At 43.3% G+C, this 71,431-nt stretch overlaps 2 protein-coding genes and 1 long non-coding RNA gene across 3 annotated transcripts; 2 read left to right on the top strand and 1 right to left on the bottom strand.

The window, feature by feature from the left end:
• The first annotated feature begins 12,157 nt into the window (after positions 1–12,157).
• On the top strand, positions 12,158–14,458 carry LOC104606547 (acyl-CoA--sterol O-acyltransferase 1-like). The gene has a single exon (XM_010271815.3). It carries the CDS (start codon positions 12,565–12,567, stop codon positions 13,915–13,917), a length of 1,353 nt encoding a protein of 450 aa, XP_010270117.2. The 5' UTR covers positions 12,158–12,564; the 3' UTR covers positions 13,918–14,458.
• Positions 14,459–35,789: 21,331 nt separating this feature from the next.
• LOC148803976 (uncharacterized) lies at positions 35,790–38,510 on the bottom strand. The gene is made up of 3 exons (XR_016082783.1): positions 37,011–38,510; positions 36,552–36,942; positions 35,790–36,477 (listed from the first exon to the last, which is right to left on the bottom strand). It is a non-coding gene; the product is annotated as an uncharacterized LOC148803976 (long non-coding RNA).
• A 2,842-nt stretch (positions 38,511–41,352) lies between these two features.
• ASAT1 (acyl-CoA sterol acyl transferase 1) lies at positions 41,353–42,639 on the top strand. Its single transcript, XM_010271814.3, has one exon. The coding sequence runs from the start codon at positions 41,449–41,451 to the stop codon at positions 42,505–42,507; it is 1,059 nt and encodes a 352-aa protein (XP_010270116.1). The 5' UTR covers positions 41,353–41,448; the 3' UTR covers positions 42,508–42,639.
• The last annotated feature ends 28,792 nt before the right edge of the window (positions 42,640–71,431 follow it).

The raw sequence follows: 71,431 nt of genomic DNA, 5'->3' as shown, positions 1-71,431 counted from the left end.
CTGTGAAGGAAATGCACTCTCTCATTTTCCCGGGTGACAAAACCATTGGGGGGGGAGGGAGATGATGCCTTCAACACGTTTTTCAACGAGATAGGGACGTGTTCCTGGATCTTGAACCCATTGTCATCGATCAGGAAGCTAGTAGATAATTCATGGGACTCCAAGGTTTTCTTGTTTTCCATGCTAGTTGGTAGTGGGACTGGCTCAGGTCTGGGCTCCCTACTGCTTGAAAGACTCTCAGTTAATTACGGCAAGAAATCCAAGATCGGTTTTACGGTGTATCCATCCCCTGATCAGGTTTTGACTCTATTGTCGAACCCTGCTACTGCACCCACCATGGAATTCGAGATGAGGAAGAACCGGTCGTCAAAAGACGTTCGTGCTCGATGACATCAACCCTACATCGAGGGAAGAGAACGAGAGGGAAAAGGAAGAGGGAAATTCAAGAAAAACACGAAGTTTGCGCTCATTGTAAAAAATTAATAAAACAAAAAACACCATTACTACTCATCACTTGTCACTCTATATATAAATCAGACCAATCTGCTCTGTTCCCAAATATGCTCAAGACCTAATTTTTGTAGTTTTAGAGTTTTCTAAAGCAGAAAGAGAGAGAAAAGACAGTAATATGGAGGATAAGGAAGAAAGCTGTTCCACCATCCAACAGTTGTTGGTACACACTCCCTCCCTCCTTTGATTTGTAATCTCTCTCCTCTCTTTCTCCTTTTTTTCTCTTTTATTTTGAAAATTTAAAGGAGAATAATGGATAAAATAGTCTTTTTCTTATTTTTCTCTATTAATAGATGTTAATGGCAAAGTGGTTTTTGACAGGTGTTAGAAAATTTGGGGATAATCTAACACAATATGTAAATAATAAGGGTAGAATTAATCAATTAACTAAACCATAGGGGTAGTTTAAAAAATTTGCCCTTAAAATAATCATATAAAACAAATAAATTTGGGCTATTGAACATTATTTATAGAAAAATGCTAAAAATGATTTTTCCCAATAACGAATTAGTGGTTGGAGAAAGGGGGGTGTTTGCCAACATGCATGGTTTTTGATGAGGGCGGATTTGGCCCTCCAGTGAAATTGTGACACCTGGCACCTCATGCAAACCAAGGGCAGCCTCTTGACAACTGAGCAGCTCGGGCAACTCGGCACAACTCGGGCAGCTCAGCATAGCTCGGGGTGCTCGGTATAGCTAGGGGCAGCTCGCCACAAGCAGGCAGCCTGGCGTCTTACGAAGAGCTCGCCACTTAGGGGCAGCTCAACACTTACAGGTAGCTCGGCATAGGCAGCTCACTACAGGCAACTGACCACTCCGCAGGCAGCCTGGCATCTTACGAAGAACTCGCCACTTAGGGGCAGCTCGGCACTTATAGGTAGCTCGGCATAGGTAGTTCGGCACTTAGAGGCAGCTCGGCGTATCGCAGAAAGATCTCCTACCTGACAACCATACCTGACAGATCCGGAGGCCTGCACCCACATCTCTCGCTAGGCGGCGCCGTAATTGCCAGTCCTGAGAGCTGCCCCTTGACTGGTAGAGCCGTACTCTACAACAGTCGCCTGCACCCGCCACCTCAGCTCTGGCAGTAACGGTTGCGGCAGAGAGATAGAGGCAGTTATGCCTGATTTGACAGGACACCAGTATATAAAGACTCCGACCCCCAAAGACAAGGGGGGGAGTATACCTACCACCTTCCTGCGGGCGACTTCCCTTGGGAACATAGTGACGACGAGATCGCGATTTTTGGGGAACAGCTCATGGCCGGACTCCGCCTTCCACTGCACCCCCTAATTATTGAAGTGTTAAATCACTTCGACGTCACTATAGATCAACTCCACCTGAACTTTATCCGGAACGTGGTCGGTACCATTTCCCTCTGCTTTGACTATGCCCTTCCTCTTGACCTCGACATTTTCTCCTTCATCCTCTCCATAAAGAAGAATGCCTCTAGCGTTCTCCCTGAGCACAGGCGGACCTACTACTTGTCCCCCCACCCGAGCTTCAAGTTGTTACACGAGCTTCCCAACAAAATCCCGGCCTGGAAATGGAATTACTTTGTAGTTCGCAACCCTATGGGGTGGCCTTTCCCTACTCACTGGAGGGTGCCCATTCAAGACTCCAACATTAGGCTAGACCGGGATACAAGGGAGACGCTCCAGTCTTGGGCAGAGCTCGGCTTTGACTACAAGGACTACATTGCCGAGGACAAGCTCATTCTGGCCGGTCTGAGTCCTGGTAGGTTGCCTTGTTTAGAGTTAGTACTGGCACTTTTTGGTAGTATCATTGATGTTGAGCTTTGTTGTAGGACCCATGGAGCAACTTAGCACCGAAAGGCTCTTTGGAAAGATGAAAGGAAGGAAGAAGCGAGCTGCTAAGAGAGCTCATGTTGAATCTCCACGGGCTCCTACTACCGAGCCCGAACAGCCTGCTGATGCTCCTCCGGTGATTGACTTGGAGTCGGAGAACCTCCCACCTCGGGAGCCCGAGACGATTACGGAGCCCATTCTCGAGACAACTGCGGAGCTCGCTCTCGAGACCACTGCAGAGCCCGCTCCCGCGCCCGAGACAACCGTCACTGCCTCAGGGAGCGAAGGAATAGCTCGGAGCATCTTGAACCCGCAGTACAGCCTTTGGAAGAGCAAAGGGGCTATGTGTGCTAAGGAGGTCTCTGAATGGACCGAGCTATCGCCTTCTCAGCTCGGAGCTCAAGCAGCTACCCACTCTATGGTGGTAAGTCTCATTGTACTTCAACTTCTACAATTGTTGCCTTACTGTTGCTAACTGGCATTCTCTTGGCAGGTGAACTCCGTTGTGCACGCCTTGACTCTCCAATCTGAGAGGCACTTGAAGCGAGCTCTAGCTGCCGAAGACTCAGCCCGCATGGCTCACACTGATCTGAGCTAGCTCGCGGTCAAATCCACCGGTTGGAGAGTGATGCCATAGCTTAGAAAAACTGCATTCAGGCGCTGATGTCGGATAAGGAGGGGTGGCTATGCGAGAAGGAGGAGCTGTTGTGCAAGGTGGAAAACCATGAGGCAGATAAGGGGACTCTAGAGCGTCAGGTAGAGAACCTCGAAGCCGATGTCAAGGAGCGAACTAATATCCTTCTCCAGGCCATGGACGAGGCCAAAGTCAAGGTTGTCCAAGACTACGTCAAATCGGAGGAGTTCGATGGGGTGTTAGTGGAGGCCTACCGCAAAGGTTTCAAGCTCAGCAGGTAGCCGATAAAGCGCGAGTTTCCACAGCTTGATGTAAGCGCCATCACCTCCTCGCGAATCACAGGAGAGGTAGCCCGCCAATCCTCCGAAGACCCGAACTCTAAGGAAGAGGGTGATGACATTGAAGAGGCTAATGCCACCGACCAGGCTGGCACTTCTGCGGAGGCTCCGAGCAAGAATTATGAGTCCCTGAGGTAGTTCGGGCGGTCCTTGTACTTTGAGCCTGCGAGCTCAGTTTTTCCTTTCTTTTCTTCCCTCTTTTGTAACAAACTTCTTGTAATGAAACAAATCTTTGTAATGAAAATACACTTTTTGCCAAGTGTTGTGCAATTTACTTTATTTGCCGAAGTGATTATTTTACCCCGAACTGTTAAGCTATCGAGCTAAGTACCCGAAGTGAAGGTTTCTCGACTGTCGTCACCCCGAACTGTCTCCCAGTACTTAGTAGGGGTAATTTCATGATGTACACCGAGGTGAGCAACATAGTAGGGTATATGCCCGACCTGTTTGCACCCGGGTTACTTAAGTTGACATCGGTTGTCCCTAACGGGTTCAACCTGTTGTATGCCGGGGTGAGCTATGCACCATAAGGTTCATACCCGAGTTGCCTGCGCCTTAGGCATTACAAGTACTTAGCCTATGCCGATGAGGCGACTAGGTCTTATACGGTGCTGAGGTCTTTCGTTAGCTTGGCGTTTTAGCCCTTAGGCTGGGGGAGCGATGTATAATCCACTCTCCTAGAGTTCACCCATGCCGAAGAGGCGACTGGGTCTTATAGTGCCGAGGTCCTTTGTTGGCTCTGTGTTTTGGCCCTTAGGTTGGGGGAGCGACTTATAGTCTACTCTCTAGGAGTTCACCCATGCCAAAGAGGCAACTGGGTCTTATAGTGCCAAGGTCCTTTGTTAGCTCGGCGTTTTAGCCCTTAGGCTGGAGGAGCGACTTATATTCCACTCAGCTCAGTAATTACAGGTAATATTGCCTTAGGTTGACAATATTCCATGCCTGAGGTATCTGCTTCCCTTCTAGGGTTTCGAGCTCATACGTTTCTTCCCCAAGCACCCTCTTTACTCGGTAGGGTCCTTCCCAATTTGGCCCAAGCTTACCAACACCGGACTCAGGTACCATGACTTTACGAAGAACCAGGTCTTCGATGCGGAGGCTCCGCTTCTTGACCTTGGCGTTATAGTACCGAGCTACTCTCTACTGGTAGGCTGTGGTCCTATTGTACGTGAAGTTCCATACATCGTCAAGTAGGTCGAGGTTGGTGCGTAGCTCGTCTTCATTTTCTTCATCATCGTACACTTCCAGACGTAGCGTGGGAACCTCTATCTCGGCTAGGATGACTGCCTCGGTGCCGTTAGTGAGGTTGAAGGGGGTCTCGCCTGTTGCAGTCTTCACCGTGGTTCGATAAGCCCATAGTACACTGGGCAGCTCGTCTACCCACAGTCCCTTAGCTCGGTCTAGGCATGCCTTCAGTCCGCGGAGAATGGCTCTGTTTGTGACCTCCGCTTGGCCATTCGCTTGAGGGTGCGCCACCGAGGTAAAATTTTGTTGTATTCCCATATCATTGCACCAGTTCTGGAATTTAATGTACTAGAATTGCTTGCCGTTGTTAGAGATGAGTATTCGAGGTAGTTCGAAATGACTAGCTAAATTCTTCCAGAAGAAGTTCTACACATTCCGTGTTGTGATCGTTGCGAGAGGTTCGGCCTCCACCCACTTAGTGAAATAATCAACTGCTACCACTAAGAACCTCCTCTGTCCTGTCGCTGGTGGAAATGGTCCGAGTATATCGGTCCCCCATTGTGCGAAGGGCCATGGGCTGGTGAGGTACTTTAGGTCGGCATTGGGCTGGTGGTGGATGTTGGCGTGCCTCTAACATTTGTCACACTTTCTCACGAACTCAATCGCATCTGCCTTCAATGTTGGCCAATAATATCCCTGTCATAGCACTTTCTGGGCGAGGGCCTTGCCCCTGAAGTGTCTGCCACACAAGCCCTCATGAGTGTCGCAGAGCATGAGCTCGGCTTCGGAAGGTCGCAAGCAGCGCAGATAAGGGAGCGCGTAGGATCTTCGGCACAACCATTCGTCTATTATGACGTATTTGGCTACCTGACGCTCTACCGTTCTGGCATCATTATGATCTACAGGGAGGGTCCTATATAGCAGATAGCTCACGAGCGAATCAATCCAGCTCGACTCTGCTTGTACGACGGGAGCGACCTCCTCTGCCCCCTCGAGAATGCTAGGCCGAGGCAGGTTCTCTATGTACACGGTTCTCATGGTGTTGTCGCTTGCACTGGCCAATCGGAACAGGACATCGACCTCAGCGTTCTTGGATCTCAGGATCTGTTTAATGAAGTATGACTGGCAGTTGAGCAGAGCCTCTCTGAATTTGGCTAATTAGGCGACCATGGTTGGCTCGCGAGCTTCGTATTTGCCGGTGACTTGGTTGACCACGTGCGGGGAGTCTGTACAGATAATGATGTGTTTAGCTTTTACTTCATTTGTTAGGGCCAGCCCAGCTATCAATGCCTCGTACTCCGCTTCATTGTTGGACGTAGCGAACTCGAAGCGTAGCGCATACTCCAATTTCACACCGCTTGGTTCGTACAGAACGATTCCAGCTCTGCTGCCCTGCTGATTTGACGAGTCAACCACATGGAGGATCTAGGGCTCCTCATCCTAGGTCAGGTTCTGTCTAATTAGAAGAGAGGCCGCGCTAGTGAGAGCCTCACTGTGCTCGGGCTCGGCCAACTCAGGGACCTCGGTGCTGAAAGTGCATTCTACGACAAAATCGGCTAAGGCTTGGACCTTGATAGTAGTTCGCGGCTTATACTGGATGTCGTACTCGCTAAGTTTGATGGCCCACTTTGTCAATCTACCGGAGACCTTGGGCTTGAGCAAGACTTGCCTCAGAGGCTTATTGGTGAGGACGACGATCGTATGAGCTTGGAAATACGGTCGAAGTTTCCAAGCTGCAACAACTAGCACGTACGCCAACTTTTCGATCTCTAGATACCTCGTCTTTGCTTTCTGCAACACTTTGCTAACATAGTAGATGGGTTATTGGGCCCGATCTACCTCTTTTATTAGTATCGAGTTGACTACCTTGTCACTTGCGGAGAGGTACAGATCCAAAATGTCTCCCTCCTCGGGTCGGGTCGACACCGGGATGCTAGCGAGGTACCTTTTGAGCTCTTCAAAGGCGAGTTGACACTCTTCGGTCCATTTGAAGCCCTTGCTTCTTTTAATTGCCATAAAGAAAGGCAGGCAGCGATCTGCCGATTTGGACATGAAGCGGCTCAAAGCGGCTATGCGGCCGTTCAACCTCTGAACCTCCTTCAATTTCCGGGGTGGTCTCACATCTAAGATGGCCTTAATTTTGTTAGGGTTGGCCTCAATGCCATCCCGGTTAACGATATAACCTAAGAATTTACCCGAGGTGAAACCGAAAATGCACTTGCTCGGGTTTAATTTCATATTAAACTTGCGCAAAATTTCAAAAACAATGCAAATCTTTTATTAATCATTTGAAAATTGGGTTTTGACGACCATGTCGTCTACATAACACTACTTTTTTTCCGATCAACGGCTCAAACAGTCGGTTTACAAGTCTCTGAAATGTTGCCCCGACAGTTTTCAGTTCGAAGGGCATGACCTTGTAGTAGTACAGGCCGAGCTTGGTTATGAATGCCGTTTTTTCTTCATCAACAGGGTCCATTCTGATCTGGTTGTAGCCCGAATAGGCGTCCAAGAAGCTCAGCAACTCATGCCCTGAGGTCGCATCCACCAAATGATCGATCTTGTGGAGTGGGAACCAGTCCTTCGGGCAAGCTCAGTTCAGGTCGGTATAATCGACGCACATGCGCCATTTACCGTTAGCCTTTTTTACCAGAACGGGGTTGGATACCCAGCTCGGTTAATGGAATTCCCTGATAAAATTGGTTGCGAGGAGCTTCCCGACCTCCTCGTCAACTACTCTCCAACGCTCCGAGGCTAGGTTGCGTTTCTTCTATCTAACAGGCCTAACTACAGGATCAATGTTCAGTTTGTGAGTGATAATTTTAGGGTCTATGTCGGGCATCTCGGCCGTGGACCATGCAAAAATATCTAAATTTTGAAGTAAGAAACTTACCAACTGAGATCGCAGAGGCTCCTCAACCGAAGCGCCGATCTGGAGAGTCCGAGCTGAATCCTCTGTCGAAGTGGGCATAGAGACTTTCTCTTCTATGGGTGTAGCTTGCTCTTCATGATACTCGGCAGGTCGCTCCAGGTCGAGGTCATCTACTGCTTTGGCTTTCCCTTTGAGGGTGGCGACGTAGCATTTGCGTGACTTGAGCTGATCACCTCGCACTACCCCGACTCCGAAGTCCGTGGGGAACTTCATGGCCAGATAATAGGTGGAAACCACCGCACGTAGAGCATGGGTGATGGGCCGACCTATTATGGCATTGTACGGGGAGGGAGTCGCAACCACCAAAAGCTGTGCTCGAGCCTCACTATTCTAGGCCAGGTGCCAACCTCCACTGATACGAGGACTCTCCCCAGGGGCCTAACTTCCTCTCCGCTGAAGCCCACCAAGGGAGTGTTCGCGGGCTTGAGATCGCTCTCCTGAAGCTGAAGCTTGTCGAAAGCGGGCTTGAAGAGTATGTCTGCCGAACTGCCGGAGTCAAGGCGGGCACACTTCACCTCGAAATCGTTGATTCTTCTCTTTACAACGAGCGCGTCATCGTGGGGGTACTGGACTCCACGCGCGTCATCCTCGATGAAGAAGATCAGTTCCTCTGTCTTTGGCCGCTTCGGGGGATTCCACTCTTTTCTTTCGATCTCACGAGCCGAGGTCCTTGCCGCGGCCGAGGTGCAGACCGCGATGATTGATCCTCTGGTAATCATTTGGATCATTCCCCAAACTGGCCTTTCTTCGGGTGGCTGCCTCTACAGTTGGTCACCATGTCTGTTGCTGGTCTCGGGAGCATCTCTACCTTTATCCCCCCGCCGCCCTGTTTTACTATCATTTTGTACAAAATTTCTTAAATATCCGCGACGGATGAGTTCTTCAATCTCATCGCGGAGGTTTTTACAACTTTCGGTACTATGACCGTGATCTCTATGGAAATGACAATACAAATTCTTATTTCTAGTGTTCGGGTCTCTTCTCATCCAAGGTGGCCACTTCACGTATGTCACGTCCTTGATTGCCATGAGGATCTCAGCTCGCTTCGCGTTCAATGGCGTGTAGTTCGGCCTTTCGGCTGGAGGAGCTCGGAAAGACTGATCTGGCCTTCCTCCCCGAGCTGGTTCTTTTTTCTTCTTGTTGTCCCCGTGGGTCGAGGACTCACCTTCTCTTCTCCTCTTCTCAGGTGGGTTCTCGCTCTTCTGGTTCATCTCCTCCTCCGTTCCAATGAGCTGGTCCGCGAGCTTGAGGAATTCAATTACATCCTTAGGTCTGTTGACAATCACGTGCCACTTGAACTCCTTGTGCGTTATTCCTCTCTTGGCTGCTGTGAGCCTCACCGCAGGGTCCAGGTCAGGTATCTGTAGGCATGCATCATTGAATCTCTTGATGTAGTTGCGGATGGACTCCCCTTCCCTCTGGACTATGCCGAGGAGGCTTTCTTGGGTCCTTGGGCATCTCTTGTTGGAGACAAAGTGCGAAGTAAAGATTTGTATCTCGGTGAGCTCTGTGGCGTCTTCGTTGCTTTTTTGTTGGTTCTGCGTTGGTGCTGCTGGCCTCTGTGTTGCCAGGCACCGTTCTCGCGGGAAGTGGCTCAGACTACTGGTGATGGCTACGGATGGAGGGACCTTGCTTGGAGTTTGCGGCCAGGACCTCAAACCGATTTTCCATGAGCGGGATTTTGAACTCCGAGAATCGAGGTGATGCGGGTCTGGCAAGCTAAAGGTCTCCCGACCTATTCACATGCTGTGAGGCAGGTGGAATGGCCTGTTTCTCCCTTCCGTGGGATGAGACCCGACTCCCAAGAGGGTTCTGGATTTGGACCCGGCGGTATTCATTTCTACGTTATGTCCGACATTGCTGGAGGAAGCCATGGAAACTGAAGTTGCAAAGTTTGGTGGAAGAAGGCTTTTCGAAGCGTTCCCACAGACGGCGCCAATTGATGGTGCGTGATCTGGTCACTCCTAGCTGGCGATGGATGAGATACCTGTGAGGAAGAAGAAGGATCCTCAGGGAGCTCTCCCGGCGGGAATACTCCGATGCTTAAGTTAGTAGCAGGAAGAGAGAGTTGCGGAGCAAAAATGAAAGGGCTAGAGTGCAGATCACACAAGTTACCTTTGCTCTTGGGGGTCAGAGCTCTTATATACTGATGTCCTGACAAATCAAGTATAACCGCCTCTGATTCTCTGCTGCAGCCGTTACTTGCCAGGGCTGTGCCGATGGAAGCAGGTAACTGTTGCAGAGTACGGCCCTGCCAGACAAGGGACACCTCTCAGGGTTGCCAGTCACGACGCTGCCTGGCGAGAGACATGGGCGTAGTCTCCAGATTTGGAAGGTACGGTTGTCAGGCAGGAGATCTTCCTGTGATATGCCGAGCTATTCTGCCCCGAGCTACTCTGTGCCGAGCTACCCTGTGCCAAAGTGCTTCTACCCGAGGTGGCCTACTTGAGTTTGGATGGGCGAGTTTATTCTTAGGAGGCTGCCGAGCTCAACCCGAAGTGCCTTCAGCTCGGGAGATTCCCGTCTTGGGAGAACCTTAGCTCGGGGCGCTTCCTACCTGGAAGAATCTTAGCTCGGGGTAATCGGAGTGTCATCTTGTAGCGAGCTGCCACGCTGGATCTTGGCGGATTGGTCGCGTTGAGTTGTCACTTATGTTGAGTCACGTCCACGCATCCTCTTATGATGAGGTCGGGCCAAATCACCCTCCATCAATATTTTCCGTCTAAGTCGTGGGTAAGTACTTCAACCATTTGGGCCAAATGGATAATTTCATGATGTCATAAATAAATAATACAAATTTTGAAATATAAGAAATACAAAACTATAGAATAATATGAAATTTTGAAAAAAATGGACACGTTTCTATTATTATATATTTGTCATATTAAAATATAACTATGATAAAATAAACATAATTTTATTAATGGTGGACATCAAATATACTTATATACAACTTAAAATCGATGGGAAATTAAACCATCTTCCTATCTAGGGGGTGGGTTAGTGGTTCAACCCAAGGTTTTCGAACCGTCGTTGACCCGGACGGTCTGACCATTCGGCTCGAAAACTATCCAGGCAAGTGGTTCCATTTTACCCCAAACTCGGTTTTTGGCCAAAGACCGTTGAAAAATTCAACAACCTGTTGACCCGAGCAATTGAACTATCGACCTGTTCAATAGTTTTTGATTGTTTTTTATTTTTAATTTTTTTAATTTGTTTGTCAAAATGGGTTGTTCATTCTAACCAGATGGTTAAACCATCGACCCGAAAAGCAAAATGGTTTTTCCATCCAAGTGATGGGTTAGGGGTGATGTTATATTAAATAATAAAATACATAAAATTTTAGAAAATGTAGAAATTTGTTGACAATTTTGGGTACATTTTATAATATTAGATATTCATCATATAAAAAAGTGTGTGATTAATGAGAATTATTTTCATTAATGATAGAAATGAGATAAAAATTAGGATAAAAAAATAATGAGCATTAATGTCTAACACATGACCCCACTAACCATGTCAAATGGTTCAAGGATTTAATTAGATAGGTCATTGTAGGCAAGTGGTTTAGTAGGGATGCAAATAGAACATATCATATTTGAATGAGGGTATATTTGAATTCGATTCGATCTAAAAATCTGATTAGATCTCATAAATATTGATTCAAATCTAAATCCAATCAATATGTTGGATATTTTAATCTGATACGACCCAATTTAATTTAAAAAATAATAAATTATTAAAAGGAAAAGAAAATATAATAGTTGAAATAAAGAAAAACAAAAAATATAAGTATTTTTCAACTATTTTCATCATATAAGAAGTTTACAAAAATGTAATATAAATAACATATTTATAAATAAATAATAAATAACATATATATTATATAAATGATATATATATATATATATAATTGATATATTAAAAACCAATATTCAAACAATATATTGGAATTGCATTTACTCTTGGTAAATAAGTAATTTTTATTATCTCATAAATTAAATAATAAAAAATAAAAATATAAAATTTTTTATAAATTTTATAGAAAAATTTGAACATACATTAATATTATATATTTTTATACTAAAAAAATATGCTTAAAAAAAGAATTATTATTAATAAAGATAAAAATGACTAAAATACAAAAAAAAAAACAAATTAATATCTTAATCATGGTCCATTTTACTGGTTAAATAAATTAATGGTTCAACCGATCTAGTTACAATTAATAATTTATAAGAAATGGCGAAACCAATTGATTTGAGAAACAAGCTTATTGATTCCGCAAAAAGGACTACAGTTCCCCTCCTTAATTACGTTTTACCCCAAAAAAACCCTCAAGAGCTCAAAGTCCACAAGGGCCACAAGAATCATTCCCGTATTTAGCACGGATTACTCTGCTTAGTTATTTAATTACAGTGGCATACTTAGGCAATTGCTCTAAATTAATTCCCAATCCTCTTGTTTCTCCTGTTCTGTCCTGGGGATATCATAGGATGAAAATTAAATCTCAGTCTCCTCGGTTTTAGACAATTCTATGGGCTAACCGGCTTGCTAGCCATCGGGAAGCTCAAGGAGGGCATGTACATATATTACCGTAGGCATTAGACCTGTTCAGGGGCATGCCGGGCCGAGCTCGTATTAATAGATTTTTTAAGGTTCGAACCCGAGCCCGGTCTGACTATTGGATTTATAATTTGGGCCCGAGCTAGCTTTTATAAAAATTCCAAAGCCCAGGCCTAGATTCGAGTCCAAAATTTAATTCATACTGTTACTATTACTACTACTGAACGGTTGAATAGAGAGATTATAAAAAAGAATAATATATATATATATATATATTAAATTATAAATATATATTTTAATAAATATTATATTATTTATTAAAATATATATTTATAATTTAATCTTTGGCCTGGGCCCTGGGGGGTAGAAATACATGGCATGTGGAATTCAGCATGGATTTTCCCTGGGGGGTAGAAATATATTTTGTGGTTGCAGCCACAAAATAAACTTATTTTGTTTTCCAAACTCCAGCCAATAAGACACAACATGTTCATGCTCCTTGAATTCAGCATGGATTTTCCCTGCAACCACAGGCACTGATCATCAGAAGTCATTAGCCCCAACCACCGCATGCAGTGGCTAGCTAGTTTTGATGAACGCTCATTTACGTCTTGCACCTTGGTTTAATTGCAGTTTGCACTTTGGAATCATCGTCCTCATCAACCAACTGCCTTCGCTCTTCCCCACAGTTAACCCAACATATCTGCAACTACGTCTATATAGAAACTTCACTGAACAAGGGGAAGAGAAAGAAAAAGAGTCCAACGTAACAGAAGCTGATAATATATATATAGAGAAAGAGAGAGAGCTGCGCATGGAGGGGGAAATCAACAACTTTATCCAAGTATGGATCACAGTTTTTGTATCCTTATGCTTCTGCTACTTTGTAGCTTCAAAGGTCCCAAAAGGCAAGTTGAGGCTGTTAACCACTCTCCCCATCTGCGGCCTCTTTCTTCTTCTCCCGCTAAAACTCCACACCGTCCATCTCGGAGGTACCACAGCTTTCTTCGTCGCTTGGCTCGCTAACTTCAAGCTCCTCCTTTTCTCTTTCGGTAAGGGCCCTTTGTCATCTCACCCATCCATCTCCCCCTTCTGTTTCATCTCCGTAGCCTGTCTTCCCATCAAAATCAAACAAGATCCATCTCCACCACAAACCCCAAATCCGTCTGCTGATTTAAATAACAAAAGAGACAACCCATCTCCCCATAATCATATAGCAAGAAAATCCCCCAAATCACTTCTTAACTATGCCATTAAAGCTCTACTGCTAGCTCTACTTATCCGAGTCTACGACTATAGACCGTATTTCCACCAAAAGGTCATCTTGACTCTTTACTGCTTTCACGTTTACTTCCTCCTTGAAGTCATTCTCGCCGGTGCCGCTTACCTGGCTCGCGTCCTGCTCAATCTAGAGCTCGAGGGACAGTTCGACGAGCCCTATCTCTCCACCTCTCTGCAGGACTTCTGGGGACGAAGATGGAACATCATGGTCACTAATATCCTACGCCCAACGGTATACGAGCCTACACGCGGCTTCTTTACGCAGGTAATAGGAAGGAAGTGGGCCGCACTACCCGCCACAATGGCGACATTTGTGGTGTCGGGTCTTATACACGAGCTCATCTTCTTTTACCTGGGACGCGTGGAGCCCACTTGGGAGGTTACGTGGTTCTTCATCCTCCACGGGTTGTGCTTGGTCTTGGAGATTGCTGCCAAAAAGGCGTTGGTCGGCAGGTGGGGGTGGCGATTGCATGGGGCGGTGTCGCGGCCGTTGGTCGCTTCGTTCGTATTAGCCACCAGTTCCTGGTTGTTCTTTCCGCAGTTCTTGCGATGCCGGGCGGATGTTAGGGCGCTCGACGAGTACGCCGCAGTTGCAGAATTTGTGAGGAATGTTGGTCAGAGTTTGCTGCGATCTCCATATTCCAAATTTCCGGTTGGTGACTGACCGACGACTGCCCACGATTTCAAAACTTCAAATGCAACCACCCGGGCCCGGCGTTGAATCTTGATTATTTTCATTTTGACGTTAAATCAACTACATAGTACTCACAATCAGATTTAGCTCTTTGTTCAGCCACTGTTCAGACGGAGACGATTAAACGTCCTGCCTGTGCCAACTTACCGGAGTATCACAATAGTGTACTACTTGTTGTACTGGATTAATCAAGTATGTCACTTTTCTGGCCTTAATTAGTACCGAAATGGCAAAACCAACATCCACAGGCATATATATATAGGTCTCGGAGTGAGAGTCTATATCCCCTCTGGCCTTTGTTTTCTCGTAATCACCAGTACTTTTATTGCATAAATATATAGTTGATGTAAACAATATATATTTTAAATGAATGCCGGAATATGGAATGGTGGAACAGATCACAGCCCAATTTTCTGCAGTCTGGAGTGTCACAAGTTCTAATCAGGTCGTACGTCCATGAAAACAAATAAACAATATGGAGGTCTCGAGAGCCATCGCTCAATCCTTAGCCTTCATGGACGACCTTATCAATAGTAAATTCTGCTTGCTTCCTCATATATCAAATTGCTGCTATAATATTCAAGTCAGAATTTCTAGTTTAAGTCAACATATATCAAATTGGCTATTCTTATCTGTTTTGTTTGAGTGATTCATCAGATCTGTCATGGATGTCTATCTATATAACAATTACTCGGTGAAATTTGTCCAGTGATTAGTGATCACAAATGGGCAAAAATGATAGAAAATAGTTCATGTATTATATCAGACTATCTATACTATTTATAAAAGAGTGAATTCTTTTTTTTTTTTTTACAATTTTTATCGGATATTTTTATCTTCTTGTTTAAGAATAAAGAGGGTATATATCCTTTACTCTCATTTCAAAAACTGTTCATAACAATTTAGAAACCGTCTATTTATCAGTTATAACCATTTAGAAATCACCCATAAATTATAAATAATTATCTTAGAGATACTGCCACGTAAACATTTGCTAATACATATCTAAATTCAAACTCTACTTATTTTCTATTTGGGGTGAAGTGGGGAATCAACCACTTCTCCGACACAATTGCTACTTTTCAAGAGCAATTATTCCAAAACATGAACGAGAGAAGTCTATATATCCTTAAGAAATTATTTCTAGATAAGACTGAAATTTTCATCTTCCATAATGTATATTTACTCATCAGCAATTTTAGTTTCTCTTCCAGTTAGTCTTTTCCTTTTCTCATGTCATCTTTTAATAATTTGCTAACATAAAACGAAGAAAAGAGAACAATTAAGAGAAATCCCAATAGGCACCACATTACCAAAGAACCACAATTTTACTCGAATAATAATCTTCATAACATTTTTTTGCAAATGAGCCTCGAGGAATATTGAGTTCATTCATAATATTTCTGTACATAAAAATATATATGGGTACTATTAGAAGCTGATGTAGGCGCACATGGCAGGCCCAATGGCATGGGTGCACATGGCAGGCTTAGGATGGTGACGCATGGCACAGGCCAGATCACATCTTGGTCTGTTCATAACTAATTCCACGCAAGTTCAGCTATAAATAGGTGGTGTCACTATGACATAATGCATCTTGACATTTATTGCTTTAAGCTTTCTAGCTCCTTGGTGACCTTGTCTGAGCTATTCTACTCAGGCCTCGCCCGGCCCCTTCATTGTGCCCTTGCTAACCTGACCATCAGAGACTCCGGCCCTAGGATAACACTCGGGGCCTCTGATGTGTTTCCTTCTCTACAGGTCGGACTTAAAGGCCCTCAGCTCTATCAACCCTCGGTCACATCAACAAGCCCTCGTCTCGGAAGCGTAGTTATATTGTTGCCCTCAGCCCATCCTTGGCAACAACAATTGGCGCCGCCAGTGGGAACGACTGCTAAGACTTCCCTCAACTAAACACTTATTCTAATATCAACTACTAAGCTTCCAATGTAATGGCCGGTAACCAGAACAATATGCAAAATGCTCAGAACCATGTCACCATGGGCCAATTCCGGATGGTCCTTAACTGGCTCGATAACATCACGCAAAGACTGGACAAGTTGGGGGGCCAGGTAGGAGGCTGCCCACAGTGTAGCCGCCCCGCTAGGAGCTTGGGGCGCCTAGTAGGAGGTTGCCCACAGGGTAGCCGCCCCGCTAGGAGCTTGGGGCACCACAGTGGATGCTCTTCCCAAGCTCCGTTGGTTCAACGCCCAGTCAGTCCCAATAGGGAGGACCCCTCAAGGTCCAACAGTAGCAGTCGACGCACTAGCCAACCATCGAAGACCTCCTGCCTCCCCAGCCGACGAGGAGGAGATCATGCAGGGTCCTGCGATAACCATCGGGACCATGACATACAGTATCAAGTGGAAAGCCCCCGGGACGAAGGTGGGTGCTCTACCCACTATAGTCCTCCGAGGGCTGAGGGCTGATGTCACGCCTCTCCTTCACATGTTTTGGACCTCTGCGATTTCATCAACAACTGACGGGCTAGAAAGAACTAGGATGTGCCTGCGTTAGAACACTCTGGGAACTGGGCCGACCCGTTCTACGTCTGAGAGGACCAGGATGAGGCCCAGGCTCCCATCGACCAGAATATTGTCGACTTACAAGCACAAATCGGCGCCATGCAAAATGAATTTCGATAGGTTAAGGAGAACCGAGGTGATGCTTCTACAAGTCATAACCCTTCATCCAACAAAATGGACGCTTTCACTGACTCCATCACCCCGGAGCCCCTCTCGCACCACTTCAAAGGTCCCACACTAGAGATGTACAATAGAACCACTGATCTGGACGATCACCTGGAAAGCTATCAGGCACTCATGCTCCTTTACGGATATTCCGACGCCTGACTTGTTGGACTTTCCAAGAGACCTTCAAGGGGGCAGCCCGCCGATAGTTCTCTGGTAGAAGCATGGCGAGAATCTACGGTCCTACCTGCATGGGCTCAAGAAAGAAGTGCTCAAGGTCTGAGACCTCGACCTCATGATCTCCATGCACACAACAATCAATGGCCTCCTGCATGGGCTCCTCAAATGCTCCATTTCCAGGACACCACCCAAAACCAAGGCGGAATTTTTGAAGAAGGCCTAGAAGTACATCGCTGCCGAGGAGGCCTCGGTTGGCGAGCGCTAAGAAGGCGAGGCCGACCACAACCATGGGGGCTCGGAGAAGAAGATGAAGAATGGACACGGTCACGACAACAACAACAACAACAAAAATGATAACAAGAAGCCACCAGCCCTCACCTACAACAAGTATACGCCACTCAACTCCACCCGAACGCAAATCCTCATGCAGGTAGTTAAGGAGGAGTGGATGAAGTGGCATGAGAAGATGAAGAAGAACCCCAAGAGGGGTAATCCGAAGAAATATTGCAAGTACCACTATGACACCAACCACAACACTAAGGACTGTTACGACCTGAAGAATGAGATCGAGTCCCTTATCTGCCATGGTCACTTAAATGAGCACATGGGGGGCAATGCGGGCGCTTCTTCCTCACAGCAGCTACAACAACAATAGTAGCACAACCTGGTCAGCGTCATCGACGTCATAGTGGGGGCATGGTCTCGAGTGGAGCCTCGACCTCAGCCCGAAAGGCCTATGCTAGGAAGCTCACCATCTAGGGGCCATCTTCCAAGAAGCCAAAGAAGGGCGAGGTCATCTCTTTTTCGGACAATGACTTGAAGGGGGGTCTCGGTGCCCCACGATGATGCGTTGGTGGTGACAATGACCATCACCAACTTCATGGTAAAGAGGGTCCTCATCGATAGTGGATCATCGGCAGACATCCTATTCCATGACACATTTGAGAAGATGAAACTCACTGCAAAGCAGCTATAGCCGGCCGACATACCACTTGCCGGTTTCTCTGAAAACGTCATCGAACCGAAGGGAATAATCACCCTACCAATCACAGTAGGAATGGAGCCTCCATAGGTGACGAAGATGACTGAGCTCTTGGTCGTGAAGATCGGCTCCCCCTACAACGTCATCATCGGCTGGCTAACCCTTGACACACTCAAGGCAACCATCTCTTCCTACCACCTCACCCTCAAGTTCCCCATCGAGCACGGCTTCGGGGTCGTTCATGGGGACCAGTAGACAGCCCAACAGTGCTATGTGGCAGCGCTGAAAGGGAAGAACAAAGAAGCTTTGCTGTTGGACGGGCTTGACCTCAAGGATGAGCCAACGAGCTGATACCAACCACATGAGGACCTCATCTTGGTTCCCCTAGATGAAGACGAGCCCGCGATGATGGTGCATGTCGGGTCCAACCTTCCTCCAAGCACCCTTTCCAAATTGGTAAGCTTCCTCAAAACCAATGTTGATGTCTTTGCTTGGTCTGTCGCTGACATGCCTAGAATTGACCCTTCGGTCATTACTCACAAGCTAAGTGTGGACTCAAGCTGTAGGCCATTTCGGAAGAAAAAGAAGAACTTTGCATCGGAACGTTGGGAAGCCATTGGAGAGGAGGTTGACAAACTAGTTGACACCGGCTTCATTCGAGAGGTACATTACCCTAACTGGTTGTCCAATGTGGTCATGGTAAAGAAGGCTAACGGGAAAGGATGAATCAATATTGACTTCACAGACCTCAATCGAGCCTGGCCAAAGACAACTTTCCTTTGCCGAGGATTGACCACCTCGTCGATGCCGCCACAGGGTATGGGCTATTGAGCTTCATGGAAGCCTTCTCTGGATACAATTAGATCAAAATGCATGTTGATGATGGCATCTCATTTATTACTGAGCATGGCACCTACTACTACAAAGCCATGCCCTTCGGCCACAAGAACGCTGGCGCCACCTACCAACGACTTGTAAACAAGGTTTTCAAGCACCAGATGGGGAGAAACGTTGAAGCCTATGTAGATGACATGGTTGTGAAGAGCCTAAAGGATGACCAACACACCTCAGACCTAGCCTAGACCTTCGCCACTTTGCGGAAGTACAACATAAATCTTAATCCCAGCAAGTGTGCTTTTGGTGTCACCTAGGCAAATTCTTGGGCTTTGTCGTCATGTAGTGGGGTATTGAGGCCAACCCAGAGAAGATTCAGGCCATACTAGACATGGGACCACCTCGGTCGATCGATGAAACTCAAAGACTTACTTGCCGGGTGGCTACCCTCAACCGATTCATGTCAAAGTCGGATGGCCGTTGTTTACCTTTCTTTCGAGCCATCAAGAAACTGAAGGACTTCCAATGGACCGAAGATTTCCAGCGTGCCTTTAACAAGCTGAAGTCTTACCTCGCTTCGCCCCCTCTGCTCACTCAGCCGCTTCCAGGAGACATGTTGTTCCTATACCTCTCAGTCAGGGATTTGGCCATCAGTTATGTTTTGGTGTGAGAAGAAGATAGAGTGCAAAGGCCTATATATTATGTCAGCAAGGTCCTTTACGACGCCGAGACCCGCTACCTCGAGGTGGAGAAGTTAGCCTTTGCCCTAGGGGTGATCATGGGCTGGGCTCGGGCCAGGCTTTTCACTTATGATAAGGGCTATAGTTTAGGCCTGAGCCTGGCCCAGCCCGGGGTTCCGAACCTATAACATAAGCCCTAGCCTAGGTCTATATGGGTCGGGCCTGATTTTGGGCCAATGTCTTTCATATATAAAACATTACATATCTATAATATTTTATATTAAATGACATAACATGCATATAAACTTTTATTTTATATATTATATAATATAAATTATACATGTCATGTTATAATATTTATATATAAAATATATAATATAATGTAAAATAAAATGTATACATATGTATACATAATACACAAAATGTGTGAGTTTAAACATATATGGGCCGGGTTGGGCTCATGCCGGGCTTGAAATATTAAGCCCAAGCCCGGTCCTAATATTTGTTGGCCTAATGTGGGCCCGGGCCCGGGCCGGGCTAAAATGATCACCCCTACTTCGCCCTGGTGGTCTCTGCCAAGAAACTCAGACCATACTTCCAAGCCCATAGCATCACTATATTAACCAGCCGGAGACTTTGGGTCGGCTAACCAAATGGGCTATTGAGCTATCTAAGTTTGACCTGCAGTACCAGTCAAGGCCTGTAATCAAAGCACAGGCCCTGGTGGATTTCTTGGTGGAGTGCACTTTCAGTGGAGTCGTCGGCTCGGCTCCCATAGAGGATGAGGGACCTCGTCTGACATGGAAATTATTCATGAATGGATATTCCAATGCTAAGGGAAATGGAGCAGGCCTCATACTCCTCACCCCGGATGATAATGAAGTGGAGTACGCATTGAGATTCGGCTTCTCAGCCTCCAACAATGAAGTTGAGTACAAGGCTCTACTTGCTGGATTGCAACTTGCCAAAGATCTCGACGCCTAACACATTGCCAAAGATCCCAATTCACCCACCACTTCAGGAGACCCTAAAACACCTTCGCCATCCCTCGGCTTCGTCGACCCAACACTCTCATGGGGAGATTCATCGCCTTGTGGGCTGCACTCGGCACCTATAGGGCCAGTCCTCTCCCTCAATACATGGATCTCAGGCCTTAGAGCATGGCCCTTAGACTCACTAGCATAGCTCTCACTACTGTTAACTGACGTGGTAGGACAAGGCGAGAAAGCACCTGACTCTTTAGGACACTCAAAGCACTCGGGACCAGATTTGGAGTAAGACATGGCTAGGGCTTAAGTGTTTACCTAAGTGGACGAGATCTTGGAAAGTTCAAGGGTGATGAAAGTCGAAGGCCAAGGTCTCTGAAGGTTCTAGCTCTTGAAGGCAAATAGTGAAAGTTGTCTCAACTAAATGCCCTATTTAAAGGAAAATGGATGGCTCAGATCATCTTCGATCCAATGGCCACGGAGCAACCGCCTCAATAGTCCGAACCGACGCCCAACATGTGTCGATCGCTTCAGGAAGATGAAATGATGCCGTGCGAGTCATCCGGTCCACTCACTGAGTTAGGTGGTTCGTTCGCTGATCTTGAATCAGAAGCAACTCGACCCGGTCAACCCAATGCCCATCTCGTGTACAGTCCTTACCCGATGCTCGTCTCGAGTACAGTCCTGACCCATCAACACCAAGACCCATCAAGCGCACAATCAGTACCTGGCACTGAGATCCATCTCCAGTACGGCCACAACTCGCCGATTCCAACACCCGTCTTGTGCATGGCCACAGTGTGCCAACTCGTCACCCATACCTCATAAGGTAGCAAACAGCCGAGGTCGATGCCCGATCTGTGCACAGACTCATCAACACATCTATGAAGCACATGACTGGGGGGCACGTGCATCTCAAATCTACACCACGCACGGTATCGAGCTCTCTAAAGACGAAACTGACGCCTTCGCGTTTTTCGGCCCTCCACAACTCTCTCAAGAGGTAGAGTTAGCAAAGTAGACGTCACTAAGGCAAGTAAGGGAAGCCTCCGAAGCCAAGGCTGATGGGTCAACGCTTCTAAACTGAGGTTCTCTGATAACTCTGCATTTTGATGCCTTAAGGGCATCTATTCAGGGATATTTTTGGCCTTAGAGTAGTCAAGTTGTGTCTTTTTCCCACTTAATTTCAATGTTGTGGCCTCTGAGGGTCTCTGTGCAAAACTAGGAAGTTTTCATGGCTGAAATGCAGATTTTGGGAAGCTGGTGTGAAGTCCAATTGAGAGAGAGTGTGCTTTTGTGAAAAACTGAAAGCAGGAGGGTGCCTGCTAGCTGCTAAACCCAGTTTGGCACCCCTCATACTGTATTAGCATGCTCCCCATGCCTTAGCAAACCCTAGGGCGCCTTTTAGCCCATTCTTTTCACTCTTAACAAACCCTAGCCGCCCCTAACTGCTAAATCCTCACCTTCCATCCATTCTAATCTCCACCATCCATTCTAGGGCACTCTCTTTTTAGCATTGTAACCCTAGGATCCACCTAACTTCTAATCTTCACCATTCAGCCTTTAGCCATTAAATCTCAGCCTTACATAATTTTGGGTGCTTTCTCCTTTTTTTCTTAGCCTTAGGATCACCCTAGAACCATCCTAACCCTTCATTATAAACCTTAGGGCACCCATATTTTTGCTAAAACCTAGCTGCCACCCCCCTCTTTCTCTCTAATCCCAGTTGTATCCAACATTCTCTATAAAAATGATCCAAGGTCTCCTGAGAAAGGGTTGGATTCGGCCCCTAGGTAAGACGGAAGGCTGATCTTGAGAAGTTCAAGGGTAAAGGAAGAGGAGGACGCCCAGGCAAGAGGAGGGGTTCCTACTTACAGTTCGCCAAAGCCACTACTGCCACCTCTGGATTCGGATCCCAACCATTAGTCTTAGATTTAATTTCTGTTCTTTCACTTCCAGTTCTGTTATTTACTTTCCGCAATTTATTTTCATTCCGTTTGATCTTCGTTTTATTTTCTGCAGATCTGCAATTTGGCCAGGTAAGACGAAAGGCCTAGCTCGAGAAGTTCGAGGGTCAAAGAAGAGATCTGGAGACTACTACCTCTGATTGGATTATAGATTTTTATTTTGTTTCTTTTGTTAATTTATTTCTGTATTTATTTATGTTTCTGCACTTTTAATTTTCAGTACTGTTCGAATTCTATATTTTTCTCAGTTTAATTAATTAATTTTTATATTTATGCACTTCCCTCTTGTGTTCTCTTGTCCGGATTTGAGTTTATATTAATTTTCCCTCGCTTCCCTGTGGATACCACCCGTTCTAATCCCTTTACTGCGTTAGTAGTTGTTTGAGAGTTGAAAAAATTATAAATGTTTAAATTGGTGTTCCGAAGTGTTTAATGACATGCATCTGGAAACACCATTCTCCCCAACAAAACCGAAGCCAGAGCCGATGACTTCGCGCTTCTAAGCTAGGCTATCTTCAAAAAAGCCAAGGCTAGAGTTGACGTCTCCACACTCTTGAGCCAAGCTATCCCCAACGTCTCCAAAGCCAAGGCCTACGCCTCCGCACTTAAAAGCAAGGCTCTCCCTAGAAAAGCCGAAGCCGAAGCCAAGGTCTTCGCCAAAGCAAGCCACTCAGTGCCTCCCAGCAATGATGATACACTCTCTTCGGCTGAAGCCAAGGTCCTCACCTAGACCTCAACCACGACCTCATGAGTGGGGGCAAATGATGTAAGCCACATGGCAGGCCTAGGATGGCGACACGTGGCATAGGCCAGATCGCATCGTAGCCATCCACTCATAACTAACTCCATGCAAGTTCAGCTATAAATAGGTGGCATCACTATGAGGTAATGCATCTTGGAATTTATTGCTCTAAGCTTTTTAGCTCCCCGATGACCTCATCTGAGCTATTTTACTTAGGCCTCATTTGACCCCTTCGCTATTCCCTTACTAACTTGACCGTTGGAGCCTCCACCCCTAGGATAACACCTGGGGCCTCTAACGTGCTTCCTTCTCTACAGATCGGGCTTATAGGCCCTCAGCTCTTTCATCCCTCGGACAAATTAGCAATCCCTCATCTCGGAAGCATAGTTACATTGTTTCCCTCGGCCCATCCTTGGCACCAATAGAAGCCACTCCATTATGCTTTTCCAAATGGATAATGTATTCTGTAAGATCCCTGTTAAGCACCGTGTCTATTCTAAGCAAATATATGATGAGAGAAACACTAGGAATAATGTATGTGTATGCTAAGAAAAAATGCAGGCAAAAATAGGTCCATTCATAATCTAAAGCAAATAAATAGATTATTCCGGGATTCTACTAGTGTTACTATGGTCTCTGAGAGTTCTACTAGAAAAGCACTAGAGGAATGGGGGTGGTCACTGCCGCATCTTTATCCTTCATTGGTGTTATTTTGGATGGAGATTGAATGGGGGTTAGGAATGGCAATAGGGCGGGTTTGGGGTGAGGCACCCCCTTCCCGTCCCTGCCCCGTAGTCAAGATACTTTGCCTCGTCTCCAGTAGCGAGGTAGGTTCGGAGCAGGGCACCCACAATCCGTCGGGGACGGGGAATCCTCGAATTTTCCCTACTTCAAGGCAACTACTTAAAAATTATCTATTTGTGGACAATTTACACATAGGATATAGGAATCTGGGGGGTATTTTAGGAATTGAATTATAATACTTTAGAGGTATTTCAAAAATGGAATTATGGGATCCTAGGGTTTTAAGAATTTAGGAAAAACTTAGAGATATTTTAAATATCAATATTAAACCTAAAAATATTTTATTAATTTACCTTCGGGTTTAGGGCGGGTTCGGGGAATTATATACAAAACCCATCCTCGCCCCATCACTGTTTAAGGTCGGGGAAAACCCGCCTTATTCGGGGCGGGCCCTGATTTTATGGGGAAAATTGCCATCCCTAAGGGGGGTGGCGTTTGTCTTTCAGAGAAAGGCAATCATCACTCATCATTTATGTGTAGTGGAGCGAATGTGAGGATCGAGAGAGAAGAAAAGAAAAGTTGTAGAAGGATTTGTTTTCCTTCTTTTATAGCCCTTTCTTCTTTCCCGAATGACCTCGTACCTTCTTTCTCTAAAATCACCTTAGAGAGCAAGAATGCATTAGAGAGTAAACCTCAATTTGCCAAAGACAGTGAGAAGTTTTGTCTTCTCACCTTAGAGAGCAAGAGAGTGAAATGTTTTAGCTTTCTAGCGGGCGTGTGTATATTTCACTGGGATTGGGCTAAGTAGGGATGGCAATGGGGCGGGTTTGGGGAGGGTTTTGTAAATTCTACACACTACCTACCTCCCTAAACCACCCAACCCATACTAGCCACCCCAAAACCCAAAGTAGATTGGATTTTGAGAATCCAAACCCTCCCTACACATGAAAATGCAAACCCTCCCCGCATTCAAGGGTAGGGGCAAGTTGGGTTTAGAATCTGTCTCTCATTTCCTATTATTTCCTGTTACATATATGCAATAAATAAGTAAAATAATACAAATAAATAACAAATTTTCTAATTATTTAAGACATGTAAAAAAACACAAATGCTAGTTATCAATTATCTTTCACATAAAAATCAAAATATTATTAAATTTAACACCTAACACATAAAGTTTATATGATTTCTAACAATATACAGTTCCTACAAAAAAAAAAACAATATTCAGGTTGAGAAAATTGAATTTAGCCTAATACCATATGCTATTTATACCCGTACAAATTGTAGAATCCCAAAATCCATTCCATATAGAATAGAAATTAGCATCCCTGGGACTTAAACCTAATTATATTGAATAGAAATTACCATCCCTGAGACTTAAACCTAATTCGTGGAGAGTGCTGATTTCCTCCTCACAGAATTGATCCTCGGCTGGAAGGGCTGAGGACCAATTTAGTGAGAGGAAATATTGATACGCATGTTTCCATCCGCCTTAATTTTCAATGAAATATATGGGCAAATGCTAAGTGTATGAAAACATAATTTTTTTTTTTTAATCCTTAGAAAACATAGATTTTATGCTAGGAGGATCGGTTGTGATCACACAATGCCCATATATTGGCATACGTATCACTTTATGAACCTCAGTTTTAATGAAACGAGAGGCTGAGATTTTCCTGTATCCTATTAGTTTGAAAGGCTAGTGTAACCCAATATTTTATTACCACAAAAGTCGAGATAAAGTTAACTTCGTTATTCTTCTTTTCTGTCTTCGTTTTAGTTGATTTTTTTTTTTTTTTTTTATTTGCGTGGGATCCATCTCATTAGGAGAGCAGCCCAACAAATTTAAGATCTTTAAATCATTTCGTGCTAGTTCTTTTTTTTTTTTTTTAATTTATCACTTGAAGGGTATGCGCTAAGGGGTGAGCAAACGGTTTATTTGATTAAAAACTGGATCTAATAAATCGAAATATTGAAAACCTGAAATAATTGAAACTAAAATTGTTTTGTTTGATTTTGGGTTAAAATCGAATTTTAATACTGTATATATTATATATTATACAATGTATATAATAAATTATATATTTTAATATATAATATAATACAATATAATTTATTTTATACATATATATTAATATATATTATAGATAATAAAGTTTAGTTAATTTGGTTTTTTCAGTTAATCGAATTTCTAAACTTCAAAAACCAAAACCAAACTAAAATTTTCAGTTCACTTTTTTGATTTTAATCGAATAATGCTCACTCCAAAACACCAATTTCAAATTAGTTTATTTGCCCCTTTTATTCTGAGAGAAGGTTATTATTATTATTATTATTATTATTATTATTATTATTATTATTATTATTATTATTATTATTATTATTATGATTAATTAATTATGATTATGATTATTATTATTATTACGAAGGTGATAGCCCATGGAGCAAATAATGTAAGTTCACATCGTGTGTCCCCAAAGAATAGAAAATTTTCTGTCCAGCCAATGAAAAATTGCCACGCCACCTTTTATTTTTTGAACTCAAATTTCACGACGTCCAGAGTTAACGGCAGTCTTAGATTCTAAAAAACACTTAAATTTTATTAAACCGCTCAAGTGTCTCCCCTTTCACATCTCTCATAAACTCTTCTTTTCTTCTTCCCTCCGCCATTACAACCACCACAACCCTTCAGCCGTATTTCTTCCTCCTTCTCTACCTTAGACTTAAGATTATCAGTAGAGCAACCCTAATTCAGAGTTCAGATTTAGGGCAAGAGCCCTAAGCCCTGAACCAGAAACTCCAAATAACCACCACAAACACTGTTTTTTCCATATAAATTATGAATCAATTTTTAGTATTTATTGTGAACTCTCCTAGAAGGTCGTTTTAATATTTACTTATGAAACATTGACTGTTACAGGGAATTCTGAAGATGGAACTTTCACTGAATAGATGTCCCATCTCCACACGCATCAAAACATGCGAAAGGGTTTAGTGGTTACCTTCTTTTCATCTAGATCGGTAAGTGCACAGATGTAATCCATCAATTCATAACTAAGAAAATGAAATCCAAAATAAGCGACAAGGACGTCACCAACCCCATTAGGCGAGAGACCCACAAAAAGTAAGAATGAATCAGAGTTTCAATGAAGATCTTCGGCACACAATGGTGCTTGTTCCCTAAGTAGTAGAAAGGGCAGAGGGATGAACTAGAGTTAGGGTTTACAACAGGACACATGGATTTGAACTCCAAGGGTCCTCGAGCTCCGGCAGGAGAGAGTAACCTATCAAGAAAAAACAAGTTAAAACATGAAAGTTGGTTGCAGTAGTTTCACGCCAGAAAGTGGTATAGCTCCTAACTGGCCAACTAGTTGCTGCTGTATCTCAAAGAAAGAAAACCCTAATAGGCGGCAACTGGTTGTAGATTTGAAGTGGTGGTGAGGAGGGAAGAAGAAAAGAGAGTTCATGAGAGGTAGGAAAGGGAAGAGAATCAGGCAGGTTAATAAAGTTTAGGGTAAAATACAAAAACCTCCCCCGAGTTTTTTAACAATCATAAAATCCTCTCCTGTGTTTTCACTTTAACAAAAGCCTCCCCTGTACTTTTTAGAAAACATGCAACTACCTCCCTTTTTTAGTTGAAAAGCCGATTTAATGTACTTGTTTTTTCTAAATGGCTATTTTGCCCTTATGCCTAGATGTAGATTTATTAAAATATCCTTCAAAACACTATTTATTTTTTCTCAAGAACTCAAGACCAGAGTCGTCAGTCTTCTCTCATGTAAAAGACAAAAATGTCCTTACTTGTTTGATTAAATTTTCAAAACATGCACCTCCTCATCACCCATGATCTTCATCATACATTATATATTCTTCTTCTTTGTCCTTTCATTTGCCCTCCATTAGACATGTTTGCACCAAAAAGAAAAAGCAAAGTTACGATTTTGTTCGTTTTTAGTATTATTGGATGGATGGTTCAGGGATGCAAGTATAACGGATGCATTAAAAATGAAAGGCGTGTGTGGTGGAATCACTCTGGGTTTATTTGATTTTGATATTTGTTTCTCTATCTGAACCAAATATGTGCAGAGGAGCTATCATCTCCGATTTCATTGATGTGAAGCATAGTCATAATTTGTCGTTGCAAGACCTCTAGGAATTTGACACCATCTCCAATCTCATGGGCTTCGACTTCAATGACAAAGATTCTTCTTCTTCTTCGACCCATTAACCGAGCAAAGGTGAGAATCATCTTTTAAACAGTTAGACTTTGGTTGGTTTTGAGAGGTTTTAACAACAAAATGTATTTTCTCTTGGAATGTAGGAACTGGTGAAAAGACTAAAAACAGGAGCATAGTTGGAGCAGATCAAAGCAAGGGTAAAAACAGTCAGAAAGAATATTTACAGGTTGGTCCAGAGTTGTAACAAATACTTATGCTAATGGTCTAATGGACGTTGTAGTCGTTAGAATATGCCTTCTATTAGAGAAATGACAAAGCTAGTTTCTCAAGCTTGGTGTCAAGGCTTGTGGTTGCAATGGTTTGTCTTCTACTCTCAATTACACGGGTAATTCAAAATTTTTTAATTTCATCTATATGTGTTAATTTGATTATGGTGTTCTAAATTTTGAAGAAACATTGATTACAGAGCAATCTTGCTTGAAAAGTAGAAAAGATGCTCGAAGCACAGAGGAGATTTAGATCTTCATTACTACCTACCAGAAGCACAGAAGATCCTTGATTACATAGCACTTGATCTCCAAAAATTCTACTCAAATGCCTCTAGAATTGATTAAGACACGCTAAGGAGACTCTAGAATTGATTAAGGCCATGGGTATGCGATGAAGGGTAATTTGGCCCGACCTAGTAAAAAGAAGACACGTGGACACGACCTGACCAAGAAATGGCAACTCAGCCTGACAAGTTCAGTTCGCAACAATTGAGCTCGCATATTCAGTCACCTCAGCACAAAGGCCACCTCGGCCTAGGGCTCACCTCATAGCAGGGCCACTTCGGCGCAAGTCTCACCTCAGCATCGAGGCACCTCGGTATTCAAGCCAATTCGGAACTAAAAGACTAAAGTACTAGTTCGGAACCAACAACTCAAATCGCCACGTAACTGACTCCCGCATAACCAACTCCGGAGGTCTCTCCAACAGATCCCGAATCCCTCGAGATCACGATGAGTTAACAGATCCCGACTTTTCCGGGATCACGATAAGGACTTATCCAGACTCCGCCGAAATTGGAAGTGAAATGAGATAAGCCTTACCTGTATGCTGCTCCTTCGGAAGTGGAGCAAACTCTATCTCCACACCCCGGATATCCCGGAGCTCTTTCGTGTGCCCCACGACTACTCCAGTATATAAAGGCACCAACCCCAATGAAGCAAGGTACGCGTGATTTTTCTGCTCTCTAGCTCTCTAGCTCTCTAAGCTCTCAAAGCTATCCAGCTCGCATCAGATTACTAACTTAAGCATCAGAGCGACCTTGCCGGGTTAGCCACCCCGGGTTCTCTGATCTTGTCTTGCAGATTCATCTATCTTGTCGTCCGACTGGAAGCCATCTGTGGGAAGACGATTGGCGCCATCTGTGGGAAGACGATCAAAAATCTTTCTTTACAATCAACAACTTTCCACTGAAATCAATGGCCTCTTCTAGTCACGCCGGACAGAGAAGTGAGATGAATGTCTCTACGGGGCAACCTTAGCTTCCTTCGGCATGCATTGGTCAGTTCACCATACCGCTTACCGCGATTGGGGTCCCAACACTAACCATGCCACAAAACACTACACAGGTGAACGCCCTACTCCCTCCAGTGGTTCCCCCCGGAGTCGGACAATCCCAGTTCGACGACCTGGTGCACTGCATGCAGGCCATCCAGGTCCAAATGCAACAGGTCCAACAATTCCAACAGTACCAGCAGTATATGTTCTACCAGCACTACCATCATCAGTTCCCTCCATTGCCACAAAGCCAGCAGCCGGTTCCACCCCGGCACCTCGTGTGCAGGACATCACTCAATCTCCCCACCGAGGCGAGGAGACTTCCCAGGTCCCAGTTCCTCGCGAGAGGAGAGATGGTCACTCCACCCGCTTCACAAGGCAATCTCGGAAACAGGTTCGGGGACACTCATCAAGAAGGCGGATCGGTTGCAGGTAATCGGTTCGGGGTTCTGGCCATGAACTCAAGGCGAGGCCCTTCCGTCCACGACAGCCAATCCCAAAATCCCACAAGGAACCAGGAGCTACCTCACACTAGAACAGTACCAGAGCATACCGAGGTTAGCAGCACCAACGCAGAGCCGTTGAAGAAGCAGCAACGGAGGCGTCACAAGGCACGCCAAACTTCTGTACAGAACACCCAGCTCGCGAGACCGAACCAGCAAGAACAGATGAAAGGTAAAGAGGAGGCGAGCTCGGTAGCTACAAAGACCGTTCCTTTACTCTCCGGGTCGTCCCCTCTATCTTCCGAGCTCTTGACCCTGTATAAGTATGACAGATCTTTTGATCTTAACGATCACGTGGACTCCTTCTAGTCCCAAATGCATCTAGCTGGGGATGACGAGTCTTGTATGTGCGTAGCTTTCTCCACCACCTTCAAGGGAGTAGCTCGGACTTGGTACCGGAACCTCGCGCTAGGATCAATCAAGAGTTGGGCGCAATTCGTGGAATTATTTACCTCGCACTTCATCACCAGAAAGAAGTGCCTGAGGTCGCAAGAGATTCTGCTCAATGTAGTTCAAAGAGAAGAGGAGTCCATTAGAAGCTACATCAAGCGCTTCAACGACACCTACCTGCAAATCCCTGACCTATACCCAACGGTGAGACTCACAACAGCCAAAAAGGGCATAACTCACAGGGAATTCAAATGGCATGTGGTGGCCAACAAACCAAAAGACATCACAGAATTCCTCAAGCTCGCCGACCAGTTCATCGGAACCGAGGAAGAGATGAATCAGAAAATCGACAATCCAGCGGAGAAGAGAAAAAGAGATGGTGACAACACAGGTAATGACGGGAATAAAAGAAGAAAGAGTAAGTCCCCGACTAGGGGAGGAAACAAGTCTGGGAGTCGATCTCCTTTGCGATCTCGCAAGTCAGGTTAGCGCTCCAGGACCCACCTGTGGAAAGGACAAACTACACACCCCTCAACGCTAAACGAGGAGAAATCTTGATGGCTATCAAAGACTCCTCCTTTGTCAAGTGGCCTCTTAGGTTGAGGGGAGATCCTGCCACCATAAACAGGAACGTTTACTATCACTTTCACAAAGACCACAGGCACAGTACGGAGAACGATAGGAACCTCCGTGACGAGATCAAAGAGCTCATCCGTCGCGGGTATCTGAAAAATTTCATATAGAGAGAAGAAACAAGTCAGGTAGATCGGCAAATAGACCGTCAAGGGGACCAGAGAAGGAATGCTCCCGAGTCCAGCAACAGATAGAGACAAGCAACCGCCATGGCAACTGCCCGAGGAGATACCGATCCGCGAAGTAATCAATATGATTACTAGCAGGTCCACCATCGCGGGGTGCACTTCGGTAGCAGGTCGAACTTCAGTCTGTGAACTAGAAAGCGAGGAGCAGAACCCGTCAAAGCGACCTCGAATTGAAGAGCCAATTCATTTCATGGAGGATGATGCACGCGGGATCCAGTATACTCACAACGACGCCCTGGTGATAAAGCTAAGGCTCAATGACTTTGAAGTCAAGCGCGTCCTAGTGGACTCAGGTAGCTCGACCAACATATTGTTCAAAGACGCCTTTAACAAGGTGCAACTCTAGGAAAGCGATCTAAAGCCGACAGATACTCTCCTAGTAGGCTTTAGCGGCGAGGAGGTCAGACCCCTAAGGCGAGTTTCAGTACCCGTGGAGGTCGACACGTGGCCGAACATAGCGAGGTACGAGCACAAGTTTCTGGTGGTCGCAACCCCATCTCCTTACAATGCCATAGTAGGTCAGCCCATTACGCACGCCCTACGTGCGGTAGTATCCACCTACTACCTGGCAATGAAATTCCCTACGGACTATGGAGTAGGGGTTGCGTGAGGCGACCAACTCGAATCTCGCAAATGCTACGTAGCCGCCCTCAAGGGGAAAGCCAAACTAGCGGCTGACATCGAGCTCGAGCGACCTACGGAGTATGCCGAGGAGCAAGCTACACCAATAGAGGAGACGGTTCACATCCCAGTCTCGACCGATGACCCAGCTAAGACCCTCCAGATTGATGCTTCGATCGATGAGCCACTTCACTTTCAGCTGGTAAGCTTTTTAGTTCAAAATTTAGATATATTTGCTTGGTCCGCGGCAGAAATACCCGGAATAGACTCTAAAATTTTAACTCACAAGCTAAACAGCGATCCCTTAGTCAGGCCAGTTAGACAGAAAAAGCGCAACCTCACCCCGGAACGCTGGAGGATAGTCGATGAAAAGGTCGGGAAGCTCTTAGCAGCAGACTTCATCAGGGAGGTCCATTACCCGAGCTGGGTAGCTAACCCAATTCTGGTAAAAAAGGCCAACGGTAAATGGCGCATGTGCGTCGATTATACCAACTTGAATAGGGCCTGCCCAAAAGACTGTTTCCCGCTGCCCAAGATCGACTGCCTAGTGGATGCGACCTCAGGGCATGAGTTGCTGAGCTTTCTAGATGCATACTTTGGTTACAATTAGATCAAGATGGACCCCGTCGATGAAGAAAAGATGGCCTTTATAACTGAGCTCGGGTTGTTTTGCTACAAGGTTATGCCCTTCGGATTAAAAAATGTCGGGGCAACCTTTCAAAGACTTCTAAACAAGATTTTTGAGCCGTTAATCAACAATAAAGTTGAGTGTTATGTAGATGACATGGTCGTTAAGACCCAATTTTCAAAATTTTTATTAAACGATTTGCAAAGTGTTTTCGAAATTTTATGAAAGTATAATATGAAATTAAATCCCAACAAGTGTGTCTTCGGGGTCACCTCGGGTAAATTTTTGAGCTACATAGTCAACCGACATGGCATCGAAGCCAACCCGGAAAAAATAAAGGCCATCTTAGATATGAGACCACTCCGCAAACTAAAATAGGTTCAGAGGCTGAACGGCCGGATAGCCACTATGAGATGTTTTATGTCTAAGTTGGCAGATCGCTGCCTACCTTTCTTTAAGGCTATATAAAAGAGTAAAGACTTCGAGTGGACTACGAAGTGTCAGCTCGCCTTCGACGAGCTAAAAAGATACTTAATTAGTACCTTGGTTCTGACCCGACCCGAGGAATGGGATATTTTAAAGTTGTACCTCTCTGCGAGCGACAAGGTGGTCAGCTCGGTACTGATCAAAGAGGTAGATTGGGTCCAATGACTCATCTAATATGTTAGCAAAGTCTTGCAGGATGCAAAAACAAGATACCCGAAGGTCAAAAAATTAGCGTACGCGCTAATTGTAGCAGCTCGGAAGCTTCGTCCATACTTCTAAGCCCACACCATTATCCTCACCAACAAGCCTCTGAGACAGATACTGCTCAAGCCCGAGGTTTTTGGTAGATTGACGAAGTGGGCTACGAACTCTGCGAGTACGACATCCAGTATGAACCTCGCACGGCAATTAAAGCCTAAGCCTTGACCGATTTTGTGGCGGAATGTATGTTCAACACTGCAATTCCTGAGCTGACCGAGCTCGAGCACACGGTGGAAGCTTCAACTAGTGCGGCACCAATCCCAGTTAGAGCAGGTCCGACTTGGGACGAGGAACCTTGGATCCTCCACGTTGACGGCTAGTCCAACCAACAAGGAAGTGGTGCGGGAATAATTATGTATGGTCCAAGCGGGGTGAAGCTAGAATACACACCCCGGTTCGGGTTCCCAGCACCAAACAACGAAACAGAGTATGAAGCATTGGTTATCGGGCTCACTCTAGCAAAGGAAGTGAAAGCTAAGCACCTCGTCATATGCAGCGACTCTCAACTCGTGGTCAACCAAGTCAGCGGCGAGTATGAAGCCCGCAACCCCACCATGGCAGCTTATTTGGTCAAAGTTAGGGAGATTTTGTGTAGCTTTATCTCTTATTTCATCAGGCAGATCCCGAGATCCGAGAATGCTAAGGCCAACGCCTTATCCTGGTTAGCCAGCACAAGTAGCAACACCATGCGGACCGTGTACATAGAGGACTTACCTCGGCCTAGCATTTTCGGGGAGGCAAGAGAGGTCGCTCTAGTAGCACAAGCAAAGCCGAGCTGGATTGACCCACTTGTAAGTTATTTGCTTCACGGGACCCTCTCTACAGAACGCAATGCGGCCCGAAGGGTAGAGCGCCGATCGGCTAAATACGTCATTATAGGCGACAGTTGTACAGGAGATCTTTCACGCTCCCGTACTTGTGCTGCTTGCGACCCTCAGAGGCCAAGCTCGTTCTCCGCGACACCCATGAAGGCTTATGCGGTGGACACCTGGGGGGCAGGGCTCTCGCCCAGAAGGTGTTACAACAAGGTTACTACTGGTCCACGATGAAGGCAGACGCACTCGAGCTTGTCAAGAAGTGTGACAAGTGTCAAAGGCACGCCAACATCCACCACCGACTTGCTGCTGGTCTCAAATACCTCACCAGTCCATGGCCTTTCACACAGTGGGGAATCAACATACTTGGTCCATTTCCGCCAACGACAGAACAGAGGAGGTTTTTGGTCGTAGGAGTGGACTATTTCACGAAATGGGTGGAAGCGGAACCTCTAACAACAATCACAGCCCGCAACATACAAAACTTCTTTTGGAGGAACATAGTGTGTCGCTTCGGGCTACCTCGGGTACTCATCTCCAACAACGGGAAGCAATTCGAGGACATCAAGTTTTAGAATTGGTGTGCCGAGATGGGAATTCAGCCAAATTTCACCTCGGTAGCACACCCCCAGGTGAACGAGCAAGCGGTGGTCACCAATAGAGCCATAGTCCGTGGACTGAAAGCTCGCTTAGCTCGAGCCAAAGGATTGTGGGTAGACGAACTGCACGGTATACTTTGGGCCTACCGGACCACCATCAAGACTACCACGGGTGAGACTCCTTTTAACCTCACGGCACAGAAGCAGTGATCCTAGCAGAAATCGAGGTGCCTACGCTACGCTTGGAGGCCTACGATGAGGAGACAAATGATGACGAGCTCCGTACTAACCTAGACCTAGTGAAAGAAGTACGAGACCTGGCATACATCCGGACTGCAGCTTACCAACAGAGAGTAGCTCGGTACTATAATGCCCGGGTCAAGAAGCAACACTTCCGTGTCAGCGACCTGGTTCTTCGAAAGGTTATGGTACCTGAGCCCAGTGTTGGTAAGCTCGGACCGAAATGGGAAGGTCCGTACCGAGTAAGACGAGTATTCGGGTAAGGTATGTACGAGCTCGAGACCTTGGAAGGGAAAGAAGTACCTCGAGCGTGGAACGTCTGCAACCTGAGAAGATACTACTTGTGATCGTCGAACTGGAGAGAGGACTGCGAGTCACTCCTAGAAGCCCAAGGGCCATGATGTCGAGCTGACATATGACCTCGGCACTACGAATAAGTCCCAGTCGCCTCTTCGGCATAGGCAGACAAGTCCTAGTCGCCTCTTCGGCATAGGCAAATCAGCCCTCATGCCTAAGGCATAGACAGTTCGGGTATAAACCCTACGACGTCTAGCCCACCTTGGCATATAACAACAGGTTGATCCCACTTGAAGTCGGGCCCGACGACTTGGCTCTAAGGGACAACCGACACCTAAGTGAGTAGCCCGTGCGCAGGCAGGTCGGGTATATACCCTACAATGTCCACCCACATCGGCGTACAATATGCGAAGTTACCCCTACTCGTAGTCAAGCTCGTTAGCTCGATAGTTCGGGGTAACCTACACTTGGAAAAATTTTATTTCGATTATCCCTACTTGCAGTCCAGCTCGTTAGCTTGACAGTTCGGGGTAACCTACTCATTTTTACTCCTATTTGGTAGTTCGGGAGTTATTCACACTTAGAAAATTTTGTACAGAGAGTCAAAATGCTTATATTTCATTGATGTAAAGTTTTTTATTACAAGCCAAAAAAAAAGAAGAAACTTCCACTATGAACCGAGCTCGGAGGCTCGGGGTATACAATATAGAAGATTAGGAGGCTTCTAGTCATCTCGGGGCTCCTCGCCCTTGTCCGAGGCTTCAGCAGGAGGGTCCGTCTTCATACAGCTCTCATCAGCACCGGTCCCCTCGACGTCATCGAGCAGGTCGCTGTCGCTTTCTACTTCGAAGTCCAGATCTTCAGCAGCTTCGGCGACCATTTCCTTCGTAATCCTCGAGGTAGTAATGGTACTACGATCGAGCTGAGGGAACTCACGTCGGGTCAACCACCTACTGAGCTTGAAGCCTTTGCGGTAGCTCACTGTCTCCACCTCGATCATCTCTTTCCAGTACTCCTCCAAGGCCTTTTATTCCTTGATGGCCTTGACCTTGGCCTCTTCCACTACTTGAAGGAGTATCTCAGTCTTTCCTTTATGTGAGCCTCGAGGTTCTCGACCTCCCTCTTCAACGCTGCCTTCTACTCCGCGAGCTCCTTCTTCTCGGACATCAGCAGCGTGATCAGTTCCTTTTTAGCCAGTGCATCCTTCTTCAGTTGGTTAACTTCATTGCGGGCCAAGTCTAGCTCGATGTGAGCCTTGCGGGAAGAAGACTCAGTTGCGAGAGCCCGCTTCAAATCCAACTCGGACTGATAAGTCAAGGCGTGGATAGCGGAGTTCACCTGCCAAAAGAAAATAAGCGTTAGCACAAGAAAAGCCAAGTACAAGATCGAAGAAGTTAAATCAGAAAACCTACCACCATGCAGTGGGTAGCCGCTCGGGCTCCGAGCTGAGTGACCGGCAGTTCGGCACAGCCAGCAACCTCCTCGAAGTACACTATGCTTTTGGTCTTGAGAAGGCTGTATTTCGGAGTCAAAATGCTTCGAGCTGCTTCATCGCTGCCTGAAGAAGCGGCAGCTGCAGAAGCGGGGTCCGAGACATCACCTCCTCGGGCGCGCAGGGCGGGGAGAGCTTCCCGGATTCCTCCTCGACCAAGTCAATCACGGGAGGTCGCTCGGCAGACGATGACTACTCGGGCTCTGGAATGGAAGCCGGCGGAGACTCAATGCGAGCTCTTTTCGAAGCTCGCTTCTTCTTTCCCTTCTTCATACTCACGAAAAGTTCGGTCATGGGGATGTCCATGATAGCTGCAACCAAAGCACAGTCAGAAATAATACCAAGATAAACAAAGGAAATACAATAAATGGCAACCTACCAGGACTTAGACCGGCCTACATGAGCTTCTCATCAGTCACATAGTCCACGAACTTCAAGTCGAGCTCCGCCCAAGATCGGAGCGCTTCCCTTGTCTTCAGGTCCAACCTGACACCGAGGTCTTGGATGGTCGTGAAGGGATAAGAGATCCATCCTATGAATGCCCAAAGATTGCGGAATAAGGGGCGAATTTCAAAAAAATTTATCTCTCCCTTCAACTGGGAATCGTATTCCCTATTTAGAAAATCATATTTTCAAGGATCAATCTTGAACCATAAACTGAACCAGATCTAAACCAAAAGGAGTGGGAGAGGATTATACCTGATACGAAGAAATACTATCTCCCAATGGAGGTGTTCACACCCAAGGAAGGATCCAAAATCTGCTCCCACTGAAGAAGGCGCAGTGAAGGATGGAGCAGAATCAACAATGTTCTTCAAAAGAACTTGACCCTTCGCAAGAATCAACTGGACGGCTTGTGAGTACAGCTCCAACCAATCTTTTCCCAAAAGATTGAGATCAAGATCAAATCTTGATTGCTCCCAAGAACTGGAGATCGAGTTGAAGGAATGGCAATGGCAGGAAGGTGGCGGCAGGAGAGAATTCGCAATGTGCAGGAAATCTCTCAATCTCTCTCTCTTTAAGAGAAGAATGTTGTTGATGATGTAAAAGGTTGTCGCCCCCTTCCCCTTTTATAATCTCAAAGGGATCAGCTCCTAGTCAAATTAGGAGTTGCTAATCCAAATCATATTTGGGTTAGAAGTCCCTTAGTGATAAGGGATAATCCTTATCTTATCCGCAGATCAGATCAGCTATCTCCTAATATAATTAGGAGGTTTCCATATCTAAATCTCATTTAGATCTTGGACTCTCTGAGTGGATAGGGTCTAAGCCCAATCCTTTTAGCTGAACCACTTCAGAATTTGCCCCCCTTTTAATGACTGATCAAATCAGCCCAGTTCGAAATGGGCTTAAGGCCCATTTAAGGTTATGTACTCAAAAAGCCTTCCAAACCGCTGCCCAGTTGGGCTTCCTTGTATGGCGTGGGACCCAAGCATTGATCTACACATCAGCCACATGGGTTCAGCCCAGCCTTTGTTACAAGGCCTGGCCGAATGCACTGCTGAAGAGAGTGTACCCCCTGAAACCCATCAAATGGGCTCTATGGGCCCAACACTTACACTAAGTGGTCCCTGGGCCAAGCCACCTTGTAACACCCAGGGACTGTGGGCAGATGCAAGATTAGCCCATCAGGTGTTATCCTCAATGGTCTTACACTTAACCTCTCAGCCCATAATGATCATACACTGCCCGACAAGAGAGGACCTCTCCCTCGACTGCAAGAAACAGTGTTGCACTCTCCACTCATATGGATCCCGGGAATAAAAACCTTCTTACAAACATTTTAGAAACCATAATATATATACTTTTATATCTTATATAAAATATATTTTGCAAAACAAATCTCAACGGTTGAAATCGGCTGCCAGCAGTCTTGGTTTCCATCAGTGAGAGTGCATCCCCGATCATTACCTTTGTCCGACAAAGGGGCTGATCCTGTCACTATGATCACCCACTCAGATGAATTCTTGGACTGTCCCAACATACCCAGGTTTTGACCCCCGCTAAGGATCTCACTGATTTGTACATCAAAGATAGCCCAATCCGACACCTAGTGCAGCATCATAATCAAGTCCAGGGGTCGGGTGTAACTTTCCAGTTTTGCCCATCAATCTCCAAGGTCCAGGGCAATACTGGAAATCTGGTTCAGTTCAAAGATTCAATCAATCCTACACTGTATGTGCCTAGGGTCTCACCTTGGCAGCTGAGACAGGCCACCCCAACCGACTTGGTGGCACCACAGTGTCAGCCTTGTCAGGATAGGTCTCCCCAGACCGACCCACTGGCTGTGAACATTCTAAACTAACACGAGTCTCATTAAGTGTCCAGTTTAAGGGTATTACACAGAAACATACCAAGGGAACATGAATCAAATATGTATCTTTATTCATTTACAATAAACTCATAAAGTACATCATTCTGATTGAAGCTAAGGGCATATAAAACTGTCTAATAGGTCACCCTCCAATGGGTTGGGAAAGGCCACCCCTCAGTGTTGCGGACCACAAAGTAACGCCTTTTCCAGGCTGGGACCTTGTTCGCGAGCTCATGCAAGAGTTTGTAGCCTGGACGTGGGGACAGGTAGTAAGTTCGCTTGTGTTCGGGCAGAACACAGGACAAGTTCTTTTTTATAAAAAGAATGGAGGAGAAGATGTCGAGGTCGAGAGGAAGGTTATAGTCGTGGAAAAGGGAGATGGTTCCTACTATATTATGAATGGAGTTTGGGTGCAACTGGTCAATGGTAATGTTGAAAAGTTTTATGACCTCGACTATTAAGGGGTGAAGTGGAAGATGAAGACCAGCTACGAGATGTTCCTCGAAGATCACGATCTCATCGTGACCGTGCTCCCAAGGAAAGTTACCTAGGGGAATACTATAGACTAAGTCGTTCGGAAGCCTATACCGAGCTATTAGGGATAGGAGCCTGTCCGCCGTCATTGTCGACGGGCCAAAGTTATCTGGCCGCCGACCTCGATGAGAGGTGGAAGCCAGATCACTTGAGGCCTCTCGCTCCCCCCGGGGTGATTCCACCTCAGGAGGATCGCGAACCGCATCCTGACCCGAAGTAACTTCTTCAGTAGGGCGATCTACGGCCCGAGACGAGGCACCCACCTCGGCTCCAGCGGATCCACCGCTCCCATCTAAGAGACTATCAAAACTAAAACTAGACATAATGGAAGACGCGGAATCAGAAAAGAGAGCTAGGGAAGACTCACCAAAGGAAAGACAGAGGAGAGGAAGACGATCTTGAAAAGACACCGAACTGAAGAGACACCGAACTAAAGGACTTGAAGCGCGGCCTCAGACCGAAGGCTAGCGGATTTGTGGCGAAGCAAATGAGTCTAGGGCCCCCTATTTATAGCCGTTGTGTCCGAGAATCAACGGTTGAGATCGAAGTGATCCAACAGCGCCTAGGAAAACCGGCTATGCGACCCCCAAGGTTGAAATCCGTTTAGCGCGTGTTTTGACGTCCGTAGAGTTTATAGATAGCGTGACGTCTGTGCGTAGACTAGACGCGACCTGGGTTATTCTTGGTTGAGTTGGGCGGATGAACTGGTCCGACCAACGATTCGCTCGACAAGCCGCCTGGACCTCGTGCCAAATCCACCTAGACTCGTCTTGAAATCCCCTCACCGGGTCGAGACCCCTAGCTCGGGGAGTGGGGAGCAATTGCCGAAGGGTGATTTGGCTCGACCTAGTAAAGAGGGGACACGTGGACACGACCTGACCAAGAGATGACAACTTAGCCTGACAAGTTCAGTTGGCAACAATTGAGCTCGTGTATTCAGTCACCTTGGCACAAAGGCCGCCTCGGCCTAAGGCTCACCTCGGCATCGAGGCACCTCGGTATTCAAGCCAATTCGAAACTAAAAGACCGAAGTACCAATTCGGAACCAAGAACTCGAATCGCCACATAACTGACTCCCGCGTAACCAACTCCGGAGGTCTCTCCAACAGATCCCGAATCCCTCGAGATCACGATGAGTTAACAGATCCCGACTTTTCATGGATCATGATAAGGACTTATCCAGACTGCGTCGGAATCGGAAGTGGAACAAGATAAGCCTTACCTGTATGTTGCTCCTTCGGAAGCGGAGCGAACTCTATCTCCACACCTCGGATATCCCGGAGCTCTTTCGTGTGCCCCACGACTACTCTAGTATATAAAGGCACCAACCCCAATGGCGCAAGGTACGTGTGATTTTTCTACTCTCTAGCTCTCTAGCTCTCTAAACTCTCAAAGCTATCCAGCTCACATCAGATTACTAACTTAAGCATCAGAGCGACCTCGCCGGATTAGCCACCCCGAGTTTCTGATCTTATCTTGCAAATTCACTTAGCTTGTCATCTGACTGGAAGCCACATCATCCTCCAGCAGAGAGCAGTAAGATCGTGCACCATTAGGTATGCGATAGACATGGTCATATGGCAAGCAAAACACAGTGAAACAAACTTGAGAGGGTATTTTAATAAACACTGTTTTGGAGGGTATTTTAATAAAGTTATATCTAAATAGATAGACATAAGGGCAAAATAGGCATTTTAAAAAAATAAGCACATTAAATCGGCTTTTCAACCAAGGAAGAGGAAGGGAGTTAGTTGCATGTGTTTCTAAAAAGTACAGGGGAGGTTTCTATTAAAATGAAAACACGAGGTTTTTATGATTGTCAGAAAACGCGGGGGAGGTAGTTGCATGTTTTCTTATTCTGCAAGCACGTTTTCCTCGCATCAGTTCAATCTTAAAAGCAAAGAAAACTAACGCAGTAATAGGGAGAAACCCAGAGGAAATTAGAACCTGTAGCAGAGAGAGAGAGAGAATGGGCAGGGAGATCAATAATTTCATCAAGGTATGGGTCTCAGTTTTAGCATCTTTAAGCTTCTGTTATCTTATAGCCTCAAAGGTCCCAAAGGGAAAGCTGAGGCTGTTGACCATCCTCCCCATCTGCTGCCTCTTTCTTCTTCTCCCACTAAGCCTCCATTCCGTCCATCTTGGTGGCACCACGGCTTTCTTCGTGGCTTGGCTGGCTAATTTCAAGCTTCTCCTCTTCTCTTTTGGTCGGGGCCCTCTGTCGTCCGATCCATCCCTCTCTCTCTTCCGTTTCATCTCCTTGGCCTGTTTTCCTATCAGAATCAAAAAACAAAATCCATCACCCCAGATAACCAAAAACGGCACCCAATCGCTGCTAAACTACGCCATTAAAGGTTTACTTGTAGCTCTATTGATCCGTGCCTACGACTACAGACCGTATCTGCATCCCAAGGTCATCCTGGCGCTTTACTGCTTCCACATTTACTTCCTCCTGGAAATCATTCTCGCCGTCGTCGCATACCTGGCTCGTGCCCTGCTTGGCCTGGAGCTGGAACCACAGTTCGACGACCCCTACCTCTCCACCTCACTACAGGACTTCTGGGGACGAAGATGGAACATCATGGCCTCCAATATCCTGCGCTCCACCGTATACGAGCCTACTCGAAGCCTCGCCGAGCGAATAACGGGAAGGAAGTGGGCCTCACTACCGGCCATACTGGCGACGTTCGTGGTGTCGGGGCTGATGCACGAACTCATCATTTTTTATTTGGGGCGTTCAGAGCCCACATGGGAGATGACGTGGTTCTTCATCCTCCATGGGTTCTGCTTAGCGTTGGAGATCCCGGCGAAAAGCGCCTTGGCCAGCCGGTGGCGGTTACATCGGTCTGTTTCGGGCCCATTGACGATTGCATTCGTTATGGGCACCAGCTTCTGGCTCTTCTTTCCGCAATTCCTGCGGTGCGGTGCCGACATTAGGGCGCTGGGGGAGTACGTTGCCGTGGGGGAATTCGTCAGAGATGCTGCTCGGTTTTTCAAAGCGGGATCTTTTCACGTAGTCAGCGCGTAGAATTCTCCATCATTTAATTGTATTTTAGCTTTCAATCAGTTATTAGCTATTGCTCTGGCAATTAATTGCAGTCTTGAGTAATTGTGAATCAAGAGCTATGGATCATGAATATATAATAAAATTCGTATTGTGCTAGTTTCCTCTCCGTCAACTAGTCTAAGCCAAAAACGAAAACCGAAATTCAGTCGGGGAAGACTGAAGAGGAGGAGGTCATCGGCCATCCAACAAATCTAATGGCAAAAAGTCAAATAAAGACAACCATTTGTTTAAACACTAAAAGCCTTAGTAGTAGGCTGGTGGAACCCACATTTCTAATCTCATCAAAGTAAACACTTCACCTTTCTTTATTTCCAACTAGTTTTGGGTTTTAAATTGTAAATGAGGAAAGATTGGTGTTGATGGTTTGAAAGTGACAGACATGACACAAAGGTAAGAGGCCCCGGACCGCTTTGTAGATGCCGCGCGTGCCTCAAGAATCAAGACGAAGAGCCCTGCGCTTATCTTTGTTTGATTCTTTCTATTGTTGGGTTATCTTTCAATCGCATATTGAAATCCTGTGGGTTTCAGGATACCTTGTTTCTTCTCTTATGGATTCCTACATTGACTTCTCTAGTAAAAATCATTTTCATCACCTTTCCAATGCGGATTTCTGATTTCACTTTGAGCCCTGGGTTGAACCGTCATTCTCCCAAACATTGCTTTGCTTTTAACTATTAGTAGGGAAGATGTTGCCATTTTGACGTTCAAACTAAATGGCCATTTCAAATAAGGTGTACCACCGGTCTACTGAATTTGATTCAATGGTGGCGTGGCTAATAGTAGCTTAGAATTAGGGTTAATAGGGTGTATGTATCTGAATTAATTTGATATTATATCCTAACAGATATGTAAAACGTAAATTTGAACTCAAAGCATTCGGATATTTAGAAATCCATTGGATTAAAAAAAAAATGGTAAATTCATATATAGTTAACATATATTTATAAAACTAAATGCAAAACAAAAAATATATTTATAAATATAAAATAAATTTATCTAAATCTAAATTCCACCTCAGATAACTACAAGAATCCATGATATTGGCATATTGCGATTGCCCCAGTATTACAACTAGTATACTAGACAATTAATGCAAAAAAAAAAAACATATTCAACCCCAATCAGGCACATTTTTCAGCCCACTGCTGATCAATCCACAGGACAGAAAGAATTTCTTACGACCCAACGAAATGTAATATCATATCAGACCAAGTGGCGATGTCTACATATTATTATTATATATTGGAAAGTATAGTAGGTTGTCTCCTCGTTAAAATTCAAAAGAAAGCCAAGTCTCGTTCTTGATTTTCTAAACGAAGTGGGAATGGATCAACCGTCAATCTTGAAAAAGTTCCAAAAACAAAAAACAAAAGGTTAATTCTCTTAAAACTACGGTATTGGAAATGAACTAACCCCTACTATTTACATATTGCCTTTTAAGTTTTCTGATAATTAATATTTCCGTTAGGTAGTGATAAAAATATTGAAATGTCTATTTTATCCTTTATTATTCTTTAAATTTTCTAATAGCAGATACTTCAGGCGCTTCTCCTGTAGCACACTCGTCCTCCGAGCGTATCCTGGGACAAATCTTCCGCTATTAGTGTGGCAGAAAACAAAACTGATAAAACACAAAATGTGCCCACCAAAAGATACAATACAAAATCTATTCACTCCCTTGTGTCTGGTGAGGTGATTTAGACCGGGTTCAATCTGCGGTAAGCCGAGCTGTTGTGCCAAGCTGAGGGTCTGAGCTGAATGTTGTTGAAATGAAAAAGAGGTTAGAGTGCCTGGGTAAATTTTACCTAGGAGGACATTCCGATGCTTAAGTTAGTGAGTAGTTCTTCTAGAGAATTGAGAGAGAGTGAGAGCTTATGTGCGCATACCTTTCAGAGTGTCCCTTGGTTCTTTTTATAGTTATTAGGTGTCCAGGTGTCATTAATCAACGTCTTGGAGTTTTCTGCGGAACTGTTTCTATAGTTTGAGGGAGTCTTGGGTCCGTTAGTTGCTAAATTTGTGCGGCAATTACAGGTCGCCTACTGGTCCCGGGGCACGCGGTTCGACGAGCTGTCCCTATAGTTTCGGTAACAGTACTAAACCGAATATGGCGCACGAGATAGTTTTGGGCGAGTTGTCATTGTCGGTGAGCCGAACTCGCTTCAGCTCGGCCACACACCTATTGTAAACTGCCATGTATTTAACTGGTGAGCTGTCTTGCTGAGTTGGACGCTATGTTGCTGACAGCATCCACGTGTCCTCCATCAAGTGGGTTGACCAAAATGCCCCTTATCAATTGCCCCCCCCCCCCCACTATCGAGTCACTACCTAGAAGGCAGAGAGAGTAGAAGTTCTCGGGGCATTTTTGGTTCACCTTTCTTTTGTTCTCAGGTTCGGTTTGCCTTTTCAGTCAGTTCAATTCAGCTCGTCCGGTTTGGCACGATTGATGAGGTATGCTACCACAAGATGGCGGGCTTTTTTAAATTTCGAAAATGCGTGCCATTTTTTCAAACTTCCGCGATTGGCATGCTGACAGGTTTGGTGCGAGCATCTGCTTGCAGCTATCAGCAGCCCGTCAGGCGCAGGTGCCGCTCAATCATGGGAGACGTGCTCCTGTCACATTGCTTCCAAATCTAGGCCATTGAATCTTTTCCCACGGGCTTTAAATATGGGGGCTCTTGAGGTCCCCACCTTGTCACTGTTCTTTGGATTTTTCTAAGGATCAGTGTGTGGAGAGAGTTTGGAGTTTCCTGCTGAGGCGAGCTCTGTTTTCCGTGGGCAAGCTGTTTTTTCTTCCTTTGCTAAGTTTGGTGGCTGTTGTTCCAAGTCCCTCCTAGCATTTTCCTGGTGAGTACTTCATTATTGACATGTCTCACAGTTCCGCTGAGAATAGAGTTTGTTGTAGTGGGTCAGGGGAGGAGTCTAGCTCCTCAGATGAAGAGTCTTTCAAGGTTTTCTATGACAGGGCGTTGGTATGCAAAAGGGAGGAGGTTGAGGCTGCAACGGGTTCATTTGGGGGGACCAAGGTGTCAAGAGATGAGATAGTAGAACTGTGTCATAGGTATGAAATCCCAGACGAGTACCAATGGATCGCGCCTGGTCCTGGTAGCTATCCTTGGGAGCATGGCCCCAAAGGGCTATGTGTCTACGAGGAGTCCTTAGCGGCTGGTCTTCGTTTTCCCCTTCATCCTTTCATTGTTGCAATCCTGATGCGCTACCGGGTGTCTTTGGGCCAACTCACCCCTAACAAGGTTAGGACACTAATTGGGTTGATCAACTTGTTCCATTATCACATCTTTCCTCTAAGCATTGAAGCCTTCTCGGCTTTGGTGCACATGAAGCAGGTTTCGGGTCCCTTCTATTTCTATCTTCCCTTTCGTAGTGGGAAGAAGATTTTTAACTTTTTAATCAAGGTTAGGAATTGGAGGCAGTGATTCTTTTTCCTTGAGAAGGCAGGTGGTTGGGGTTGTAGTACTACTTGGTTCAGTAGTCCTCAAAAGGTTCTTGAGTGCAAAGATGACAAGTTGAGGGCTGTCTCAATAACTCATTCGAGAACGTGTTAGAATTGAGGATTTTCTGGTCGAGCCGATACTCGTGCAGGTAGGCCTAAGCCGGATAGGTGGGTCGGATGTTTGGCCACTTATTATACATTCAGTTCAGGTCGCTTGTCTATTTATTTCTTCCGTTTGATTCGTAACTAATACTTTTTTGCTTTTTCCAGGTATGGAGAGCTTAGCTTCCATGATGTCTGTTGATGCTAAGCGGAGGTCCGCCTACAAGAAGTGCCGAGCTGAGCGCAGGCTGTCGAGGGGTGGAGCTTCTTCTTCTAGGATTCCTCCCATTGTCGACCTGGAAGGGGAGGGGGATCTGATGCTTACAGAACAGGATTCTTCTAGCCTTCATCTGCACGAGAAGCGGACTCTTATCTCTCCAATGTCCTTCTTTTTGTTCCCTGTGTTCTTGATGTGAAGGTGATTGATTGGTCAAGTGATGCTCGAGTGGCGCTTCAAATCGATAGGGACATTCTTCTTCTGGTGGACATGCAGTGGATCGCCGAGATGGATCTTGCGGAGACTGGGGCTTGGCTGACCCAGTGCCTTCTCCCCCTCCTCTCTTCCTCTTCTTTTTTTTTGGTGCCTTACTTCTGTTCTTTCTTTTTGTAGGTGAACTCTTAAGGCCAGGCCTTGTTGGATCGTGCTTACTCTAGCCAGAAGGAGCGAGCTAGCCTGCAGACCAACATTGGTTTGCTTAATGTCGAGGCGCAAAAGCTTAGGCTGGACTCGGAGGGGGAGCATCAGAAGTGAGGTTGAAGTGTTCTCAAGGGCTGAGCAGGCTAGGGCGATGTTGGTTGCTGCTTAACGTTTGCAGTGCGAGCTGTCAGAAGCGAGGTCGAAGTGTTCCCAAGGGCGAGAACTAGCGAGCATTGGATGGTATCCCTTCGATGAAAAGGGGTTTCAAGCTGAGTCACCACTATTTTAAGTCTCTTTTTCCCGACCTCAACGTCATCTCTGTTACTTTTCAGAAGGTGCCGCTCGAGCTCGTCACCTAGGTGGACAAGGAGCCACTGACCCCATCCGAGGAAAAGGAAGACAATGAAGAGGGGTTTGAAGGGGAATAGTAGCTTGCTTCTCAGCTCGGCCGAGGAATCTATGGTGATCTTTGGTGGTTTTTCTCAGTTGTTCCAGGGGCTTATTAAGATCTTGGGGCCTGTGTGCCCTATATATTGTCCGAACTCATGAAACCATTTTTTTAGGTGGTCATTTAGCCTGCCTCTTGTAGGGGGGAGAGTTTTGGTTCCCCCCTAATTGAAAAAGAATCACATAAGTGAGACAACTCAAAATCAAAATGAAAAAACTGAAAACCCTAACTAGTTTTGGTCATTGGGAATAATCGAACAAGACTATGAGATATAGAAGTTTCTTTTTTCAATTTTTTTTTATTTTCTAATTTCTATTTTAAAATAAATAAAAAATTTGGAATTAGTTCGAAAGAAACTCGAGAACCATTAACTAGGTTGAACATTTTAACAATTAAACCATTTGGATCAGTAGTTCCCTGACCATTTCAATGGTTTTTTGTAAAATAACAGTTTAAGGCTAAAACGGAACCGATGACTTGACCAGTTCCTAGGCCAAGTGGCTTGACCGTCCGGTCTGGTTTGATTTTTAAAACAACGAATAAAATACTCATTTTTTAATTTAGTCTCTATTTAATTGTAAGGTTTAAATTGTATTGGACTACTATTTTTTACCTTGTTCAATTCTCTTTATTTAAATTTTACATTTTTTTTTATAAATGAACAAAAGAAAAAAGATAAAACACTACAAAAATGTGATTCTATCCAAGTAGGTATGCCTATCAATAATACTTGAAACTTCACAATTCGATTTGATTATCACATATTTTGCTGAGGTGTTTATGTAATCAAATTTGAATTTTGCAATATGCATTTGATAAATAATAAAAAACAAAAAAAAATAAAAATACATAAAGTTTATAAAAATTTTTTGGATATATTATTAATATAGTTATCATCATCTAAAATTATCACATATATGGGCTTACATAGAGAAAAACACCCTCCCTAATTAAGATTTTATTAACTAGTTTTGTGTAGTTTTATAGATAATACATTTGTCATATATTAGCGTTGAGAGGAGAATGAGGACTTAAAAATGGGGAAAATGTACCTCTCTATCTAGGACTATCAATGCTCTTTGAATGTTGAAACTTGATTTGAGATCCGATTGGATTATCTTAGGAGTTTGATTTAAGTGTGTGTTCCAACTTCAATCTCCGGCGCTTATTATGCAATTTGATTTGTTTAGCGATAGGTGTTTCCGATCTACAGCTGTAATGTCAATAAAGTTCTTACGAGTGGAAGATGAGAACACTCTATTATGTGCTCATTTGATTTTCTTTTTTGATAGATTTGTGCTCATTTGATTTGGGAAGGTAAAAATCAGTTCGTATCAGGTAGGCACAACGTTGTAAGTGCGTTCAATTAGCCCTTGAAATTTTTTTTGGACACCTGCCCCTTAAAATACCCTCACCCACCCTTGGAAATGATTAAAACTCACTTTTGATAGTTGTCAAAATACTTTTCAAGTGCTCATTTAACATGCTTACTTATGTTGTGCCTACTAGATCGGATGTATTATAATGTTTGGATAGCTCTAAAACTATTGGTGTTTTAAATGATTCAAAATAGTCTCTTTTTGTTGAAAATATTCAAAATAATTGATTTTTGTAAACATATTATGCAAGTTGAAATATACATCAACATCATAATCACCATGACTTGTTTTTGGAAAGCTAATCACCATGTCTTTAGATATATAAAGGGGATCCAATCCATCATCAAAGGATTCCCCATTAAAGAATTCAAATCCACCATCATATGGATTTCATATTTGCACTGTACATATTTGTATTTATACTCTTTCCAAACCGAGCCTTAGGTTGTATTTGGTTGTAGTAAAATTTTATTTGTATTAATACAAATGCATGGGAATGCAAATAAAAAGAATGCAAATTCTGGTTTAATTTTGTTTTGGATTATACTTTATTGTGCTTTAGGTCTTAATTTTATTTCATTTGTACTACAATCAAACAAAAATGTGATAAATTTTGAAATAAAAATAAATCATAATTTGCATTGATATCATTTGTACTACCATGGTTTTGCATAAGTGAAAATAAATTTGCATTGCAACCAAACACAACCTTAAAGACAAAAATGCAAGTATTCTAAGTTCCTGGTCAATGGATTTTACCAAGGTTTAAAATTTCGATACGATATGCCCGATATAGGGTGTATCATACTATATCTTTGAAAAATAGATACGAGATACGCATGGAAATTGGGCATCTCATCTTTTTTCATGCGTATCAGACCCATATTGGTGGCATATCTGGTTTTTGTTTTGGATTTTACTTTATTGTGCTTTAGGTCTTAATTTTACTTCATTTGTACTACAATCAAACAAAAATATGATAAGTTTTGAAATAAAAAAAAAAATCATAATTTGCATTGAGATCATTTGTACTACCATGGTTTTGCATAAGTGAAAATAAATTTGCATTGCAACCAAACACAACCTTAAAGACAAAAATGCAAGTATTCTAAGTTCCTGGTCAATGGATTTTACCAAGGTTTAAAATTTCGATACGATATGCCCAATACGGGGTGTATCATACTATATCTTTGAAAAACAGATACGAGATATGCATGGAAATTGGGCGTCTCATCTTTTTTTCATGCGTATCGGACCCGTATTGGTGGCATATCGGGGTGTATTGGGGCGTATCGGTAGCATATCGGGGTGTATCAGGGTGTATAGATAGCATTTCAACGAAAAAGACATGGCCAAAAACTAAAAAAAATAAAGGGGGAACGCAAGCTTCTCTTTCCTAAAATAATGCTTCTTTCACTCCCCAAATGACTCTAAAACTCCAAACCTCATTCCTAGAGTGCTAGATTTGCAAAAATTTTCAAGAAAGAAGTGTGAAATGTTAATTTTTTTTGAAGATTTTTCAAATTCTGAAAAAATATGGCAAAAATAGGTTTTTTTCAATTTTTTTATAAGATCTTGTGATTTCTTTTTTTTTCCTTAAATGTTTAAATTTATATTGATCTACATTTCTTACATTCAAAATCACATTTTTTTTTGTGTTATCAATAGATTTTTGGAAATTTTATCAAGATATTTGGGGAGATATAAATTAACAAAAAAATTGAAAATGTAATTTTCTCGCTGCCTATAAAGATTAAATATATTTTAGATCTATGGATTCATCTAACGTATCCATAGAACAATTGAAATTTCTTCTTTAATATTTTTTTATTTTTTATATTTTTAGAATTAAAAAATAAATAAGAATTAATTATATTTTATCATTTGATCACAACAATTGAATATACTATAATTATGTATGATCTATAATATCCACAGACCAATTGAAATTTTTTGTTTAATATTTTTTTTATTTTTATATTTTTAGAATTAAAAAAATAATTAATTAATTAATTATATTTTATCATTTGATCACAATGATTGAATATATTATAATTCTATAGATGATCTATCATATCGATAAAGCAATTGAAATTTCTTCTTTAATAACTATTTTTGAATATATTAATATAATGTTTATTTATTTTTTTTCTTTTTAGAAATAAATAATAATTATTTAAATAATAAATAACTATTAATTATATTTTCACTTAGAAGTTGTGTCAATGCATGTTTTATGGTTGGTATAAGAGTTCGGTTTTTCCCATCCCATAAAACATTAAAACTTAAGAATTATAATTTATAAATTATAGTTAAGCAAGGATTTTTAATAAAATTATAATTAACTACAATATATTTCTTCATAAAATCATTAAAATATATTAATTTAATGTATATACACCTCATTGAGGTCTTGTATTTAGTGTTGTTGATGTATTTTTATGATTTATTAAAGTATTTATAATGTTTCGAAGCATATACATGTGTCTCTTAGTTTTTCTTTGATACGCATGCATATCCAAGGCGTATCTTGATACGTCTCTTAAAATTGCCTTTCCAATACACTTGATGTTTCTAATACTTTGAACTTTGGATTTTACATGAATAATGTAAGAGCATATGCATTAAGTAAATATTAATCACATTGTATTTTTTTAAACAATTATATAATATTTTGCTTTAACTACTTTTTATGAGGATTATCCCCCAAACCCATAAACTCCCAATCCTTGTGCAGGTTAGATTCCTTAGTATCTACTTTATAGTATTAGTATATATATATATATGAATGTTAATTTTTGTTATTAGGAATATATTTAAAAATTTAAATAAGAAAAAAAGAACAATTTAAACGTAATGCTTATGGATAAGAATGGGAGAGTTTAATTTTGAAGTATGGTTTTATTTTTTCGAAGATAGTAAATGTCAAAAAATTCCTCACTGTGAGGAATACTAATTTGACAAACCATTTGACCACTTGACTTCCAATATTAGGAGGGAAAAGCATGTAATTAATGTAGGAGACTTTTTTAAATATACAATTATTAAAAGATGTAAATGAGATATGGGGAAGAAAATGAGATTTGTTTCTTTATTGCAATGCAATAACAATAATAATAATAATAATAATAATAACTAGTTATTATCAAAAATCTATATAATTAACTGGTCTGGTACCAATATTTAGTGGCCCCATATCATGTGTCATCATGCAAAATATATTTAAACTAAAATTTTATGTATGGAATGTGAAATAACAATAATAATAATAATAATAATAATAATAACTAGTTATTATCAAAAATTTATATAATTAACTGGTCTAGTACCAATATTTAGTGGCCCCATATCATGTGTCATCATGCAAAATATATTTAAACTAAAATTTTATGTATGGAATGTGAAGCTCAGTTCAACTTCACTCGGTGTATGGATTTTTTTTTTTTTTCTGAAGTGGGCAGGTATAGTAATTTCTGATTCGGGACGAGGATAGGAATTTCATTTTGGAATGAGTCCTCCCAAGAAAAATGTTAATCTCCAGAAGAAGCTGAAGGAAGCTTTAGCAGCCTTTGAAGGTCTTAAGTTTGCGAAGCAGTTCTCTATGGACTTTATTTATTTAGAGGGCATTAATTTTTTGGATTTTGTGAAGAGGGAAGTTGGTTAATGAGATTTTGGTTCCCATTGAGATTTATGTAGTGACCAAGAAAAATTTATTTTCTTGCGTGTAAGTGATACCCATCTCCCAGATGGATAAGTAATCAAAAGAAAGTTGCCAACACTTGGATGGGATAAAATTGCCCCTTTAATAGTAGATTTTTATGATTAAAATGATCATTGTATTATTTACATAGGAAATAAAAGAACATAAATAAATACAATTACCCAGGTAAATGTTTCCTAAAAACCACTTACCCTTATAAATGCATTTACCTGGATAAATACTTAACAAAAAGCAAATAGGGCTAAGGTTACATCCCATGATATGCTTTGTATATGATGACATATATTGATCTGATTTGTACAGAGAAATTCTATTCCTACGCGTTAATCTCTTTAGATTGAATAAGGGACTGCTCGCCAATATGTACAAGTTTGTTTTTTTCTAAAATTAAAACGATTTAATATCAGTAAAAATAAATTGATATGAAACTATCCATATGTAACAAATTCATCTATACTGGTGAAAACCCCCTAAGTGTGTAGCGTCTCAGCAGTTTATATAAAACTATCCATAGACATTCATCTCTCTCTCTCTTCAAATTGCCAAACCTGAGCAAGAACAAGAAGAGGAGGAAATCAATGACCTAGAAACATCCATGTGGCCACTATAGTAATCCTTTATTTTGAACACGCCCCAGAAGAAGGAACTTTTGTAGAATTTATGAATCGGGTGGATTAGAATATATAAAAATTAAAATTACCCAGTTGTCAAATATCCCAATAGACACACATGATTAGTCATACTTCAATGGACTGATGCTGGATCTGGATTTGGATCTCTTATCAACAAAGTTCTTCCAACATCATCTATAGTCACACATCTCAAATATAATTACCAATTTTCCATGTATGACTGGAAAAGTAAAATACTTCTCAAAAATATGACCCATCAATGAATATGAAACATGCTTGAGATGTGTGACTATAGATCATGTTAGAAGCTGTATTGATAAACAGAGACCCTTATTAAAAGTTTATGCTCAATTTGAGAAGAATATAGATATAAATATGTACAGGACAATACATAAGGCTCAGTTTGGAAGGAGTACAAATACAAATATGTACAATACAAATATATATAAAATAATATAAAATATAAGAATTTGTACCCTACAAATTTGTATTTATATTCTTTCCAAACTGAGCCTAAAGTACAAATATGTAAAGTGCAAAATCTTGTCTTTTATACATATTTACACTCACATATTTGTATTTGTATTCCTTTTAAAACCCAAACTGAGCCTTAAGAGAGAACATCAAGGAGGATTCAACAGTCAACAGCGTGCATATGCATTCTCAGTTTGACACTGTGTAAGCTTTCTAGGACCTACTACATACATACTCGAACCTTATCTTTTCTGTTTTTTTGTTTTTTTTTATCATCTAATCCTTCTTGTTTCTTTTTGGGTTGGACGTTGGAGAATAGAAGCCATGAATCATGATCTCTGTGATGGGATGTGTGTTTATCTATATCTATATAAATATAATTCATTCACATGTTGGGGAGTGTGGACGTTGTAGGGATGCTCTACCACGATAAATAATACAATGTTTATTAAAAATAATTAATTAATTGTAACCTAATCCATTTTATTATCTAATATAAATTTTTCCCTAATATAATATTCCAAGAAATTCTTGTCCTTCAAGATTCAGAACCCCATTTTGTTTATCGATAATAGCTATGGCAGAAAACCGAGGATTCAATATGGATGGGCTGGGCTCAGTTGGCCCAACCCAATTTTTAAGGCCTAGTTGTAGCTGAGGAAGGCTGATCATGTTTAAAACCGACTGGGCCCCTTAACTTGTCACCTACCATACGTATCAAGAACTGGGACCCATTGAACGGAACCATCTAGGCATTATTTTCAAAGTTGCTTCTTAATTAACTCCTCCTGCTCAAGACATGTGACAGGAAAGCAATTTATGGTCCATGGGCCCCATGTTTTGTGTTCCCAGGCCCAACTTAAACCTTAAACATGCATATATATATATATATGGATGACAAAAGTTGATGTGGCAGGAGACTCGTCCAACCCAAGTGGACCAAGTCCAATCCAATCATGACTGAATCAACTTAGGCTTGGCTTGCTTTGCCCTCGCCCCCGGATGTGAATTGTTCGGGTCTAAACCGGATCCGTGTTTGGAGTACGAAATGGACGGGACCCTACCTGTCTGGAATGAGAGCAGACCCATCACCCATGTGTGCAGCTATATTTTTTCTTTAGATAGCATTAATGGTCTATAGACTGTAATCTATGTCAATTGAAGTCGGACTCCGGCCAATGCTTCGCCGCAAGTGTACACCCTTTTAAAAGGTTTTGGGTCCAGGGCCCAGGCCGGGCTCCAAGTCCAACGGCACCAAAGTCAACAACCGGGTTTTCAGCTTCTCCCTCGGGCGCAATGCAAGCCGTATAATTCTGAAAACAAAAAGGGGACCCCTTACACGGTCTACAAAAACAATTTCTACAGCAAAAGAAAATAGAAAAAGCCCTAGAATTGCAGAGAAATAGAAAATTAAGGAGGGATCAGAATCAGACATGAAAAAGAAGGTGAATTGAAGAAGAAGAAAAAGAGAAAAAGCAAATAGCTTCTTTTAAGCCTACAAACCCTAAAAGTAGCATGTTTCAGGGCACCTGGTCTGATCGTAAGGTCGACCCTTTTGCCAGAACTAACAACTGAGGAAACCCATACGTACCTAATATAAGAAGCTCAACCAAAGAAACCATAGTTTAATTTCTATTATTTTGCTGAGCTTTAATGCATCAATAACAGGGAAAATAATAATTTATTTATTTGCAGCGGGTAAGGTGTAACTATCTAATGTTGTAGTCATGGGTTACATCCAAACTTACCCACCACAATATATCATTTAAATATGCATAAACAAACTTTTAGAAGAAAGTTTGTTTATTTGTTTGTTTGCGAGGGTTATAGGGCTAACCCTATATGACCCCTCATTGTTGATCTCGATGTTGAGCATATAACAGTTTGCTTCCAACCTACCCATCAATCAAAAATCAAGTGAAAAGAAAATCGATATGTATATTAATATTATATGAACGCCGATGTAATGTACATTCAATTGGTGAATTTTGTCGCAAAATAAAGCTGTGTTTGTTTGTTTGTTTGTTTTTTCATAACCAGCTGTTTGCATGTTTGACTGTTTGGTGTCATGGTGTGGTGTGGAGGTAAGAGGTTTGGAGTGATCATGACTGTGATGTCCAAGATTGCTGATGAATCTGAGCTGAAAATACTTGGAATCGTTCCTGGAAGCGGAGTCTATCTCTGAACTAACTTATTCTATTGGGCCTGTCATATATAGAAAAACCAGACTCGATTGAGACATTCTAAAGTCTAAACTTATGATGTGCTGAAAGCTTCATTACTAGTTGCAGTTTAAACCATAGCTAGCTTATTAATGTAGTTATTTATATGTTTAGCATGATTTTGATTAGTCGAAATCCAGTCATCTTTTTGTGGCAGCCTGTTCTCTTTCATGCCCACAAAGTAAGATCGGAGAAGAAACTACAAAACCATTAAGTTTAATTTGGGTCTTATCTTAAGTAAAAGCAAACAAAAGAAGAAGAAAGAAAAAGACATAAGAGCATCTCAGAGACCCGGAAAAACCAGCCAAATCTTATTACATTTCTGTCAGCAGTCTGCCATGAATTGTTTGGCACTCTACATATTTTTCTCTACCAAGAATTTCTCAATCAACCCAATCTCCGAAAGAAAAAAGAAAGCAAAAGAAAAAGAATATATGGAAAGAAATTAAAGAGAGAAGTTACATATAAGCAAAGAAAAGCAAGAAGAGAAATGCCTGGCTTTCCCATGTACGCCGCTAATCGTCCGACGACTTCATCACCGGATACTCATTCTTCTACGCAAATTGCTTAGTGCCATGCCAACGAGGATCTCCTGAAGAACCTTCTTGTAGCAAAGCAAATCTTGGAAGCTCCCGAAAAAACATTAACAGAGAAAACTCTTTTTTTTTTTTTTTTCTTCTTCTTCTTCTTCATGATGATTGATTCCTGCTTCTTGTTGATAATAAAAAGCCAAGGTAAGAGAAGAGCTAGACAAACAGAATAGAAGGGTATTGAGGTTTTAAGGAAGGAAGGAAGGAGAGAGGGAGAGAGAGAGGGAGGGAGACAGAGAGAGAGAGAGAGAGAGAGAGAGAGTAATGTGAGGGGGAGAAGGGTGTTCCCAAGAAGATGAAGAACGTTACGTTTACTTTGTTTGAAAAGTTGTATAATTTTCTCTCAGGTGGGCCATGGCAGGTCTTTTTGCTTCGCACGTTGGGGTGTTTCTTTCATCTCCCCAACTTTCAATGATTTTAATGACCTAATTGACCAATTTACCCCTCACGTGCCCTAGGTTTTAACCAGTAAAATTTTATTTTCCATCTGTTTTTATTGGTCATTTTATATGTATGATATTTTTTATAATATATGGTATATTCTTATATTATATAGAATATAAAAATGTATTTTTATATATAGAATATAAAATATATTTTATAGTATTCTTTATAATATAATATATGATAGATTTTATAATATATAATATATTTTTATGTATGTATGTGTTAATCAAGCCAACCTCGCAAGCTTTTGAGTCAAACATTTTATTGATTGAGCTCGAGCTCGAATGATTAATCGAGTTTATCCCAAGGTTTGAAATCAAATCGAGCCTAATTAAATTCGAGCCCGAACTGTTTGATTAGAGTTCGATTCAATTGCAGTCCTAATAGACCTATTCATGGGCCGGGCCGGGCTAGGCTTTCACTTATCACTAATGAAAATATACTAGGCCCGAGCCTGAGCCCGGCCCGACCAACGGGCCTATAACTTGGGCCCGAGCCCGGCCCTGATAAAAAGCCCGAAGCCCGAGTCTGAGCCCGAAGCCCGACCTAATTGAAAAAATAATAAGTTTTCTTATTCAAATTAGAATTAAAAATTCAGATAGTATTTTTTTTCTATTTAAATGAACAATGGGCTACAAGATGGTATTTATTCCCTTTCCTTTATATTTTAAAACATAATTTTATATTATTAAATCAAAAAATTTATTCAAATGGACATAATTACATAACTCATTTTAAGTTTAATATTAGGTCGGGCTGGACCGGGCTCGGTCCGGGCTATTTTGGCAAAGCCCGAGCTCGGCTTGAATTTTATGCGGGCCGGGCTTTTTGGCCCGAGGTTAAGCCCGTCCGGGAGCCGGGCCGAGTCGGCCCGTCGGGCCACTCGGCCCATGAACAGGTCTAAGCCCTAATAGGCATCACATCAGTACACAAATGCAGATTGTATTTATATATATTTTTATAATTACGATGTATATACTATTTATTAATATTTATTTTTTGGGAAGGGGTAATATATTGTATATTGTTTGCATATTTAATTCTTTGAAATAATTAATGAATTGGAAGCTTTTCAAAAATACATTAAAATACAAATTATTAGGTAAAAATATAAGGAATATGTCGGTTTTCAGTAATATGGAATATATCGTTTATACACTTTAATATTTAGAAATAAACTTTTATTTATATACCTATTTACATGTAAATTATGCCAAATTTTCATTTTCTTTAAATAAAAAAAACGTGTTTAGCCGATCTTTTGGTGCATTAAATTTATTGAACTAATATCTATAACTGTATTTTTTTCCTTCTCGCTACACTAAATTGTATAAAACCTTCCCTCTACATTCTATTATATGCAATAATGCAAATAATAAATAAGGTACAGGGACGAAATAGTCATTTGGTTTTTGAGTGAAATCAGGCATTGACGTTTGACTGTCGAAATGACGAAACTAACCTCACAGATTTATCTCTGTATATACCAAGAGTGATGTAATTGTGGGCTTGGAAGTTGGAAGAAGCCGGACGACATGATTTCCCCCCAACAAGGGAAACGCCCAACAGGCAACAGCACAGGAGTTAGATTAGCTGGTCAAACCGGTTACAGAGGTGGAGTGGGGCCCAACCGGACCCCAGAAGTTGACATGTCGTCCCTCTGAATTGACAAAAGTCACGACTGAGGAAGCAGTAGAGCTGTTAGAGGGGAATCTTTTGTGCCCGTAGTCACCTCACCTCATTTTTAATATTATTATGAGAATAACAACAACAGAAATTAAAATAGTTTTTGTTTTACTTAAGAGGTGGGAAAATGGGTTTTGTTTGAGACGATTGGTCCATTATTGGAGAATCTGGGTCACTGTGGATAGATATTAATATAGTTATTGATTTATCTCATCCATCCCAATCCATTGAATGATGAGGCCCATTCTTGGTTTTAGACTTTTAGTTGTTGGAATAGTATTTTTAAATTGACGACAATTTGATTATTGATGATTGGAAGCCCAGTCCTTTCTCATCTTCCTTTTGTCTTATTAACTTTGAACCTTTTTACATTCACTACTTTTCGGTTAGGATTCATTTATGCAAAACTTGGTTTTATCTATTTAATGCTTCTCAATCTGAGGTAGTGCACGAATTGAGGAGGACAATCAGATAGTTCTCGCTGATAGGTCGGGGTTGAGCTTCAAGGACGAAGCCGTGCTTCAAGATCTGCGATCAAGGAAGAAGTTAGAGGCTCGAGGAATTACCCCCGGGTAAGTATTCCGATGCTCAAATTAGTAGGAGGTGGTGGATGGCCGAGCAGAGCTATAGGGACATTGTCCGGGCTAATTAGCAGTGTGGGTGTTCGAAGTCAAAAGTCCCTTACCTCGAGCATGGAGTACCTTTTTATAGCTAGAGAGTCTGTGTCCTGATCGGAGTAGGTTTCCAGGGAAATCGGGGTAGAGTTCCCTGCTGAAGTTACAGGGGGTAGAGTCCTACTCCTCAATGGAGTTGTCTTCCCATCCTTATCCATTAGGGTGGGCTTATCCGTGGGACATAACTGACGTAATCGACTGGATCACGACAATACCGTAACCTAGTCGGACTATACCGACGTAGTCGAGCTGTGACAGATGGCCAGGGGCCTCATGGCCAGGTCAGCCATCTCCCCAACACCATCCATATGCTTTGGTTATTGTTTTGAATTTTATATATTTCAACAATGTGGGTTATTAAGTTTCAGAAATATTTGTTGCAATTGTTATATTATCTTAGCTCGGACTATGGAATTCGTTAATGGGCTAAGCCAGATCTGGTGGTTAGAGACCAGGCTAAGCTGGGCTACGAGATTCTTTCATCAACTCAGATCATCAAGGATAATAAAATTTAGGGTTTTCTTGAATCCGGGGCTACGGAATTTGTTAATGGGTAGAGGGCCCCATAGGTGTGTCACATGTTCACAGGATTATTCATGGCCTACAAGACATAGGGAAAGCCCACCGGTGCTGATTTTTTTCCAATTTATATATAAATTGCTACATGATTGAGTTGAGACTTGAGAGAAGAAATTGTCTAGGGTGAAAATGGGCCAACAGGCCCAATATCACTCTCAGCCTGAAAGACTGGACAGGACCAAGACAGATTTCTAACTCTTCCTGGAACAATCAGGTACAGTCAATGGTCCAGTTTGAAAGACACTTCTGTTGAGTTGTCTAACTTAGTTGACTACAGTCAATGGTCCCTCTTTGAATGAGAATGATACCGCTACTCAAGAAAAGAGGGTTTAGGGGCCGTTTTGCTGAACTGAAAGGCTTATTATTTTGCCTTTTAGTTGATAAATTAATTAATTAATTCTTACAAGTTTAAGTAAATTACCCATTTGAAAGGGAAGGTTGAAGAATTAATTGGGAAGTAAATGTTAGAAACAAGGAGAAGAGAAGCCTTAATTTGGTAGTTCTCCTAAAGACCAATATGCAAAAGATAAACTTGATCTACAGCTCTACACCACTACTAAAATAAAAGAAATACAAAAGTAGTATAGATAAAAAGAAAAGGACTTCAGAAACCTGCTCACAGTGCTGTTCTAACTTGCTTTTGATTTGCAATGCTGTGATAGATGATTAATTACGGCTCTACTTGACAGAACCGAACCAATTATGTTAGTTCTGGTTATGTGCTTTTGTCCCAATTATTTAATTGGGTCGGGATCAGTTTTTACTGTTCTGAACCGATTCAAATCTGGACGTACTGTTTATTTCTAACGTTTTAGAAAACGATTCGGAAATGGAACCGTTCTGATCACTGGTTTTTGGGTTGATAGTTCGACCGTCCAGTTTAAACGAACAGTTTGTTCTGACAAACAAATTAAGAAATAATAAAATTATCAAAACTGTTGAATGGATTGACGGTTCGATCACCCAAATCAACGGGTTATTGACTTTTTCAATGATTTTTTACCAAAGACTGAATTTAAGGTAAAATAGAAACAATTGCCTAGACGGTTCCTAGCCGAACGGCCCGACCATCCAGATCAACAGCGGTTTAAAAACCTTGGTTATTTCCCTAATATATATAAAGGCTTCCTAACTCCCGTATAAATTTTGTTATATTTTGTGTTCAAAAGGGTAAATTTAATAGATAGCATATAGGACTATTTTGATTAAAATACTTGTTTTATGATTTTATCAACATATAAACAGTTTATTATTTTACCGTCATTTTATCAAGTTATATTATCAAAAGTAAAGTTTTAAATTATTATTATTATTATAGGTAAGTAATTATATAGATCTCTAGTATAATTGGGTCTGACCCAATTGTTCCAATTAATAAGTGAGACTGTTCTGAATTCCCAACCCCACCCAAAACAAAAATGGCAACAAACAGGAAAATAATCAAAACCAAAATTTAAACTACAATAAAATACATAGAGCGCTGAAGTAGTACAATACACAATAAAAGCTCACGTGCAATACATCATGAGGTGATTGATTCATGTATTTGAAGTAGTAGTTGTCAAATCAAGAGCCGAGAAAGGGAATTCATCTCAACTGTGAAAATAAATGGGCATGGGTACGCCACTCACATGTGCACACTAAATATGAAATTTAATCTTAATTTCTATTACAGTATTCTCACTGGCCCTATACCACATAGTAACAGTAATTCTGAGTTGTTTCGTTCAAAATACGATAATGGAAATGATCTCACTTCATCAATTAATTCCAGTAGCATCTGCATCAGTTCATGATTGATGAACTCTTTGATCTTCACGCTAAGGACAGTTTATGGGCGTTTATCATTTTAGTTGACAGTAGGTATTAGAGGTGCGCCCATATGACCAATTTTACAGATGGATCATAAGCCATTAATTGACGATTCTGTCTCACTGCTCTTATTTTTATTTTCTTTTTTATTTTTTTCCTCGAAGCCAATCTTCTGAACAGGCCATGTTCATCTGGTCTCGTTCAAGTCCAGTACTACTGGCCATTCAAAGCAGATAAGCGCAAGTCTTCGTACAGCCCAGTACCCATTAATATCGAGAGGAGACTAATAAAATTTTCTCTTGGCTCCGTTTGTTTCAATAAAAAATTAATGGCTAAAACATTTGATCCATATTTTGTTTCTTTCACACTGAACTGTATTGTTTTTGTCATCATTTACATCAAAACAATTTGAAAAATGAAAATAATTATTGAAAAGAGATGAAAATAATTAGGGATGGCAATTTTCCCCCTTCCTATCGAATACCTGGGTTATATATATATATATATATATATATATATAATATTATTTATGACATTATTTATATTATATATCAAAATGTATTTAAAAAAAATTTATATTTTAAGTAAATTTATTTTTAAAATAATTTTAATTTAAAAATTTTGGGAATTTGGGTCCTAACAAGGAACCTACCCATTGGAGGGTACTTTTATCCCTAGCAGGGATTGTAATCAAGGATGGGAAGTATGGCCCCCACCCTGTTGCCATTCCTAGAAATAATAGCTAAAAATTTCCATCTACTTTGTAAAGAAACAAACCCAAAATTAAAGAATTTGAAGTGTGCTTGTTCCAAAACCCATACCCATCAAGTTCCTCTAATTGATCCGTTTCTAACTGGATTGAAGATGGATCTACCCTCTTGGATCCAGTATAAGTTGATCTGATAGTATTGAAATGGGCTAGTCAATCAAATTGGTTTGAATTTTGTAAGTTCATTAAGGCCCCATTCGTTTTTCGGTAAATTATTTATCCGGGTAAATGCAGTTATTACTTATTCGGGTAAGTTTTTCCTAGGAAACATTTATCCGTGCAAGTGTATTTACCCATGTTCTTTTATTTCTCATGTAAATAAGGCAATGACCATTTTAGACATAAAAATTCATTATTAAAAGGGCATTTTTGTCCCATTCTGGTGTTGGTAACTTTTTCCTTAGGCGGAAAAGTTATTTACCCACCTAGGAATAAACTTTACTTGGTCTCCACATAAATCTGAAAAAAGAACATGAAAATCTTGATCAATTGGAACCAAAATCCCATTGACCAACTTTCCCCCCTCTCAGAATCCGGAAAAAGAACGCCCCTTAAAGAATCATAGGTTCAAGTGTGACAAAAGTGTGTATATATACATAAAAGAGCACTCGTGTTATTAGATAAAAGATTTGTACATACTTGTCGGGTTTTCTCACCTGTTAAGGAGGATGAGTGAATTATTCATGGCCTCACAGTCTTACGGGATGGTGTGCTCGTGCCCCGCAGATCCATGGCTGTGCTAAGCTTCATGGATAGGTGACCCCCATGACTCCTTAGGTGATGGTTTGTCTCGTCGCACCTAAGACCACCTCAGCCTCGTTTTGCATCTAGTCATACAATTCCTCTCTAGGTCTAGCTGATGGTGATCTCTTGACCCCACGCCCCTTAATATTCTATAGGTCCATGACTGTTGGTATATATCATTATATCTTGAGGATCTATTGATTCTAGAAGGAGAGATGATTAATTGTTTTGGGTATCCTTCATGATTGAAGTGAAATTTTGGTGAAGCCACAATAAGTCATCAATGGCTATGGTTTTTGCCCTACGCTTAAACCGTCATAGCAAAACTGAACTCGTTCAATATATGTTGGCACCGGATAGCCTAGCTCGTTCTCCAACAAGGGCTAATGTCCTTAGTGAAAGATAAAACTCAAAAAAATGAAACACACAAATCTGGTTTGAGAAGAAAATATTATTATTGGGATGATAAACCATCAACCGAGAGCTCTAAATTTATGGAGTTGTAGTACAAAGAGTTTGATGTTTGCAGGAGTTTTTATGATAAGTTACAAGAAGAGTTTTAGATAAAATACATAATAAACAAGGATAACTCTTAAGGGAGTTCTTTGAGAGTTATACAGAGACTTGTACATGGCAATATATGTATCAATTGTATTAGTTCTACCAGCGCCCCCCACCCCGCGCAAGCTGAACAGGGGTAATGTGATGCTTGGTCTTGAGCATCTCAAACCGAGTAGAAGATAGATGAATATGCCAGCAATTTGATCAACCAAGGGTATATACTGAATATGAAGCCTCTTGTGAACAGAGAGATTCCAAAGGAAATGAAAGTCAATTTCAACATATTTTATGTGTGCGTGAAAGATAGGATTGGTAGCGAAGTATGTGGTGTCAATGTTATCACACCAAACTCGAGGGGGAGGAGAGGTATAGCCAAGATCCTTAAAAAGAGATTGAATTCACAAAAGTTCAATAATGGAGTTAGCAAGAGAACAAAACTCTGATTCAATACTAGAGTGGGCAATAGTAGGTTGATTCTTAGATTTCCAAGAAATGAGATTGAAACCCAAAAGATAGCATAGCCCCCCGTTGAATGCCGGTCATCCAAATAGCTTGACCCAATCGATGTCAGTGTAACCAGTGAGTTGAAGAAAAGAAAAGGAATTGATAATTGAAGTCCATAGTCTTGAGATAACATAGAATTCTATTTTACAGCAATCCAATGCTCATTAGCAGGTGAAGGCAAGAACTAGCAAACTTTGTTGACAGCAAACGATATATTGGGTCTTGTGATGCTAAACATACTGTAAGGCTCCCGCAATGCATAAAGAAGAATAAAAATGATGAAAAATCATACATTAGGCTACCATAGGAGAAGATACAAGCTTGGTGCCATCCAATTTGGTTCGACACAAGAGTTCCACAATGTAGCGCTATTGAGAGAGAACCAGTCCATTGGGAGAGAAGCCAACTTTTATCCCCAAGTCCTTAAGAGGAAAAATAGAAGACAAGGAGTAAAGAAACTTATCAATATAGCCAAAGAGGTACCTGTTAAGATGATATCGTTCACATATAAAGTGGTACTGATGAAGGGTGATTTGGCCTGACCTAACGAAAATGGGACACGTGGACACGGCCTGACCGAGAAATGACAGCTCAGCCTGGTAAGATTAGTTCGCAACAATTGAGCTCGGGTATTCAGTCACCTCGGCACAAGGCTCACCTCGACACAGGGTCACCTCGGCATATAGTCACCTCAGCACTCAATCCAGTTCGGAACTAAAAAGACTGAAATATCAACTCGGGACTACCAACCTGGGCCATCACGTAACGATCCCGAAAGTCTCTCCAACAAACTCCGAACCTCACGAGATCACACCGCGTAATGGCAAGCTTATCTTCTTCCCGCCCGGATCGGGTGGAATTGATAATCTTTATTAGTTGATAACGTTACTCCCCAATTAAAGCGGAAATGGATCCCACCAAGACGAAGATCCCGGAACCGATCCGCAAAACCCGCGAGGGCTCAACTATATAAAGGCACCAACCCCAATGGCATAAGGTACACATGATTTTTCTACTCTCTAGCTCTCTAGCTCTCTAAGCTCTCAAAGCTTTTCAGCTCGCATCAGTTTACCGACTTAAGCATCGAAGCGACCTCGTTGGGTTAACCACCCCGGGTTCTCCGATCCTTTCTTGCAGATTCACCTAGCTCGCTACCCGACTAGAAGCCAGATCATCCTCTAGTAGGGAGTAGTCAGATCACGCTACATCAATTGATGTCATCTGTGGGAATTCGATCAAAAAGTCATCCCTCTTACAAGCTATAAACCTTCTGAATCAATGGCATCTTCCAGTCACGCCGGATAGAGCAGCGAGATGAATGTCTCCAGGGGGCAACCTCAACTTCCTTCAATGTGCAATGGCCAGTTCACCATCCCGCTTATTGCGGCTGGGATTCCAACACTGACCATGCCACCAAACGCCACACAGGTGAACACCCCACTTCCCCCAGTGGTAGTAGCAACCTTTTCTGAGACATCTGTGGTTCCCCCCGAAGTTGGACAGTCACAGTTTGACGACCTGGTGCAGTGTGTGCAGGCCATCTAGGTCCAAATGCAGCAGGTTCAGCAATTCCAACAGTACATGTCCTACCAGTAGTACCAGCAGCAGTTCCCCCCACTGCCACAGAAACAGTAGTCGGTTCCACCTCGGCACCCAGGGACCCAGCAGAATTAGAACAGACCACCTCGCGTGGACCAGAACATTCGATCTCCCCACCAAGGCGAAGAGACCTCCCAAGTCTCAGTTCCTCCCAGGAGTCAGGTCTCACCCCACGGGAGGGGAGATGGTCAAGTCACTCCACCTGCTTCGCAAGGGAACCTCGGAAACAGATACAGGGATATTCAGCCCAATAGGGCCAATCTTCCTAGGCGTTCGTAGCAAGAAGGTGGGTCGCTCGCAGGTAACCGATTCGGGGTTCTGGGTGCGAACTCAAGGCAAGGCCTCTCCGTCCATGACAGCCAGCCCTAGAATCCCATGAGGAACCAAGAGTTACCTCATAGCAGAACAGTGCCAGAGCATACCGAGATCAGCAGCACCGATGCCGAGCCGATAAAGAAGCAGCAATGGAGGCATCACAAGGCACGCTGCACTTCGGCTTAGAACAATCAACCAGTGAAACCGAACCAACAACAAGAACAGGCTAAAGGTAAGGAGGAGGCGAGCTCGATAGCTACAAAGGCCACTCCTTTCCTACTTTCCGGGTCGTCTCCCCTGTCTCCCGAGCTCTTGGCAACCCAGATGCCCAAAGATTTTAAAATGCCTCCCCTGGACAAGTATGACGGGTCTTTTGACCCTAATGATCATGTAGACTCCTTCCAGTCCCATATGCACCTAGTTGGGGCCGACGAGTCTTGCATGTGTGTGGTTTTCTCCACCACTTTCAAGGGGGTAGTTCGGACATGGTACCGGAACCTCGCACCGGGATCGATCAAGAGCTGGGCGCAGTTCGTAGAGTTGTTTACCTCGCATTTCATCACCAGCAAGAAGTGCCCGAGGTTGCAGGAGAGCCTCCTCAACGTGGTTCAGAGAGAAGGAGAGTCAATTAGAAGCTACATCAAACGCTTCAACGACACCTACCTACAGATCCCCGACTTAGACCCAGCGGTAGACTCACAGCAGCCAAGAAGGGAATAACTCATAGAGAGTTCAAATGGCATGTGGTGGCCAATAAACCAAAAGACACACTGAATTCCTCAAGCTAGCCAACCAGTTCATCGGAACCGAAGAGGAGATGAACCAGAAGACTGATAACTCGGTAGAAAAAAGAAAAAGAGATAGTGACAATGCAGGTAATGATGGGCATAAAAGAAGAAAGAGTAAGTCTCCGAGCAGAGGAGGAAACAAGTCTAGGAGTTGATCTCCTTTGCGATCTCGCAAGTCAGGTCAGTGCTCCAGGATCCCACCCATTGAAAGGACGAGCTACACACCTCTCAACGCTAAGCGAGGAGAAATCCTAATGGCCATCAAGGACTCCTCCTTTGTCAAGTGGCCTCCCAGGTTGAGGGGAGATCCTGCAACGAGAAACCGGAATGTCTACTGTCACTTCCACAAAGACCACGGGCACAATACGGAGAACTGCAGAAACCTCCGCGACGAGATAGAGAAGCTCATCCGCCGCGGGTACCTGAAAAACTTTGTACAGCGAGAAGAAAGGAGACAGGCAGATCGACAAGCAGATCGGCAGGGGAACCAGAGAAGGAATGCCCCCGAGTCCAACAACAGGTAGAACGAGTAGTAGCCACGGCAGTTGCCCGAGGAGAGACCGATCCACGGGGTAATCAATATGATTACTGGCGGGTCCATCATCGCAGGGTGTACTTTGGCAGCAGAACGAACTTCATTACGCGAACTAGAAAATGAGGAGCTGAACCCACCAAAGCGACCTCGACTTGAAGAGCCAATTTACTTCACGGAGGATGATGCGCATGGGATCCAGTATCCCCATGATGACGCTTTGGTGATAAAACTAAGGCTCAACGACTTTGAAGTCAAGCGCATCCTGGTGGACTCGGGTTGCTCGGCAGACATATTGTTCAAGGACACCTTCAACAAGCTACAGCTCCAAAAAAGTGACCTAAAGCCGACAGATACTCCCCGGGTAGGCTTTAGTGGCGAGGAGGTCAGACCTCTCGGGCGAGTCTCAGTACCTGTAGAGGCCAGCACGTGGCCGAATATCGTGACGTTCGAGCACACGTTTCAGTGGTCGCAACTTCCTTCCCTTACAACGCCATAGTAGGTTGACCCATTACGCACGTCGTACGTGCGGTAGTATCCACCTACTATCTGGCAATGAAGTTCCCAACGGACTATGGGGTAGGAGTTGTGCTACATAGCCGCCCTCAAGGGGAAAGCAAAGCTAGCGGCTGACATCGAGCTCGAGCAACCAACGGAGTATGCCAACGAGCGAGCTACACCAACAGAGGAGACGGTTTACTCTCCAAATCGGCACTTCGATCGAGGAGCCACTTCGCTCTTAGCTGGTAAGCTTCTTACTACAAAATTTAGATATATTTTCCTGGTCTGCGGCAGAGATGCCTGGAATAGATTTCAAGGTTCTAACTCATAAGTTAAATACCGATCCCCTAGTCAGGCCAGTTAGACAGAAAAAGCGCAACCTCGCCCCAAAATGTTGGAGGATAGTCGATAAAGAGGTTGGGAAGCTCTTAGCGACAGACTTCATCAGTGAAGTCCATTACCCGAGTTGGATAGCTAACCCAATTCTGGTAAAAAAAGGCCAACGACAAGTGGCGCATGTGTGTCGATTACACCGACCTGAATAGAGCCTGCCCGAAAGACTGCTTCCTGCTGCCCAAGATCGACCGCCTAGTGGATGTGGCCTCAGGGCATGAGTTGCTGAGCTTCCTGGACGCCTATTCCAGTTACAACCAGATTAGGATGGACCCCGCTGATAAAGAAAAAACTACCTTTATAACCGAGCTCGGGTTGTATTGCTACAAGGTCATGCCCTTCAGACTAAAAAATGCCGGGGCAACCTTTCAAAGACTTGTAAACAAAATTTTTGAGTCGTTAATCAACAATGAAGTCAAATGTTATGTTGATGGCATGGTCGGGAAGACCCAGTATTCAAATTTTTTATTAGATGATTTGAAAAGTGTTTTCCAAATTTTACGAAAATATAATATGAAATTAAATCCCAACAAGTGTGTCTTCGGGGTCACCTCAGGTAAATTTTTGGGCTATATAGTCAACCGACGTGGCATCGTAGCCAACCCGAAAAAAATAAAGGCCATCTTAGATATGAGACCACCCCACAAACTAAAAGGGGTTTAGAGGCTGAATGGTCAGATAGCCGCCCTGAGCCGTTTTATGTCCAAGTCGACAGATCGCTGGCTACCCTTTTTTAAAGCCATAAAAAAGAGTAGAGGATTTGAGTGGACTACAGAGTGTCAACTCACCTTCGACGAGCTAAAAAGATACTTAGCTAGCACCCCGGTTCTGACCCGACCCGAGGAAGGGGATGTATTAAAGTTGTACCTCTCCGCGAGTGACGAGGTGGTCAGCTCGGTACTGATCAAAGAGGTAGATCGGGTCCAACGACCCATCTACTATGTTAGCAAAGTTTTGTAGGATGCTGAAACAAGGTACCCGGAGATCGAGAAATTGGCGTACACGCTAGTCATAGCAGCTTGTAAGCTTCACCCGTACTTCCAAGTTTACACCATCGTCGTCCTCACCAACAAGCCTCTGAGACAGATCTTGCTCAAACCCGAGGTGTCTGGCAGACTGACAAAGTGGGCTATCGATCTAAGTGAATACGACATCCGGTATGAACCTCGGACAGCTATGAAAGCCCAAGCCTTGGCCGACTTTGTGGCAGAACGTACATTCAGAACCGCAACTCTCGAGTTGACCGAGTTCGAATAGACGATGGAAGCATCAACCAGTGCAGCGCCGATCTCGGTCAAAGCAGGTCCAACCTGGGACGAGGAGCCCTGGATTCTCCACGTTGACGGCTCGTCCAACCAACAAGGAAGCGGTGCAGGAATAATTCTGTACAGCCCAAACGAGGTGAAGCTGGAATACGCACTCCGGTTTGGGTTCGCAGCTTTGAACAACGAAGTAGAGTACGAAGCATTGGTCGTCGGGCTCACCCTAGCAAGAGAAATGAAGGAAAAGCAGATTCCGAGGTTGAAGCCTGCAATTCCACCATGGCTGCTTACTTGGCCAAAGTTAGGGAGATCCTACGTGGCTTCATTTCTCACTTCATAAGGCAGATTCCGAGGTTCGAGAACGCTAAGGCCGATGCCTTGTCCCGATTAGCCAGCACAAGCTCCAACACCATGCAGACCGTGTATATAGAGGACTTACCTCGGCCTAGCATTCTTGGGGAGGCAGGAGAGGTCACCCCTGTAACACAAGCAGAACCAAGCTGGATCGACGCACTCATGAGTTACCTGCTTCATGGGACCCTCCCTCTAGAATGCAATGCGGCCCAAAGGATAGAGTGCCAATCAGCTAAGTACGTCATTATAGACGGATAGTTGTACAGAAGGTCCTTCACGCTCCCCTACTTGCGCTTCTTGCGACCCTCAGAGTCCGAGTACGTACTCCGCGACACCCATGAAGGCTTGTGCGGCAGACACTTGGGGGGCAGGGCTCTTGCACAGAAGACGTTACGATAGGGCTACTACTGGCCCACGATGAAGGCAAATGCACTTGAGCTCGTCAAGAAGTGCGATAAGTGTCAGAGGCACACTAATATCCACCACCGACCTGTTGCTGATCTAAAATACCTCACTAGCCCATGGCCCTTCGCACAGTGGAGAATCAACATACTTGGCCAATTCCCGCCAGCGATGGGACAGAGGAAGTTTATGGTCGTAGCAGTAGACTATTTTACAAAGTGGGTGGAAGCTGAACCTCTAGCAACAATCACAGCCTGCAACATACAAAACTTCTTTTGGAAGAAGTGTGTCTCTTTGGGCTACCTCGAGTACTCATCTCCGACAATGGGAAGCAATTCGAGAATATCAAGTTCCAGAATTGGTATGCCAAAATGGGAATTCAACAAAATTTCACCTCAATGGCACACCCCCAGGAAAACGGGCAAGCAAAAGTCACCCACAGAGCCATACTCCGCGGACTGAAAGCTCTCTTAGCTCGAGCCAAAGGATTGTGAGTAGATAAACTGCCCAGTGTACTCTGGGCTTACCGGACTACCATCAAGACTACCACAGGTGAGACTCCTTTAACCTCACTTATGGCACAGAAGTGGTTATCCTAGTAGAGATCGAGGTGGCTACACTACGCTTGGAGGCCTACGACGAAGAGACGAATGATGACGAGCTCCGTACTAACCTAGACCTGGTGGAAGAAGTACGAGACCTGACATACATCCGGACTGCAGCTTACCAACAAAGAGTAGCTCGGTACTATAACGTTCGAATCAAAAAGCGACACTTCCGCATCGGTGACGTGGTTCTTCGAAAGGTTATGGTACTTGAGCCCGGCGTCGGTAAGCTCGGTCCGAACTAGGAAGGTCCATACCGAGTAAGACGGGTATTCGGGGAAGGTACGCACGAGCTCGAGACTCTGGAAGGGAAGCAAGTACCTCGAGCGTGGAACATCGACAACCTAAGAAGATATTACTTGTGATCACCGAACTAGAGAGAGGACTGTGAATCGCTCCCAGGAGCCCAAGGGCCATGATACCGAGCTAACATAAGACCTCGCCACTACGATAAGTCCCAGTCGCCTCTTCGGCATGGGCGGACAAGTCCTAGTTGCCTCTTCGGCATAGGCAGACAAGTCCTAGTCGCCTCTTCGGCATAGGCAAATCATTTCTCATGCCTAAGGCATAGACAGTTTGGGTACAAACCCTACTATGTCTAGCCCACCTCGGCATATAACAACAGGTTAATCCTATTTAAAGTTAGGCCCGACGGCTCGGCACAGGGATAACCGGCACCTAAGTGAGTAGCCCAGTGTGCAGATA

Source organism: Nelumbo nucifera, chromosome 1, assembly GCF_055504915.1.
Source record: "Nelumbo nucifera cultivar China Antique chromosome 1, China Antique-T2T, whole genome shotgun sequence".
Lineage (NCBI taxonomy): Eukaryota > Viridiplantae > Streptophyta > Magnoliopsida > Proteales > Nelumbonaceae > Nelumbo > Nelumbo nucifera.
The sequence above is the reverse complement of the archived record's forward strand: the minus strand, read 5'-3'. Positions and strand labels throughout refer to the sequence as shown.

Coding starts and splice junctions, on each gene's coding strand:
- LOC104606547 (XM_010271815.3), top strand. CDS start 12,565: ATGAACGCTCATTTACGTCTTGCACCTTGGTTTAATTGCAGTTTGCAC.
- ASAT1 (XM_010271814.3), top strand. CDS start 41,449: ATGGGCAGGGAGATCAATAATTTCATCAAGGTATGGGTCTCAGTTTTA.